Source organism: Scyliorhinus canicula, chromosome 26, assembly GCF_902713615.1.
Source record: "Scyliorhinus canicula chromosome 26, sScyCan1.1, whole genome shotgun sequence".
Lineage (NCBI taxonomy): Eukaryota > Metazoa > Chordata > Chondrichthyes > Carcharhiniformes > Scyliorhinidae > Scyliorhinus > Scyliorhinus canicula.
Window position 1 is genome coordinate 12,978,481 of NC_052171.1, and position 72,089 is coordinate 13,050,569.

At 45.4% G+C, this 72,089-nt stretch overlaps 1 long non-coding RNA gene across 1 annotated transcript; it reads right to left on the minus strand.

Moving 5' to 3' along the window:
- Window positions 1–21,981: 21,981 nt before the first annotated feature.
- Window positions 21,982–43,901, minus strand: LOC119957334. Its single transcript, XR_005458783.1, has 3 exons — window positions 43,760–43,901; window positions 43,483–43,643; window positions 21,982–22,325 (listed from the first exon to the last, which is right to left on the minus strand). It is a non-coding gene; the product is annotated as an uncharacterized LOC119957334 (long non-coding RNA).
- Between the last annotated feature and the right edge of the window lie 28,188 nt (window positions 43,902–72,089).

Consider the following 72,089-nt stretch of genomic DNA (forward strand, 5'->3'; position numbering starts at 1 on the left):
GCGCATGCGCCGCCGCATCTCCCAGGGGAGGTCCCTGGCCCAGGTTTTAAAATTAAATCAAATTGTCAAAAACAGATCAAAAGGGGAATCGAAGCTTCAGAACCGAGAGGGAGGATAAAGTCTGACGGGAGAGGATGCGAGTAATTACAATCATCAGATACAAATTAAATATTCAAAAAGAGCTGCCTGTGCGCCTGTGTGGAGGGGCTTTCCCCCAGAGGGTGCGCCCGGGCCATCACTTCACTGAAGGGGTCACCCCTGGCAACTCAAGATGGCCGGAGGCCGTTTCACCAGGTCGGCGCAGGCTGTGAGGGCCGGAGGTCCTGTTCCTGTGCTGTACTTTTCTTTGTTCTTAATAATGTAGGGCACTGTTTAAATTCATTTAATTTACTGTAGCGCACTATTTAAATTCATTTGATTTACTGTTGGGCACTGTTTAAGTACATTTGAATTACTGTAGGGCACTGTTTAAATGTATTGATTTGCGGTCGTGCACTATTTACATTCATTTGATTTACTGTGGGGCACTGTTTAAATTCATTTGATTTACTGTCGGGCACTGTCTAAATTCATTTGATTTACTGCAGGGTACTATTTAAATGTATAGATTTGCCATAGGGCACTGTTTAAGTACATTTCAATTACTGCAGGGCACTGTTTAAATGCATTTGATTTACTGTAGGGTACTGTTTAAATGTATTTCTTTGCTGTAGGGCACTGTTTAAATTCATTTTATTTACTGCAGGGTACTGTTTAAATGTGTTGATTTGATGAAGGGCACTTTTAAAATTCATTGGACACAGTTTAAGTACATTTCAGTTACTGTAGGGCACTGTTTAAATACATTTGATTTACTGTAGGGCACTGTTCAAATGTATTGATTTGCTGCAGGACAATGTTTCAATGCATTTGATTTACTGGAGGGCACTGTTCAAATGTATTGATTCACTGTAGGACACTGTTTCAATGCATTTGATTCACTGGAAGGCACTATGTAAATGCATTTATTTTACTGGTAAAAGCTAGTTATTCGAAACAAACCTGTTGGACTTTAACCTGGTGTTGTCAGAACTCTTACTGTGCTCACCCCAGTCCAACGCCGGCATCTTCACGTCATCAATAACTGGCGATGAAGCAGAGAAATAATGCATTTTGCACTCCTAATCTTTATGTAGTGATGCGATGATGAGATATTTTATAAAATTGCCTTCAAATTCACACTGTGTGAAGAACTAAGCAGCAGCTCTTTAATTATAATAATGGTTGGATTCTATAGTGCACTGCGATTTAACAGAGCGTAATTAAATATGGCCAGGGCAATACTGGAAATACATTCTATTTCGTGTTTCATTCTGAAAGAGACAGAATGAAGATGCTTTCACACAAAATAAGGAGAGAAATGTGATTCCAATAAACAGAACAGGAAGCAATCTCTCATTCATTAAAATACAATATTGATATCGGGCAGCAAAGCATAATCGAAACAATTCTATTTTGGAAAAGTTATGGTGTCTTCCATCAGATTTAATGCCGATTCATATATCTGCTGACGTCATCTCTGTGATGTGGAGTTGACTATTATCTAAGAGGAGTGAAAAGAAAGAAGATATTTCGAAATAGATCACATCTATCTTTTTTCTCTTTCGGCACATTTACAATGCAAATGGCCTTCTAAAATTCTTTCGAAAACCTTCTTCATCTTCTCTCTGCCATAGTTCCCCATCAGTAAACTAGTGGCAATATTCCAGGAGACCCAAAATTATATGGCACAGGCTATTCTTCAGCACCAGATTACATGCACAGGGGAATGGAATGAAACATCACTATTTGACAGTGCAATACAGATCTGTAAACTTGTGAGGCAAACGTTCACTACCCAATGACGGCAGAAACCCCCGGCCTGTGTCACAGATAACCTTGATATTACGAGAAGACGTGGAGGGAACCGATAACGCGGTGTCATTGAGGGTCTGATTGTTGTATAATGTGGGGTTAAACATACTTCAGATAAACATTGGGCTGAGAGTAGGTGCTTTGTTTAAATTCCTTGCATTCGTGACATGAACTGATGGCAAATCCCACTTTGTTCCTTGATCGATTGGAATAGCTTCAATCCGAGAGAGTCAATTCCGCGCAATTGGATGGATGACTGAGGCAATATAAAGATGTGATAATCTGCTCGGAACGCAGGCGCAGCAAGAGACTGCAAAAGGACCGTGGAAAAGTATTTGGATGTCCTCAAAACATCCAACAAAATTCAAACATACACGATTACCAATGGAAATTCCTGGAATTAGACAACCCAAGAATATATAAGGGTCACTCCCAATGGCACGAAGCACATCAAGAGTCTTCGAGGAAACGCGCAAAGCCGAACTTGAATTGTGAAGAGTGAATGATCCCCCTGTTAAACAGCTTGTTTACCCAGCCCATCATGCGCTGGCTGGTCCAGATGCAGCAAAATCTTCAGGTCGTCTATTGGGCTCATCATTCATCCCAGACCCTATCGCAGCAAAGTTTGAGAAAAGAACCGACGGCACAGAGCGATTGTCAAAGAAGCAGAAGAACAAAGGCTTATCTTTCCCAGAAAATGGAGATCACCGCCGCACTTTCCCAATGTGGGGAGATCATCAGACGCAGGAACCAGCAGCAAGCGTTCACCCTGAGAATCATGGTTTCAGTCTCAACATCGTCATAGTCGGCAGAAACAGGAGCTGAAAGGCACAGGTATTTGTTATGGAGGTTAATTACGAATAAAGGACACTTAAAATGATATACTTTCATCCTTGTCTACCAAGTAATACCGGGGCAGGAAAGTGGATCGATTGCGTAGTGATGTCATTGAATTTGAGCGTGGAGAATTATTGGTACATGTTGTGCGGCAGTATTTTCAATTTTGTTTAAATTTATACAGCTCCCAGTGAATGAAACATGCCAACAACCTGAAAACATTTCATAGCCTCCAGACGTTTGTGGAGAACCACAAGGAACCGTTGATTTTTAATTGATTTATATTATTGGCAGAAATGATAAGACGTTATTTCGATGTTTCTGTTACTTGCATCATTGTACAATACCTAAGATCCTTGGATCTATCATTTCATAGTCGATATGTGTGGGCATTTCAGATACTATTTCAGATCTTACACAGATGGTGGCAAGTCATTTTCTACCTAACCTGCATATTTGAGCATTCAACTAATATTCAATCTGATTGAAGGAGTCAATGAGTACAGAATCTGCTGAACACAGAATGATTGGTTAATGAATCAGTTGTTTGTGGTGGAGTCATCATGACGTTTTAATGACACATAAAACTTCAACTAATTGGAGACGAGGGATGAATAACGTCACAATCCCTGTCACAACGTTCTGGAATTGATGTCGTTGGCGGAACATCCCGGTGTTGGGTGGGGCAGCCGCCATGTTGCCGGACATCACCGGCATCCCCTCCTCCACCCACCAGTTATTTCAGAGAAAAGAGGAAGAAGGGGCTGTTGGGAAAGGGGAAAATGGACTGAAATTATGCGCTCGGCTCTCCCCACCCAGCCCGTAGTAGGTGAATTCAAATCTAATCATCAGCCGGTCATTTAATCACCCAGGGACGGTGGCGGGACTGCACGTGCGCCGCTGCGTCTCTCAGGGGGCAGCACGCAGGTTTTAAAAATAATTCAAATTGTCAAAAGCAGATCAAAACGGGAATCGAAGCTTCAGAACCTAGTGGGAAGCGGAAGTCTGACGTGAAAGGATTCGAGTAATCATAATAATAAGATACAAATTAAGTATTCAAACAGAGCAGGGCAGCACGGTAGCATAGAACATAGAACATAGAACGATACAGCGCAGTACAGGCCCTTCGGCCCTCGATGTTGCACCGACATGGAAAAAATCTAAAGGCCATCTAAGCTACACTATGCCCTTATCATCCATATGCTTATCCAATAAATTTTTAAATGCCCTCAATGTTGGCGAGTTCACTACTGTTGCAGGTAGGGCATTCCACGGCCTCACCACTCTTTGCGTAAAAAAACCCACCTCTGACCTCTGTCCTATATCTATTACCCCTCAATTTAAGGCTATGTCCCCTCATGCTAGCCACATCCATCCGCGGGAGAAGGCTCTCGCTGTCCACCCTATCTAACCCTCTGATCATTTTGTATGCCTCTATTAAGTCACCTCTTAACCTTCTTCTCTCTAACGAAAACAACCTCAAGTCCATCAGCCTTTCCTCATAAGATTTTCCCTCCATACCAGGCAACATCCTGGTAAATCTCCTCTGCACCCGTTCCAAAGCTTCCACGTCCTTCCTATAATGAGGCGACCAGAACTGTACGTAATACTCCAAATGCGGCCGTACTAGAGTTTTGTACAACTGCAACATGACCTCATGGCCCCGGAACTCAATCCCTCTACCAATAAAGGCCAACACACCATAGGCCTTCTTCACAACCCTATCAACCTGGGTGGCAACTTTCAGGGATCTATGTACATGGACACCGAGATCCCTCTGCTCATCCACACTACCAAGAATTTTACCATTAGCCAAATATTCCGCATTTCTGTTATTCTTTCCAAAGTGAATCACCTCACACTTCTCCACATTAAACTCCATTTGCCACCTCTCAGCCCAGCTCTGCAGCGTATCCCTCTGTAACCTGCAACATCCTTCCGCACTGTCTACAACTCCACCGACTTTAGTGTCGTCTGCAAATTTAATCACCCATCCTTCTGCGCCCTCCTCTAGGTCATTTATAAAAATGACAAACAGCAACGGCCCCAGAACAGATCCTTGTGGTACGCCACTCGTAACTGAACTCCATTCTGAACATTTCCCATCAACTAACACTCTCTGTCTTCTTTCAACTAGCCAATTTCTGATCCACATCTCTAAATCACCCTCAATCCCCAGCCTCCGTATTTTCTGCAATAGCCGACCGTGGGGAACCTTATCAAACGCTTTACTGAAATCCATATACACCACATCAACTGCTCTACCCTCGTCTACCTGTTCAGTCACCTTCTCGAAGAACTCGATAAGGTTTGTGAGGCATGACCTACCCTTCACAAAACCATGCTGACTGTCCCTAATCATATTATTCCTATCTAGATGATTATAAATCGGATCTTTTATAATCCTCTCCAAGACTTTACCCACCACAGACGTTCGGCTCACCGGCCTATAGTTACCGGGGTTATCTCTACTCCCCTTCTTGAACAAAGGGACCACATTTGCTATCCTCCAGTCCTCTCGCACTATTCCTGTAGCCAATGATGACCTAAAAATCAAAGCCAAAGGCTCAGCAATCTCTTCCCTGGCTTCCCAGAGAATCCTAGGATAAATCCCATCAGGCCCCGGGGATTTATCTATTTTCACCTTGTTCAGAATTGCCAACACTTATTCCCTACGCACCTCAATGCCATCTATTCTAATAGCCTGGGTCTCAGCATTCTCCTCCACAATATTATCTTTTTTTTGAGTGAATACTGACGAAAAGTATTCATTTAGTATCTCGCTTATCTCCTCAGCCTCCACACACAACTTCCCACCACTGTCCTTGACTGGCCCTACTCTTACCCTAGTCATTATTTTATTCCTGACATACCGATAGAAAGCTTTTGGGTTTTCCTTGATCCTACCTGCCAAAGACTTCTCATGTCCCCTCCTTGCCCGTCTCAGCTCTCTCTTTAGATCCTTCCTCGCTTCCTTGTAACTATCAAGCGCCCCAACTGAAACTTCACGCCTCATCTTCACATAGGCCTCCTTCTTCCTCTTAACAAGAGATTCCACTTCTTTGGTAAACCACGGTTCCCTCGCTCGACCCCTTCCTCCCTGCCTGACTGGTACGTACTTATCAAGAACATGCAATAGCTATTCCTTGAACAAGCTCCACATATCCAGTGTGCCCAACCCTTGCAGCCTACTTCTCCAACTAACACATCCTAAGTCATGTCTAATGGCATCATAATTGCCCTTCCCCCAGCTATAACTCTTGCCCTGCGGGGTATACTTATCCCTTTCCATCACTAACGTAAAGGTCACCGAATTGTGGTCACTGTTTCCAAAGTGCTCACCTACCTCCAGATCTAACACCTGGCCTGGTTCATTGCCCAAAACCAGTGGTTAGCACAAATAGTGGTTAGCACAAATGCTTCACAGCTCCAGGGTCCCAGGTTCGAATCCCGGCTTGGGTCACTGTCTGTGTGGAGTCTGCACGTTCTCCCCGTGTGTGCGTGGGTTTCCTCCGGGTGCTCTGGTTTCCTCCCACAGTCCAAAGATGTGCAGGTTAGGTGAATTGGCCAGGCTAAATTGCCCTCAGGGTCCAAATTGCTCTTAGTGTTAGGTGGGGTTACTGGGTTATGTGGATTGGGTGCAAGTATGGGCTTGGGTAGGTTGCTCTTTCCAAGAGCCGGTGCAGACTCGATGGGCCGAATGGCCTCCTTCTGCACTGTAAATTCTATGAAAAGAGCTGCATGTACGGTGGGGCTTTCCCTCACTCAAACCGTCTCCTCTGGCAACTCAAGATAGCCGCCGTCCGTCACACCCAGCAACTGAAGATAGCAGCCACCCGCAGGATGTGGTTGTGGCGTAGGCACAGTGGCGGCTCCTGCAGCCCATTGTCCAGATTGGATGAGATTGGATGGAGCAGAAGATTGACAACAATTCCCTGAAACAGAGAATGACCAAAGGCAGCATCTTTACTGACAAAACAAGCTCACATTGACTGAGCTTCAGCTCAATCTCAATGAAAGCCATTGGCCAGCTCCACACTGAATTCACAGTTTCCAATGTGAAATGTCCTCCTCACAAAGTAGACATTTATCCTCAGATTGGACATTCTCCATGACCCACAGTATAACAGCGATTGCAAACTCAAATCACAGCCGATGTGCAAGAGCCACCCTGCCCAACGCCAGAGTTATGTTTGACCAACTCCAAGCTCAGGTTCGGTGCATTGGCCATCTTAAATTGACCCATGGTAAAGTGTCCAGGGATGTGCAGGTTAGGTTAAGGGGTGATGGGGGATAGGGCGGTGATGGGGAAGGAGTGGACCTCGGTACAGTGCTCTTTCAGCTGGTTAGAGTAGACTCAATGGTCCAAAGCACTTCTTTCTGTAATTGGAGTCACAGAATCTTGCAGCACAGAAAAGGCCCCTCTGCCCATTGCGCTTTTGCTGGTAAAAAAACGAACGTCTAACCATTCTAGTCCCATTTTCCAGGACTTGTATGCGCTGTAGGAATTCAATGAGATTACATAAAATTATCTCTTGATGTCCATGATAGAATCTACTTCCACTTCAATGTCAGGCAGTACATTCCAGTCAATAGTCACTGACAATTGCTCATGTCGCCTCTGTCGCCAAACCACCTACAACCGCTTCATCAATGACCTTCCCTCCATCATCAGAACGCTGACAATTGCACAATGTTCAGCACCATAAACAACTCCTCAGATACTGAAATGGAAAATGTGATAATACAGGTCAGGCAGCATCTGTGGAGAGAAAATAAATTAACCGAGTTATATGCCTCAAGAGTGCAGCTCTCTGTTCTATGTCCGCCCTCAGTCTCTGCTCCAAGAAAAACACTCCACGTCTAGTCAATCTCTCTTTCAAACTAAAACTCTCCAGCCCAGGCAACATCCTCTCAAACATTTCCATTTCTATGACATCCGAGCTATATGGTGGATTCCATAACCCTACTAGTTTCATATTCAAACCTTTCTGTAAACCACAAAAAAAACAAGGTCCCCATCACTGATCACTGCGGGCCCCATCGTCACACGCTGCCATTCAGAAAAACACCCCTCACATCATTGCCTGCTTCCTGACACTTAGCAAATTCTGGATCCAATTTGCCAAATTCCCTCTGACCCCATGTGCTCCTACCTTCGCCACGCCATGTGGAACCTTATCAAAAACTTTTCTGAAGTCCACGTAGAAACGTCAAATGTATTGAGCTCATTTACACATGTGATCACCGCTTTGAAAAATTCATTCAGGATGGTCAGTTATCACCTTCCCTGATGAAAACCATGCTGACTGTTCTTGATTAACCTCTGCCAATCGCAGTGCAGATTAATTGGGTCCCTCAGGATTGGTTCCAATAGTTTCCCCACCACTGAGGTTAGACTGACTGGTTTGTAGTTTCCTAGTTCAGCCCTCCACCTTTTGTGAATAAAGGTACCACATTGGCTACTCTCCAGTCCTCTGACACCGCTCCAGCGGCCTCGGAGGCATTGAAAATTATTGCCAGCGCCCCTTGTATTTCCTCCCTTGCCTCACTCAGCATTATGGGATACATTTGTCTAGCCGAGAGATTTGTCTACTTTTAAGCCTGCCAGACCAGTCAGGAACTCCTGTCTCTCCCAGTTAATCGTTTAATTTTTTTGCAGTCCTTCTCCCTGGTCCCACACTGCCCCTCTCAGAGTGACCTCAGTACCCGAAATATATCCTCCGACTCCACACACAAATTATCGCTATGGTCCTTCATTGGCCCTAGTCATTCCCTAGTTAACCTTTTACCATGAATGTACTTGTAAAGCAATTTAGGATTTTCCTTCATTTTGCCTACCAGTATCGTTTCATGTCCTATTTTTGCTCTCCTAATTTCCTTTCTAAATTCCCTTTCGACATTGCCTAATGGTGCCGATCACAGCCCTGGATCACTGTCCGTGTGGAGTTTGCACATTCTCCCCGTGTCCTCGTGGGTCTCATTCCCGCAATCCAAAATGAGATATAGTTGGATTGGCTCCGCGAAACTGGAAAATAAGACTTGAATAATCTGAATTTAAAAAAATGTATCTTTCATTGTAAAACAAGAAGGAGACCCGATTCGGGGGAACCACCGATTTGAGCGAGGGAGGTTGGATGGAAGTTTCCGGAAATGGTAAGATTGGATTGGATTGGATTCGACTTGTTTATTGTCACGTGTAATGAGGTACAGTGAAAAGTAATTTTCTGCAAGCAGCTCAACAGATCATTCAGTACATGGAAGAAAAGGGAATTAAACAAAATTCAAGAAAATGCATGAGAATACAAAATAGGGCAACAAAAGATATACAATAAGCATTCGCATCAGTTGATGCATACAGGGTGTAGTGTTAATGAGGTCAGTCAATAAGAGGGTCATTTAGGAGTCTGGTGACAGTGGGGAATAAGCTGTTTTTGAGTCTGTTCGTGCGTGTTCTCAGACTTCTGAATCTCCTGCCCGATGGAAGAAGTTGGAAAAGTGAGTAAGCCGGGTGGGAGAGATCCTCGATTATGCTGCCCGCTTTACCCCGGCAGCGGGAGGTGTAGATGGAGTCTCATGGATGGGAGGCAGGTTCGTGTGATGGACTGGGCGGTATTCACGACTCTCTGAAGTTCCTTGCGGTCCTGGGCCTAGCAGTTGCCATACCAGGCTGTGATGCAGCCCGATAGGGCTGGTTTAGCACACTGGGCTAAATCGCTGGCCTTTAAAGCAGACCAAGGCAGGCCAGCAGCACGGTTCAATACCCGTACCAGCCTCCCCGATCAGGCGCCGGAATGTGGCGACTAGGGGCTTTTCACAGTAACTTCACTGAAGCCCACTTGTGACAATAAGCGATTTTAATTTCATTTCTATAGTGCATCTGTAATAGTTGATAAGGGTTAATGTGGACATGCCGAATTTCCTTAGTTTCCTGAGGAAGTATAGGCGCTGTTGTGCTTTCTTGGTGATAGCGTCGACGTGAGTTGACCAGGGCAAATTTTTGGTGATGTGCACCAACTGCTAACCATCTCCACCTCGGCCCCGTTGATGCTGACCGGGGTGTGTACATTACTTTGCTTCCTGAAGTCGATGACCAGCTCTTTAGTTTTGCTGGCATTGAGGGACAGATTGTTGTCGTCACACCACTCCACTCGGTTCTCTATCTCCCTCCTGTATTCGGACTCGTCGTTATTCGAGATCCGGCCCACTATGGTCGTATCGTCAGCAAACTTGCAGATGGAGTTGGAACCAAGTTTTGCCACACAGTTGTGTGTGTATAGGGGTAGAGTAGGGGGCTAAGTACGCAGCCTTTCGGGGCACCGGTATTGAGGACTATTGTGGAGGAGGTGTTGGTGTTCATTCTTACTGACTGTGGTCTGTTGGTCAGAATGTCAAGGATCCATTTGCAGAGTGGAGAGCCACGTCCTAGGTTTTGGAGCTTTGATATGAGCTTGGCTGGGATTATGGTGTTGAAGGCGGAGAGAATGGGATTAAGACGCCAAAAGGTTTGTTTCTTAGGGGTTGGTTTGCAGGATTGAAGGAGCTGGAAGCGAAGTATGGGCTGGAGCAGGGAGAAATGTTTAGAAACATGCAGGTTCGAGATTTTGCCAGAAAGGAGATACAGAGCTTCCCGGAGGAACCGGCCTCCACATTGCTGGAGGAGATTCTGACGACAGGGGGAGTGGAGAAGGGGGTAGTTTCAGCGGTGCACGGAGTATTTTGGAAGAGGATCAGGCACCACTGGAACGGATCAAACCAAAGTGGGAGGAAGAGTTGGGAGATGTTCGGGAGGAGGGCGTGGTGTGAGATGCTCCGGAGAGTAAATGCCTCCACATTATATGCGAGGTTGGGGCTGACACAGCTGAAGGTGGTACACAGAGCACACCTCACGAGGGCGAGGATGAGCCTATTCTTTGAATGAGAAGACTATGTGTTTGAGCGTTGCGCGGGGTGGGGGGGGGGGGGGGGGGGGGGGGGGGGGGGAGAGGCTCATCACGTTCATATGTTTTGGCACTGTCCAAAACTCAAGGATGACTGGAAGCAGGGTTTTAGGGTAAGTTCCAAGGTGGTGCATTTGAAAGTGGACCCAGGTCCCTGGGAGGCCATATTCTGGGTGTCGGACGTTTGGAAACGGCTGCAGAGGCAGACATCGTAGTCTTCGCATCGTCGATCGCCCGAAGGCGGATCTTGATGGTTTGGAGAGCAAACTCTCCACCCTGTGCCCTTGCGTAGCGGGGGGGGGGGGGGGGGAGGAGGGGGGGGGGGGGAGGGGGGGGACGGGGGGGAGGGGGGAAGGGGGGGGGGGAGGGGGGGGCTGTGGAACTCTTGACTCTTGAGAAGGTTAAGTTTGAACTGAGGGGAAGGACGGAAGGGTTCCACAAGTCATGGACATTATTCATTGTGCACTTTCAGGAACTGGATAACATCGAACATTAGTTTTTTTGGGGGGATAGGTGGAAGGGTTGGGGGAAGGGGGTCTGAGTGCATTAAGGGTGAATATGGGTAATCCCTGATTCCTTTTTGTCGTTTGTTTGTGCAAACATGCTGGCAAAAGTTTAGGGGTTAGTGGGAGGATGGGATCGTTGTTATTGTTATTGGCGATTGACATATTTGTTGCTGATCATTGTTTATTGTTGGTGGGTGTAAATTTGGGAGTAAATGTCAAAAAGGGGGAGAATAAAAATATTTTTAAAAAACAAGAAAGAGACTGTCAGAGATCCCAGACATTGTCCTGCACGGTGCATCTGCGCAGTGCAGAGTCCAGACGGCTGCAGTCCAGTGTCACAGTGGTTTGCATGCTTGCCTCAGAGCGCCATCCAGCCGGTATCATTCCAGCCTCGGTGTCTGTCCGTGTGGAGAGTGTACTTTCTCTGGCACGGTTTTCTCTGGTTGCTATGGTTTCCTCCCACAGTCCAAAGGTGTGCATGTTTGGTGGATTGGCCATGATTGTTTACCCCTTAGTGTACAAACATTTGTTTTGGGTGGGGTAACGGGGATAGGGTGGAGGCGCGGGCTTAAATAGGGTGCTCATTTCATGGGCGAGTGCAGACTCGATGAGCCAAATGGTCCCCGTTCAGCACTGTATGGATTCTATGAAAGATTTCAACCTGCAGGCGATTCTGACGTGGGATTTCGGAACAATCCAGGAGGAATGGCACAGACAGATTGGCTTCTGACATGCAGCTTGGGTCAGTGTGTGTGAACAGTGGTTGTGAAGTGAAACGCAGGCATGTTCTGCTGCAGGATAGGTGAACGTGTCCTCTGGAGCACCAGGTTGCAATGGGACAGTGGAATATTGCTCTTGACTATATCTGGATGTGTTCAACAGAGTGGGTTGGGAGACGTAGATCTCATGCAGCTCACGGGTTTGTTCCGAATCTTTTTATTAGCATTGCATTTCTCATATTTATAAACTATTGTATCAATGCATCACATTTTTCTTACCTGCGTTAATTTACTTAATTGTACAGAGAGGTTTCTTTTGCCTTTCATTTAATTTAATTTAATTGACACAATATGAATTTCTCCGCACTCTGGATCGATCTATGGTCCTTCCCGCTTCACCCTCCACCCCCTCCACCCGCCCCTGGATACCTCTATCAGGTTGCCTCTGAATCTCCGCCGTTCTAGTAAGAACAGATCGGGTTTATCTAACCTCTCCTCATATCTAATGCCCTCCATTCCAGGGAACATCCTCGTAAACTGTTTCTGTACCCTCCCCAAAGCATCCATATCCCTCTGGTAGTGTGGCGACCAGAGTTGCACACAAATGAATCCTAACTCAGGTCGTACAGCTGCAACATGACTTGGCAATTTTTATATTCAATGCCCCGACTAATGAAGGTCAGAATGATGGATGCCTTCTTGTCCACCTTCTCCACATGTTGCCATCTTCAGTGATCGGCGGAAATGTATTCCCAGATCTGCCTGCCTGTCAATAGTCGCACGAGCTCTACCATTTATTCAGTAATTCGCACATGCATTTGACCTTCCAATGTGAATTACTTCAAACCTGTGCAGATTAAACTACATTTTGCATTTCTCTTGCCAAGACTCCAACCAGTTTATATCTTGCTGTATCCACTGACAGTCCTCTTCACTATCCGTAACTCTTCCAATTCCTGTGTTGTCTGCGAATTTACTAATCAAACCAGCTCCATTTTCCTCCAAATCATTTATGTATACTAAGAACAACAAAGATCCCAGAACTAATTCCTGTGGAACGCCTCGAGTCACAGCCTTCAATGCAGAAAAGCAATCTTCTACTGCTACCCACTGTCTTCTGTGACCAAGGCAGCTCTGTATCGAACTTGTAAGTTCTCCTCTGATCACATGTGACTTCAGCTCTTGGACCAGTCTGCCAGGCGGTACCTTGTAACAGGCTTTACCGAAGTTCATGTATACAACATAGGGGGCAGCAGCGTAGCATGGTGGTTAGCATAAATGCTTCACAGCTCCAGGGTCCCAGGTTCGATTCCCGGCTGGGTCACTGTCTGTGCGGAGTCTGCACGTCCTCCCCCTGTGTGCGTGGGTTTCCTCCGGGTGCTCCGGTTTCCTCCCACAGTCCAAAGATGTGCAGGTTAGGTGGATTGGCCATGCTAAATTGCCCGTAGTGTGCTAATAAAAGTAAGGTTAAGGCGGGGGGGGGGGGTTTGTTGGGCTACGGGTATAGGGTGGATACGTGGGTTTGAGTGGGGTGTTCATGGCTCGGCACAACATTGAGGGCCGAAGGGCCTGTTCTGTGCTGTACTGTTCTATGTTCTATAACATCTACTGCCTTTCCCTCGAAAACCCGATCAAATTAGGGAAGCAAGATTTCCCTGTTAGGAGTGGATTATGAGACATTCCAAATTCATATCAAATTGATGTAAGGTATACAATAATAGACACGACATATAACGGGGTTGCAGCCGGCACTTGGTTCGGTGCCAGAGTTCTACATGGAGTGCGTTCAAGGAAAAATAAATCTGTTTGGAAAGAAGCTGTACTGGTCTGTGTTGGAGTGGTCAGTATGGTTGGTCTCCAGATTTTGACAGGGGTTAAATTTAAGATAATGATACCTCATTGGATAGAGGCCTTAACATGGCCACCTGAAATGTCCAGGGAATGGTAAACAAATGTTTTCGGTGTGACACTCAACTTCATTATGCTTTCAACTCTGCAGCACGTGATAATAGTGTTTGAAGCTAAACGTGACATGGAAAAGTCGGAAGAGGGAAAAGATAATGACCAGAAAGAAGGCATTGTCCCATTAACGAGCAGCTTTACTCCGGGAATGAAAGTGTTGGTTGCACAATCCTTCAATTATGCTGTGTTTAACAGTGGCTGCACATCAACTGTGTGTGGGTTGACTGGTTAACATGTCAACTGGACCCTTTGAATGCTGCAAAACGTAACAAGATTAAGCAATTTGAAAGTTTCACGAGATTCAGGTTTGTGGATAATACCATGAAGTCACTGAAAAGAGTGACTTGCAATATTGACGGAGTGAATACTTTAATTAGCACTGTAATATCAAGTGAGATACTTTTGCTTCCGAGCAGACCGTCGATGAAGAAAGCACGCATGAAACTGGATTATGGAACTGGATTTATGGCATTAAGGGTAAAGTAGTAGCATGGATAGAGGATTGGTTAATTAATAGAAAGCAAAGAGTTGGGATAAATGGGTGTTTCTCTGGTTGGCAATCAGTAGCTTGTGGTGTCCCTCAGGGATCCGTGTTGGGCCCACAATTGTTCACAATTTACATTGATGATTTGGAGTTGGGGACCAAGGGCAATGTGTCCAAGTTTGCAGATGACACTAAGATGAGTGGTAAAGCGAAAAGTGCAGAGGATACTGGAAGTCTGCAGAGGGATTTGGATAGGTTAAGTGAATGGGCTCGGGTCTGGCAGATGGAATACAATGTTGACAAATGTGAGGTTATCCATTTTGGTAGGAATAACAGCAAACGGGATTATTATTTAAACGATAAAATATTAAAGCATGCCGCTGTTCAGAGAGACTTGGGTGTGCTAGTGCATGAGTCACAGAAGGTTGGTTTACAAGTGCAACAGGTGATTAAGAAGGCAAATGGAATTTTGTCCTTCATTGCTAGAGGGATGGAGTTTAAGACTTGGGAGGTTATGTTGCAATTGTATAAGGTGTTAGTGCGGCCACACCTGGAGTATTGTGTTCAGTTTTGGTCTCCTTACTTGAGAAAGGACGTACTGGCGCTAGAGGGTGTGCAGAGGAGATTCACAAGGTTAATCCCAGAGCTGAAGGGGTTGGATTATGAGGAGAGGTTGAGTAGACTGGGACTGTACTCGTTGGAATTTAGAAGGATGAGGGGGGATATTATAGAAACATTAAAAATTATGAAGGGAATAGATAGGATAGATGCGGGCAGGTTGTTTCCACTGGCGGGTGACAGCAGAACTAGGGGGCATAGCCTCAAAATAAGGGGAAGTAGATTTAGGACTGAGTTTAGGAGGAACTTCTTCACCCAAAGGGTTGTGAATCTATGGAATTCCTTGCCCAGTGAAGCAGTTGAGGCTCCTTCATTACATGTTTTTAAGGTAAAGATAGATAGTTTTTTGAAGAATAAAGGGATTAAGGGTTATGGTGTTCGGGCCGGAAAGTGGAGCTGAGTCCACAAAAGATCAGCCCGAGGGGCCAGATGGCCTACTCCTGCTCCTAGTTCTTATGTTCTTATGTTCTTATGTTCTTATAAGGCAACAGTTTTGCAAAGACTGTGGACTACAAAGATTGTAAAATTTACACAGTGTTCAATCCCAGTGAGCCAGCGGATACAGCCATAATGAGCCACATTGAAGAGTGAGTTTGGGAGCTGCGAATTTAAAGCTCGGTGGGAATCGAGGATGGGTGGTCTTTTAACCCTTGATTTGTTACACTCAAACTTCCTGACAGTGGCTTTGCCCTGCAGCAGGTCAGAAGCCGTTCATATCGGGAGCGGAGATGAACAGGAGATATCCGGAGTGCAGTCAGGAAAGTAAGTGTTTCTCCAGAAATCAGGTGACTCGTGTCCTTAACTCTTTCATTCCGAGGCTCACCGAAGTAGATTATGAGCGTCATTTTGTAAGGTACGTGTTTTGTTTTCTGTTTTTTTCTTCTTCTCAGACTGAGTAGAGGGTAGCAAGCCAGACTCAGTCTCCTGGACCAGCAGGTAAGTGATTGGTTGTTGACAGGTTGTTGTAGGGGCAGCAGGGTAGCATGGTGGTTAGCATCAATGCTTCACAGCTCCAGGGTCCCAGGTTCGATTCCCGGCTGGGTCACTGTCTGTGTGGAGTCTGCACGTCCTCACCCTGTGTGCGTGGGTTTCCTCAGGGTGCTCCGGTTTCCTCCCACAGTCCAAAGATGTGCGGGTTAGGTGGATTGGCCATGCTAAATTGCTCGTAGTGTCCTAATTAAAGTAAGGTTAAGGGGGGGGGGTTGTTGGTTTACGGGTGTAGGGTTGATACGTGGGTTTGAGTAGGATGATCATGGCTCAGCACAACATTGAGGGCCGAAGGGCCTGTTCTGTGCTGTACTGTTCTATGTTCTATGTTCTAGGTAAGTAGTTTTTCCCTTTCATGTTTCTGTTGGCATTGTTGTTGTAATTTAACTTCCGGGGTTAGACATGGCAGGAGATCCCGGACCCGTGCCATGGTTCTCGTGTGCGATTGGTCAGTTCAGGGAAAAGTCCACTGTCCGTGGCTCCTTCACGTGCATGTCGTGAGTCCAGCTGCAGATCCTGTGAGACCGCTTGACGGCTCTGGAGAAGTGGTACATTCACATTGGAGATCGACAATGCTGAGGAAGTCGTGGATAGCACGTTTAGCGAGTTGATAAAGAATACTGCGGGAGATAGGAAATGGGTGACCAACAGCCAGAGGAAGAGTAGGAAGGGAGTGCAGAGGTCCCCTGCCGCCATCTCCCTCCAAAACATTTCTGCCGTTTTGGATACCTTTGAAGTAGATGGCTTACGGGGGAAGGCACCGTGGCTGCCTCTGGTGCGCAAGACGGCACACAAAAGAGAGGTAGAGCTTACGTGATAGCGGATTCGATTGTGAGGAGAGTAGACAGACGTTTCTGCGGACTCAAACGAGACTCCAGGAAGGATTGGATTTGGTTTTGGGTAATGAACCAGGCCAGGTGATAGATCTGTAGGTAGGTGAGCACTTTGGAAACAGTGACCACAATTCGGTGACCTTGACGTTAGTGATGGAAAGGGATAAGTACACCCCGCAGGGCAAGAGTTATAGCTGGGGGAAGGGCAATTTTGATGCCATTAGACATGACTTAGGATGTGTAGGTTGGAGAAGTAGGCTGCAAGGGTTGGGCACACTGGATATGTGGAGCTTGTTCAAGGAATAGCTATTGCGTGTTCTTGATAAGTGCGTACCAGTCAGGGAGGGAGGAAGGTGTAGAGCGAGTGAACCGTGGTTTACCAAAGAAGTGGAATCTCTTGTTAAGAGGAAGAAGGAGGCCAATTTGAAGATGAGGCGTGAAGTTTCAGTTGGGGCGCTTGATAGTGACAAGGAAGCGAGAAAAGGCCTAAAGAGAGAGGTAAGACGAGCAAGGAAGGGACATGAGAAGTCTTTGGCAGGTAGGATCAAGGAAAACCCAAAAGCTTTCTATACGTATGTCAGGAATAAAAGAATGACTAGGGTAAGAGTAGGGCCAGTCAAGGACAGTGGTGGGAAGTTGTGTGTGGAGGCTGAGGAGATAAGCGAGATACTAAATGAATACTTTTCGTCAGTATTCACTCAGGAAAAAGATAATGTTGTGGAGGAGAATGCTGAGACCCAGGCTATTAGAATAGATGGCATTGAGGTGCGTTGGGAAGAAGTGTTGGCAATTCTGGACAAGGTGAAAATAGATGAGTCCCCGGGGCCTGATGGGATTTATCCTAGGATTCTCTGGGAAGCCAGGGAAGAGATTGCTGAGCCTTTGGCTTTGATTTTTAGGTCATCATTGGCTACAGGAATAGTGCCAGAGGACTGGACGGTAGCAAATGTGGTCCCTTTGTTCAAGAAGGGGAGTAGAGATAACCCCGGTAACTATAGGCCGGTGAGCCTCACGTCTGTGGTGGGTAAAGTCTTGGAGAGGATTATAAGTGATACGATTTATAATCATCTAGAAATGAATAATATGATTAGGGATAGTCAGCATGGTTTTGTGAAGGGTAGGTCATGCCTCACAAACCTTATCGAGTTCTTTGAGAAGGTGACTGAACAGGTAGACGAGGGTAGAGCCGTTGATGTGGCGTATATGGATTTCAGTAAAGCGTTTGATAAGGTTCCCCACGGTCGGCTATTGCAGAAAATACGGAGGCTGGGTATTGAGGGTGATTTAGAGATGTGGATCAGAAATTGGCTAGTTGAAAGAAGACAGAGGGTGGTGGTTGATGGCAAATTTTCAGAATGGATTTCAGTTACGAGTGGCGTACCACAAGGATCTGTTCTGGGGCCATTGCTGTTTGTCATTTTTATAAATGACCTAGAGGAGGGCACAGAAGGTTGGGTGAGTAAATTTGCAGACGACACTAAAGTCGGTGGAGTTGTAGACAGTGTGGAAGGATGTTGCAGGTTACAGAGGGACATAGATAAGCTGCAGAGCTGGGCTGAGAGGTGGCAAATGCAGTTTAATGTAGAGAAGTGTGAGGTGATTCACTTTGGAAAGAAAAACAGGAATGCGGAATATTTGGCTAATGGTAAAATTCGTGGCAGTGTGGATGAGCAGAGGGATCTCGGTGTCCATGTACATAGATCCCTGAAAGTTGCCACCCAGGTTGATAGGATTGTGAAGAAGGCCTATGGTGTGTTGGCCTTTATTGGTAGAGGGATTGAGTTCCGGAGCCATGAGATCATGTTGCAGCTGTACAAAACTCTGGTACGGCCGCATTTGGAGTATTGCGTACAGTTCTGGTCGCCTCATTATAGGAAGGACGTGGAAGCTTTGGAACGGGTGCAGAGGAGATTTACCAGGATGTTGCCTGGTATGGAGGGAAAATCTTATGAGGAAAGGCTGATGGACTTGAGGTTGTTCTCGTTAGAGAGAAGAAGGTTAAGAGGTGACTTAATAGAGGCATACAAAATGATCAGCGGGTTAGATAGGATGGACAGTGAGAGCCTTCTCTCGCGATGGAGTTGGATAGCACGAGGGGACATAGCCTTAAATTGAGGGGAAATAGATATTGGACAGATGTCAGAGGTAGGTTTTTTTACGCAAAGAGTGGTGAGGCCGTGGAATGCCCTACCTGCAACAGTAGTAAACTTGCCAACATTGAGGGCATTTAAACGTTTATTGGATAAGCATATGGATGATAATGGCATAGTATAGGTTAGATGGCCTTTAGTTTTTGTCTTCCCATGTCGGTGCAACATCGTGGGCCGAAGGGCCTGTACTGCGCAGTATCGTTCTATGTTCTATGTATGTTTCCTCCCTGTTGAAAGGGTCCTGGGTGTCTCAGAGCGGCTGCAGGACAAGCTAAAGAGGGCGAATAGCCAGCTGACGTGGTACAGATAGGCACCAACGATATAGGTATAAAAACGCGATGAGCACCTACATGCTGCTTTCAGGGACCTCGAGATAAACTAAAGATTAGGCCTTCAAAATTACTAATATCAGGATTGCTATCAGTGAAAGTGCTTGTCAGAGATGGTGGACATGATACCACTGTGGCTTGAGAGATGATGCAAAAGGGGATATTGGAATCGGTTCTGGGAGAGGGGGGTACATTACAAATCGGTAGGTCTACATGGGCAGGACTGGAACCAATGTCCCAGAGGAGTTGTTTACTAGCGCTGTTGGGGTGAGTTTATAGTAAAGTGGCATAGGGATGAAGGGCTGTTCCAGGGTGAGTCAACATCCGGCATAAGGAGGCTTTCAAATGTCAGTTGATTAGTAGTCAGAACCGATATGTACCTGTGAGTGAAAGTTAAGAGTAGCAAGTATCGGAGACCCTGGATAACGAGGGGTATTATGAACTTTGTCAAAATGAAAAAGGTAGCATGTGTAAGATCTAAAGGGGTAAGGGCAGTTGAAGCCCTTGAAGAATATAAATAATACTAAGGAAGTAGGAAGGTACTTAAGGTTAGGAAGGCTAAATGGGGTCATGAACGAGGCCATTCGGCCCACCAGGTCTGCACCTGCCCGAGGAAAGTGCACCCCACCTAAGCCCACACCAGTACCCTATCCCCACCATCACCATAACTACATATAATCTTTTATGGATACTAAGGGCAATTTAGCATAGCCAATCTATCTAACCTGTACATCTGTGGGCGTTGGGAAGAAACCGGAGCACCCGGAGGAAACCCACGCAGACACGGGGAGAACGTGCAGACTTCGCAGAGACAGTGACCCAAGCCGGGAATCGAACCTGGGACGCTGGAGCTGTGAAGCAACGGTGCTAACCACTATGCTACCGTGCTGCACTCGGTTTAAGGAAACTTTATACACATGTGAACAGCAAATGGGTAGCCAGAGTAAGGGTTGGTCAATTAAAGGACATTAGAAGGAATCTATGTATGGAATGAGAGGAAATGGGTTCAGATAGTAAATTAATCCTTTGCCTCAGTACTCACCAAAGCAATGGACTTGGTGGATAAGGAATTTAGGGCAGAGGATGTAGATATTCTGAGTCATGTTGTTATTAATAAAGAGGACCTGTTGGTCATCGTAAAAACCATTAAAGTAGATCAGTCCCAAAGGCCTGATGGGATCTACACAGAATGCTGAAGGAGGCCGGGGAGGAAATTTCCTTGGACTTGGCAGTAATCTCCGTATCCTCATTGGCTACAGGTGAAGTTCCAGAGAGCTGGAGAGTGGCCAATTCTGTTCCATTGCTTTAAGAAAGGGAGCAGAGATAATCTCGGAATTATAGGCCGGTGAGCCTTTCGTCGGTGGCAGTGAAATAATTAGAAAAGATTCTGAGACGGGATTAATGCACATTTAGAAACAAATGGCCTTATTAGTGGTGGACAGTATGGTTTTGTGAAGCGGAGGTCGTGCCTCACTAATTTGAGTGGATTTCTCGTGGAAGTGATAAAGCCGACAGATGAGGGAAAGGCAGAAGACACATGGACTTCAGTAAAGCCTTTGACAACGTACCTCATGGTTGGCTGGTACAAAAGGTGAAGGCACATGGGATCAGAGGAGAGCTGGCAAGTTGGATACAGAACAGACTTCGGCACAGAAGACAGAGGTTAGCAATAGAAAGGTGTCTTTCTGAATGGAAGGCTGTGATTAACGGAGTTCCACAGGGATCAGTTCATAATCATTGTTGTTCGTGTAATCGTATCAACGATTTGGAATAAAATGTAACTGGTCTGATAAGTAAGTTTGCAGACGACACAGAAATCGGTGGAGTTGCGGATAGTAATGAGGATTGTCAGAGCGTACAGAAGGATACAAACTTGGGCAGATGGCTTTTAATCCGATGAAGTGTGAGGGAACGCATTTTTGAAAGTCTAATGCATGTAGCAATTACACAGTAAATAGTAGAACTCTTGCGAGTACTGACAGGCAGAGAGATCTGGCCTTGTATGTCCACCGATCACTGAAAGTGGCAACGCATGTGGATAAGGTGGTCAAGAAGGCAGAGGGCATGCTGGCCTTCCTCGGTGAGGGCATTGACGATACAAATGGGCGCGTCATGTTGCAGCTACACAGGACCTGCTTTAGGACTCATTTGGAATACTTGTACAATTCTGCTTGCCACGCTACCAAAGGATGTGGATGCTTTGGGCATGAAACAGAAGCAATTGACCAGGATGTTGCCTGGTATGGAGGTCATTAGGAATGAGAAGAGGTTAGATCAACTCGGCCTGTTCTCACTCGAACATCGGAGGCTGAGAGGCGACCTGATAGAGGTCTACAAGATTATGAGTGGCATGGACAGAGTAGAGAGTAAGAAATATTAAACACTGGCCAAGTATGTCTCAGGAAACATTGCTTTAAACTGGTCACAGCAAATATCACTCAAGGTGAGACCAAACGGGAGCTGAAATTGATCCCGGTAACTACAATGATATACTGAAATAACTGAACCGAATAATCACAATTAGTTTTAGATGGATGCCCCAAAGATCACTGAATTCGCCACAGTGCAAAAAGAATTAAAAATGGCCAAAGAAAATGCATCAAACTTACAACAGCAAGTATTACGAGAAAGTCAGAAATCAAAAGTCACTTATTTAAAGCAGCAACCAATTATCAATTCACTTATGCAGATCAAAAAAATAGGTCCAGTTACCAAGACCAATGTCACTTTCAATTAACACGTTTATGGTGTTGAATCAGTTCCAGATTTGTCGGAGTTTACATCGCACCGTAGATCAGTTGTTAGTATTGTCCCAGGTTCGATTCTTGGCTTGTGTCACTGTCTGCCGAGTCTGCACTTTCTCACCATGTCTGCGTGGGTTTCCTCCGGGTGCTCCGGTTTCCTGCCACAAGTCCCAAAATACGAGCTTCTTCGGTGAATTGGTCATTCTGAATTTCCCCTCAGTGTATCCGAACAGGCAGCGGAATGTGGCGACGAGAGGTTTTTCACAGTAACTTCATTGCAGTGTTAATGTAAGCCTACTTGTCGTAATAAAGATTCCTATCATCTGAAATAAACAGTCTCAAATGAACGGCTTTAATAGAATGACTGAATTTTCACATTCAAAGGCATAAATCCCAGAATATAATAGAACAACCCTGAGAGAGGGCCGCTAACACTTGGAATGTCATGACCGAATATTCAGAGTCGTGTGAAGGACACCTCCGTGAAACAAGATGAAATCTGGAGATGGGACTGTGGGCTTTTGAAAGGTAAAATCGCATTTCTGGGAGAAAAGATTGCATTTCATAAGTTAACTGATATGATCAGTGTTATTCAGTCCTTGGAACAGTAATTCACTCAATGAAATAAATATATGTTGTCACAGCACGGATTTAAGTCAATGTCATACCTGTTCAGATGTTGAAATTAATAATAACAATTTCAATAATGTTGCAACCTCAATGTTCCTGTGGACTTGCCGCATGATATTTATTAAGGGCTTTATCAAATAAAGGTGAATACCCTAGATTTTCGGCAGCAGGAGGAGACGGATCAATTCACACAAAGATGCGTGATATATATGGAATTATTGATAAAATGCATTTTGTGATCCTTTCCATTATTGCTGTTCCTGGTAAGTGATTGTAATCATTGCAGTTCTGCAATTCTGGTTGTGAGCTACCCTCTGTGCTTTACTCGCTCACTTTAGTGGTGCCAGCCTATGCAGTGCGCACCGTTATTCAGGCATGCGATTAATAATTGTTACATCTCTCGAATTGGTTTAAAATGCGGTTTTATTCTGCTCGCCAGTTGATAATAAACTCAGTGTCCCTCTGAAGTATCAGGCTAATGATTTTCTTGGGATATTGTGCAATTTTGAATTATCCCTCGGGAAAGCAAACGTCTAACTAGTGAGTATCGATAACAGCCCGACAGTAAAGAGGAGGCCATTGGACGAATATCTTTCTAGTGAGTATCCACGGCACCCTTTCAGCGAAGAGGAGGCCATTGGACAAATATCTTACCAGTAAGGATCTATAGCAACCCTGCAGTAAAGTGGAGCTCATTCGGCAAATCGTGGCTGCATCAATACTCTGAACGAGCATCCTACCTGGGCTCACACACTCGCCCTATCTTCCTAACCCTTCCTAATCTGAATATTGTGGACACGAAGGGTGCATTTGTTTTAGCATGGCCAATCCACCCAACCTGCACATCTTTGGACACTGGGTGAAAACGGGAGCACCTGGAGGAAACTCACGCAGACACGGAGAGATCGTGCAAACTCCACACAGACAGTGAACCAAGATAGGAATCGAACCCGGGTCCCTGGCACTGAAGTGCTTTCTGCACATCCATCATTTCAAAGTAATACTGTGTGTATAACTGTCGTGAACCCCACCCAGTCCACCACACAGACCCGCGTCCCGTCCATTGACAATGCCTACACCTCGAGAAAGCGGGCAGAAAAATCAAAGACCCTTCCCACCCGGGTTATTGTCTCTTACAACGTCTTCCATCGGGGAGGAGATAAAGAAGTCTGAGAACACGCACTAACAGATTCAAAATAGCTTCTTCCCCGCTGTTACCAGACTCCTAAATTACACTCTTATAGACTGAACTGATATCTCACTCATCTTCTCTACTGTGTAGCACGACACTCTGTATGCTTCACTCGATGACTCTATCTATATATTTTCATTGTGTCTATTGTATGTCTTATGGTTTGCATACATGGTACAATTTGGCTGGACACAATAGCAGAATTAACTGCACCTTGGTAGACGTGACAATAAATCTAAATCTGACTGTAGTCCTGGACCTTCTCCCAGTGACCATGCATTACACGGAGTAACTGTGTAGAATTGTACTGAATGTGGGTCTCTCACCAACATAGAGCTCTAAACTCCAGTGACCTGGTATTGCTGGGAGAATCTCTCACTATAGAATATAACTCAATGTGGTTCACTCACTAAAATATGAGTAATCAGAATGAAACTATTGATGCAAATCACCACGTATTACTGCAAGGATCTTTCAGTATAGAAGCATAGTGAGTTTAGGGTCACAAACTGGAATAAAATAATTTCGACGTCACTCCATTCTTGAATCAAACAAGTTGAAATGGGTACAACTTCTTATGATTACCATTTGTATTGTAATATGGAGAACGGTCTGTTATCCATAAACTCAGTGTTATATAACCGAGTTGCTGTGATTTTAATATTTCCCTTTTCACTGAATGTGGATGTCGTTATCCCCTGGCCTTCAGAAGGTGGCGATGAGCCGCTTTCTTGAATAGCTGCATTCCATAGGTTCACTTACAGGATTTTAATTCCGTGGAACTAAAGGAACGGTGATAGAGTTCAAAGTCAAGATGATATGAGACATGGGGTGGAAACTGCAGGTGGCGGTGTTACCCGTCCATGTGCTGCCCTTGTCCATCTAGGTGCTGGAGCCCGTGAGTTTGTGATGTGTTCTTACTGATTCTTGTTTAGTTGCAGCAGTGAATCATGTCCATGTTACAATCTTTGCGCTACATTTTGCGCTCAGTGCAGGAAGTTAGCAATAATTTGATGGGTGGGGAGTGGAACAAGTGGTCCACATGATTCTGGATAGTACCGTCCTTCCATAGATAGTGGTGAGTGCCTGGAACCCGTTGCCAGGGAGGGCCGTGAAAGCAGATACATTAACGGTGTTCAAAAGGTATCTTGACAAATACGTGGATACAATGAGTGCAGAGGGATACGGCACAAGGAAGACCTGAGGGTTTTGCTCAAGGGTGTTGTCATGACCGGAACAGGCTTGGAGAGCCGAAGAGCCTGTTACTGTGCTGTATTGTTCTTTGTTCTTTGTTCACAGCATTGTTATGAGAAGAGCATTTCCAGGAGAGTGTTGCCACATTTGACTTGTTCCTTGTAGATGGTGAACATGCTTTGGGAGGGCAGGAGGTGAGTAACTCGCTGGCAAATTCCCAGCACCTTAATTGTTTGTAGTTGCCGCATTATTTCGACGACGGTGGTGCCGTTGAATATCAAGGGAGGCTTGTTAGCCCCTCTCTTCTTGGAAATGATCACTTCTTCACAGTTTTCTGGTGTAAATGTTAATTCTGATACTGTTCAAAATCATAGCATATGTGTTTTCCTTTCTTAGTCATGTGTTTTAAATGCCATTCCTCTCGTGATTAAACCCATTCTGACCCTAAGTTCCCAGAATTATTTGCCATACTTGCTGTGCCTTTCAAAAACAGCACCTGATGTTTAGTTCTCCTGAAATGTCATTGCCAATGTAATGCCCACCCTGCCACTTCATACATTATTAAACTCATAATTTATTTTGTTGTATTCCTTCTGTGGCTTCACTGTACCTTCAATTTGGATTGTCTGGAAATGTTGACATTGTGCTTTATTCCCCTATTCCCTGTTGTTCATACAAAGTATAAACAAGTGACGCCAGCCTTGATCCCTGCGGAAAATCACTTTCTCATGTTGTAAATCTAAGAAGAAACCTTAAATGCATACTCCCTGTTTCTGCTTTTGGAACCAGCTGCCTGTCCATTCTGCTGCATTTCGCCTAACTCCACTTGTATTAGCTTAGTCCTGCATGTCTATGTGGTACATTATCAAAGGCCGTTAGCAAAACAGTGGGTTTTGCGTTTGTCAGACTGATCTCCAGTACAATATTATTTCAATAAACTTTGTTAAGTAAGGCCAGGATTTTCGAATAAGTGCGAAATAATCTTTAAGTGCTCAAACATGAATTTTGATTATGTTTTTGAACTTGTATTATATTAATTCCCTTTCCACTGACGCTGTGTGAACGGGTCTGCAATTTATTGAACTTTTCAATGTCATATTTTATAGACACGAATAATATTCTTTAGTTTTCAGTCATGTGATAAGATTCTTATGAACGTTAATTCTTAAAGCATCCTGGGTGACTGAGCGGTTAATTCCAGCCTCACAGACCCCGGAGTCCCAACATAAGTGAATTAACCAATAATTTATGATTTCCGACGATCTTTAACCGCTGACTGCTCCAGTGAGCCGCAGGCACCAGATTTATAAGGAAAAAATAACAAACGGCTCAGTAATAATAAGAGGTAAGCATCAATATATAAAGAACTAACAGCACAGTGGTCTACCTAATCCCGTCCCTTCCGTCACGTTGACACACCAGACAGACATTAGAGGAGGATTAAAAAAGTGTAGGGGAAGATTAAAACAAAGCAGTTTTCAAAGAAAAGTGTTCCGATGAATACTCGCTGCTACGGTTGGGGCCCCTGGGGAATAGATGTATTCAAGAGATTTTGGTCGGCGCAGTACTGTCCTTCGACCACCGCATGGAAGTTTACACGTTCGTGCAAATCAAACCTCCGATGACCGGATGGAGCTGGACAGAAGAGATTCAGTTCAATGTAGTGGAGCTCACCTCTCCCTGAGAAATAATTGCCGCTCAATTCCTGATGAATCACTGATTTTCCCCTTTGTCTGAATTTTGTGAGGAAACTCCACGACATCACCGATAGTCTTCAAGTTCGGTTCTTCCCAGTCTTTCAGCCAGACGATTTCAAGGTTTCAGAAAATGTTGAACGACTACATGATTATCTACTCTGCAAGTGCTATTCACAGGCATGATTGTTGGCTGTGTCTGCTCACTAGCGGAACTTTCACAGATCACCCTGGCATGTCTTCCTTGAAGCGCCTGGCAAAGACAGAGCAGCAGAGGGAGAAAGTGCCTTTCAACAACGTCCTGACTGAATCTATTATTTGAACGCAGGACAAAATGAAGTTCTTCAGAATGTCTGCTTTTCTTCCGGAAAATACTGAATAGCTCCACCATACGCAACCGACAACAGGAGATAGTTCAGAATTCCAGCCAGACTAATTGACTGCTTGCGAAGACTATCAAACGTACACGACGGCTCTGATGCAGAACCTCCAAGGGAAGCACTGGGCAAGTCCATTGGACCAGGGGTGTTTCCGTTTTCAGCAGCGCGCACGAAGATTGTCGACTAAAGGCAGCCAGGACAGGAATTGAAGAGGCAAGGGAACATATGTTTTACAACAGTATCCGAACATACGTACAGATACTATGTCGCATGTGTTTCCCTATATTGTTATATGTTTAGCTACAATCTATAATAATTGGGGTTTTACTATCTCGTTAATTAAGGTGTTGAAGTATTATCCATGATTAGACATGATTACTACCCCCCTCAGAAATCTCTCTCCTTGCTCGACAACAGTTTCAGGGGTCAATGTTTCATTATGCCCCACCTGTACCAGTTCAGTCCCTTCCACGTGCCGAGCTCGGCGCCTGATGCCAATTTCCATTTATGTCCATGTCAGCCTGTCCCACTCTGGTCCAAAGTCCAGTATCCGCGACCTGTTCTTTAACTCGAATTTCGTTCCAGTCTTCTGTCCAGGCCAGACATACAATAGAATAGGAATAGGATTAGGATATCCACCATACCTGGTCGCTGGTGTTATGATGCAGCAATCAAAACACTGTGCGAACAGTCCACACAAGTATCTCCTGCTACATCTGCTGGAGAACCCGAATTGAATTGATTATTGTCTTTCACTCTGATTTGCTTCCAACAGCTCTCCCAGCCCACGTTTCCGTTTTGAACACTTTATCTTCCTTACCCAAACTGTGATAATATTACCTTTGTCATGGACCTGGATCTCAGCAGCCTGTTTAATCAAGCATGATGCTCAATATCTCTGCACATCTAAATAAGTTCACCATTAAATGAACCATGATGTGGAGATGCCGGCGTTGGACAGGGGTGAGCACAGTAAGAAGTCGTACAACACCAGGTTAAAGTCCAACAGGTTAGTTTCAAATCACTAGCTTTCGGAGCACAGCTCCTTCCTCGGGTGAATAAGCGGCACTGTGGCACAGTGGTTAACAATGCTGCCTCACAGCCCCAGGGATCCTGGTTCAATTCCGACCTTGGGAATATCTGTGTGGAGTTTGGAAGTGTCCCCTTGTTTGCGTGGGTTTCTTTCGGGTGCTTCGATTTCCTCCCATAGTCTCGAGATGCGCAGGTTAGGTGGATTGGCCATGATCAATTTTCCCTAGTATCCTGAGGGTTAGGTGGGTTATGTGGATCGGTTGGGGGCACTTCAGCGGGGCGGTGCTGAGTCGATGACTAAAATGGCCTCCTTCGTCACTAGCGATCATATGACTGTATCACTTCACCATTCCTCACAACGCGTGTTCTTGATAGGCGTTTTCACTTGTCAATTACACCCAGCATCCTCTCCTCTTCATTATCCTCTGAGGCTGCAGTAGATATATAACGTGTCCGCCAGCACCTCCATTCCTTTCACTTTTCAAATTTCGGGTTTTTAATTCAGAATGATCAGTTTTGCCATTGCCTCTATTTTTGACCTCGAAAGATTTTATTTCCAGAATCGGACATTTTCCCTTGCCTCTATCTGAGTGAAATATGTCTTCTCAGTTCAGTCCGAAAATTCCTCTCTTGTCTTTATTGAACTCTTACCCATCTTATAGATTCCCAAGCCGAGGGAGTGGGAAGGAGGAGTGCGTTAAACACCAATGCATTTTGGCCATTTCAGTGAAATAGCAAGTCTATAATTTAATTCTTTGTGGGATTGGCCAATTTTACTCAATCTCTATTTATCGGAAAGGAGTCTTATCCATGGAATCGACACTTATTGTTGTTGCAAACTTTCGATGTGATTAATTTCTTTCCTCGTGTAAAGAGTTTGAAACTCACCCAGCTGATGTGTGGGAAGCGTCACGATCGAAAGATAATTACACCGTGATTGGTACAACAAAGATCTCGGTTATTGCTCTCAATCCACACGATTGTTCAGAATAGCGCAGAGCGTCCAGCTTCCCCCTGAATCGAATAACGTTCCCCAGGCCAACCGCCGTCCTCACAGGGAATGCGCTGACTGGTGATATAGGTTTATCGGGCGAGAGGAGGAGAAGCTACTGGGGCCTGGTGGGTTGCCTGAAATGGTCAACTGGGGTAAAAAAGTTTATGATGTTTCGAACTGTGTTGTCTGGGAACACGACCGGTACCCCTCATCCTCCTGAAGAGATAGGTTTCTCAGTCGTAGTCGAAATAGCGTGGGCATTCACACGGAAGACCGTATTGCATTGGGAACGCTATCAATGATGTGTGACAAGACACACTCCAAACAGAAGACTTGGAAGCAATTGTTCAATACGGCTCACTCTTGCACAAGGTATACACAAAGGAAACGTAGGAACAAACCAGGTTCCAAAGTCGCCTATTTCGACTGGTCAAAGTAACATAACTTCGAGCTCTGCGGGCGGGAAGTAACGGCGCACTTGCTCAGTGCGTTGTAACAATTTGGTGCACTGAATTTAATGTCCACAAAACATTCGTACTGGGCATTTCAACTCCACCTCCCAGCATTCTCCCCATAGCCCTTAATTCCTCGCGACATCAAGAATTTATCTATCTCTGCCTTGAAGCCATTTAGCGTCCCGGCCTCCACTGCACTCTGCGGCAATGAATTCCACAGGCCCACCACTCTCTGGCTGAAGAAATGTCTCCGCATTTCTGTTTTGAATTTACCCCCTCTAATTCTAAGGCTGTGCCCACGGGTATTCGACTCCTCGCCTAACGGAAACAGTTTCTTTGCGTCCATCCTTTCTAAGCCATGTATTATCTTGTAAGTTTCTATTAGATCTCCCCTTAACCTTCTGAACTCCAATGAATACAATCCCAGGAACGCCAGCCGTTCCTCATATGCTAGACCCGCCATTCCAGGGATCATCCGTGTGAATCTCCGCTGGACACGCTCCAGTGCCAGTATGTCCTTCCTGAGATGTGGGGCCCAAAACTGGACACAGTACTCCAAATGGGGCCTAACCAGAGCCTTATAAAGGCTCAGTAGCACATCACTGCTTTTATATTCCAACCCTCTTGAGATAAATGACAACATAGCATTCGCTTTCTTAATCACGGATTCAACCTGCATGTTTACCTTTAGGGAATCCTCGACTAGCACTCCCAGATCCCTTTGTACTTTGGCATTATGAATTTTCTCACCGTTTAGAAAGTAGTCTATGCTTGGATTCTTTTTTCCAAAGTGCAAGACCTCACATTTTCTCACGTTGAAATGCATCAGCCATTTCCTGCACCACTCTCCCAAACTGTCTAGATCCTTCTGCAGCCTCCCCACAAAATCGCTTATTGTCACGAGTAGGCTTCAATGAAGTTACTGTGAAAAGCCCCTAGTCGCCACATTCCGGCGCCTGTTCGGGGAGGCTGTTACGGGAATCGAACCGTGCTGCTGGCTTGCCTTGGTCTGCTTTCAAAGCCAGCGATTAGCCCTGTGAGCTAAACAGCCCCTAACATCACCTGGCTCAGCGCAGTTTCAGAGAATAGGACCGAAATGCAGTTAAATATCCAATTACATCAATTATCATCTTCCCTGATAACACAATATCGGTATTTATACATTGATTTATCACTGAGAGATGGCTGTGCAATCTATCATTAGGAAATTAGTGGCAGCGTTCTCTCTAGATGTTAACGGCACAGGATATCTGGCAGAGGGGCTCCTGCAGGACCTGAGGGAAAATAATCACAGACACTGTCTTCTCCGACTCCACTGGTTCTATTTCCAACCTCAAAGCCCAGTAAACGAATGGTGAACCTGCAAAAGATGACATTGTCCAGATGCAGGAATCCACCTATCTGAACGAGATTTTTGTACTGATTATTGGAGAAAGCTAATTGTTTCAATATCCTTTCCCTATTCCTACCGCCTTTCACTGGCTGATGATGCAGTGGGGGAGCTGGCCCATTCGGATAGTGTGCGGGAGGGTATGCATCCCACAGCTTCAGATGAGGAACTCCGAAGGAGCAATGCCGCAGGGTGTGCGGAATTGGATTTAGCTCACCCACATGATGTTCAGCCGGATGGAACAGCGTCCTTTCAGGGAGCCCCGCCTGGGTAATTTAGTTACCCGGTCGGTCTATTTGTTCGTTCTTTGTCCAACAAAAAGAGATTGAGTAAATTTGGCTAATCCCACAAAGGATTAAATTGTTGACATGTTATTTAACTGAAATGACTAAAACGCATTGAAATTTTTAACAAAGTAGATACCGCTCCTCCTTCCCACTCCCTCGGCTTGGAAATCTAGAAGATGGGTAAGAGGATAAGGGATTTTCGGACTGAACTGAGAAGACATGTTTCACTCAGATAGATGCAGAACTCTGCACCCCAAAACGCAGTGGGTCCCATCTTTGAGTAGCTCATGGCAAAGTACCTTTTAATAGTGCGGCGCTGAGGGAATTGTGGGCAGTAGGCAAAGACTGGAATGTGTATAAAATTTGAAGATCATCCGGAATGGCAGAAGGGGGTGAAAGGGAAAAAGACAAAATAGAGGAAATGGCAAAACTCATCTGCAGGAAGTAAAAACCCAGAATTGATCTGACGTCTTTAACAATTATCATCACTGCTGGTGACCAGTTTGAATTGCTGCATTAGTATTGTGGACTGTACAAGTTTCAGGTCTCGACTGGAGATTGTAATTGTTCCTTGCGATGCAAGTTTTGACTTTATTCAAAGTTTTGACCTGTTGTTTCACTCGGAGGATGGATAAGCTTGCTCAACTTGGTGGCTGTTTTAGCACACGGGCTAAATCGCTGTCTTTGAAAGCAGACCATAATAGGCCAGCAGCACGGTACAATTCCCGTACGCGCCTCCCCGAACAAGTGCTGGCATGTGGCGACTAGGGGGTTTTCACAGTAACTTCATTTGAAGCCTATTTGTGACAATAAGCGATTTTCATTTCATTTCAACTCACTCCCTTGGATCTTCTGCTTCTGTTAGATGTTTTGTTTTTACCATTGGAAGGGTCTGTTTCATGAATGAAATGAATGAAGATTATATATGCGGTTGTAAAAAAACATATAAAAAGTTCTCCCATATATGTCGTGATCTTGCCTTTTGCTGTAGCTTACATATTAACATCTGACAATTCAGAAAAATGACAATAAATGTATACATTTTGGGGCTGTATGCATTTTAGGATCATAGTTAAAACGGAGGTAATTCTTCTGCAACTCAAAAAACACTGATTTAAAAAACAATGAAATTAATTGTGAGAAAAATGACAATAAATGTATAAATTTCCGCTTTCAGGATTTTATCTCAATGAGAATTCCGTCAACTTTTCATGGTAAAATCCTGTGAAACGCTGTTGGCTTCATCAACAGAGATCCCCTCTCCACACCACCACCCCGCTACTCGCACACACAGACACACCATCTGCTGTCATAAATCACGGCCATTGCGAAAATGCCCTACATAATGTTCTACATACCTCTCCATTCACCTGAGGAAGGAGCAGTGCTCCGAAAGTTAGTGTTTGAAACAAACCTGTTGGACTTTAACCTGGTGTTGTAAGACTTCTTATAATGTTCTAAGATGCAGCATGCAGTGGTGGCATTTCAGGCCTGAACGCAGGGAGCATATTGAGGGCCTGGTTTGGAAGGACGGGTTTGAGCGGTAGAAGGGTGGAGGTGTGGTGTCCCAGGATATAGTGTAATATTGTCCATAGTTGTCTTCATCAGAAACAGAAAAGCATGCTGGACGGTTGGAGATATGAAGGCACGGCTAGGGAATGGACAGAGAGTTTAGCAGCCTTCAAATAGTAAAATTATATGATTGTAAATTGGTAACAGAGAGTTATGTTGAATGGCTGTTGTTGCGACAGAAGTAAAACATGTGTTACTGTGTGAGTTCTGCTATGCGGGTCACTGTATGTATTAGGGGATTTTAGCTAATACGGAGGTAACTCTTCAGCAACTCAAAACACACTGATTTAAAAAACAATCAAATGGGAACTATATTTCTGCTTGGAGATGTGAGACGAGATAAATTTTAGTTTCAAAATATATATTATGCATCCGGGTATTGCCAACTGGAAAGAGAAATGCAGATGACGTCCAAAAGCAACAAACTCTTGCTGAATCAACATTCTTAAAGTGAGTCGACACAAACAAGACTGCTCAACTAACCACGACATCGCACAAAAATGAGAAGTCCCCATGAATAATAACAGATTAATATCTGAAGCCATAATTACATAACATCGAGACAGTTTCTGAATTCATCTCTGAACAAAGGTACAAGAGTGCATCAGTAGCCCTCTCGCTAATAAAGGAATACAGGGATGACCAGGTAACCGAGTGGTCCCAAAGTTGCTGACCGAACACTTCGGAAAAGGCAACGTGGTTAGTGTTTGTCATGCTGTGTTATGAAATATTTCTGAGCGAATTGGCAACAACATTGAAATGACCCTGGAACTGTAATCACATCCTGCAACTAAAGGTAAGAGGGGGACCTCACTTTCCAAGTACTTTTCAGTTCTCATCTCAAACGGGTTACCGACAGGGGAGGGATTGGGAACCGGCAGGCAGTGGAGGGATCCCCTGTGGTCGTTCCCCTCGATAACAAGTATACCGTTTTGGATACTGTTGCGGCGGACGACTTACCAGGGGTAAGCAATAGGGCACAGGTCTCTGGCACAGAGTCTGTCCCTGTTGCTCAGAAGGGAAGGGAGAAGAGGAACAGAGCACTTGTCATTGGGGACTCCATAGTTAGAGGAACAGACAGGAGGTTCTGTGGGAACGAAAGAGACTCACGGTTGATGTGCTGCCTCCCAGGTGCCAGGGTTCGTGATGTCTCTGATCGTGTTTTTGGGATCCTTAAGGGGAGGGGGAGCAGCCCCAAGTCGTGGTCCACATAGGTACCAACGACATAGGTAGGAAGAGAGATGGGGATTTGAGACAGAAATTCAGGGAGCTAGGGTGGAAGCTGAGAGCTAGAACAGAGTTGTTATCTCTGGGTTGTTACCCGTGCCACGTGCTAGCGAAGTGAGAAATAAGGAGAGAGAGGAGTTGAACACGTGGCTACAGGGATGGTTCAGGAGGGAGTGTTTAGGTTTCCTGGATAATTGGGGCTCATTCTGGGGTAGGTGGGACCTCTACAAACAGGATGGTCTTCACCTGAACCAGAGGGGTACCAATATCCTGGTGGGGAGATTTGCTAGTGCTCTTCGGGGGGGTTTAAACTAATTGAGCAGGGGGATGGGAACCTAAATTGTAGTCCCAGTGTACAGGATGTTGAGAGTAGTGAGGTCAGGGATAGGGTTAAAAGTTCGAAAGAGGGCACCGACAAGCAGGACGCTGGTTTGAAGTGTGTCTACTTCAACGCCAAGAGCATCCGGAATAAGGTGGGTGAGCTTGCAGCATGGGTTGGTACCTGGGATCTCGATGTTGTGGCGATTTCGGAGAAATGGGTAGAGCAGGGACAGGAATGGTTGTTGCAGGTTCCAGGATTTAGATGTGTCTGTAAGAACAGAGAAGATGGTAAAAGAGGGGGGGGGGTGGCATTGTTAATCAAGGAAAGTATTACGGCGGTTGAAAGGACGCTTGAGGACTCGTCTACTGAGGTAGTATGGGCCGAGGTTAGGAACAGGAGAGGAGAGGTCACCCTCTTGGGAGTTGTCTATAGACCTCCGAATAGTTCCAGAGATGTAGAGGAAAGGATTGCAAAGATGATTCTCGACAGGAGCGAGAGTAACAGGGTAGTTGTTATGGGGGACTTTAACTTTCCAAATATTGACTGGAAATACTATAGTTCGAGTACTATAGATGGGTCAGTTTTTGTGCAGTGTGTGCAGGAGGGTTTTCTGACACAGTATGTAGACAGGCCAACAAGGGGCGAGGCCACATTGGATTTGGTACTGGGTAATGAACTCGGCCAGGTGTTAGATTTAGATGTAGGTGAGCACTTTGGTGATAGTGATCACAACTCGGTTATGTTTACTTTAGCAATGGGCAGGGATAGGTATATACCGCAAGGCAAGAATTATAGCTGGGGGAAAGGCAATTATGATGCTATTCTGCAAGATTTAGGATGTATAGGATGGGGAAGGAAACTGCAGGGGATGGGTACAATCGAAATGTGGAGCTTTTTCAAGGAACAGCTACTGCGTGTCCTTGATAAGTATGTACCTGTCAGGCAGGGAGGAAGTTGTCGAGCAAGGGAACCGTGGTTTACTAAGGAAGTTGAAGCACTTGTCAAGAGGAAGGAGAAGGCTTATGTTAGGATGAGACATGAAGGCTCAGTTAGGGCACTTGAGAGTTACACGTTAGCCAGGAAGGACCTAAAGGGAGGGTTAAGAAGAGCGAGGAGAGGACACGAAAAGTCAATTGCGGATAGGATGAAGGAAAACCCTAATGCTTTCTATAGATATATCAGGAACAAAAGAATGACTAGAGTAAGATTCGGGCCAATCAAGGATAGTAGTGGAAAGTTGTGTGAGGAATCAGACGAGATAGGGGAAGCGTTAAATGGATATTTTTCGTCAGTGTTTACACTGGAGAAAGACAATGTTGTTGAGGAGAACACTCAGTTTCAGTCGACCAGGCTAGATGGAATTGAGGTTCAAAAGGAGGAGGTGTTAGCAATTTTGGAAAATGTCAAAATAGATAAGTCCCCTGGGCCAGATGGGATTTATCCTAGGATTCTCAGGGTAGCCAGGGAGGAGATTGCAGAGCCTTTGTCCTTGATCTTTATGTCGTCTTTGTCGACAGGAATAGTGCCGGAAGACTGGAGGATAGCAAATGTTGTCCCCTTGTTCAAGAAGGGGAGTAGAGACAACCCTGGTAATTATAGACCTGTGAGCCTTACATCGGTTGTGGGTAAAATGTTGGAAAAGGTTATAAGATATAGGGTTCATAATCATCTTGAAAATAACAAGTTGATAGTCAACACGGTTTTGTGAAGAGTAGGTCATGCCTCACAAACCTTATTGAGTTTTTTGAGAAGGTGACCAAACAGGTGGATCAGGGTAAAGCTGTTGATGTGGTGTATATGGATTTCAGTAAGGCGTTTGATAAGGTTCCCCACGGTAGGCTATTGCAGAAAATGAGGAAGTATGGAATTGAAGGTGATTTAGCGGTTTGGATCAGTAATTGGCTAGCTGAAAGAAGACAGAGGCGGGTGGTTGATGGCAAATGTTCATCCTGGAGTTCAGTTACTCGTGGTGTACCGCAAGGATCTGTTTTGGTGCCACTGCTGTTTGTCATTTTTATAAATGACCTGGAAGAGGGTGTAGAAGGATGGGTTAGTAAATTTGCAGATGACACGAAGGTCGGTGGAGTTGTGGATAGTGCTGAAGGATGTTATAGGATACAGAGGGACATAGATAAGCTGCAGAGCTGGGCTGAGGGGTGGCAGATGGAGTTTATTGCGGAAAAGTGTGAGGTGGTTCACTTTGGAAGGAGTAACATGAATGCAGAGTACTGGGCTAATGGCAAGATTCTTGATAGTGTAGATGAACAGAGAGATCTCGGCATCCAGGTATATAAATCCCTGAAAGTTGCCACCCAGGTTAATAGGGCTGTTAAGAAGGCATATGGTGTGCTAGCCTTTATAAGCAGGGGGATTGAGTTTCGGAACCACAAGGTCATGCTGCAGCTGTACATAACTCTGGTGCGGCCGCACCTGGAGTACTGTGTGCAGTTCTGGTCACCACATTATAGGAAGGATGTGGAAGCTTTGGAAAGGGTTCAGAGGAGATTTACTAGGATGTTGCCTGGTATGGAGGGAAGGTCTTACGAGGAAAGGCTCAGGGAATTGATGTTGTTTTCGTTAGAGAGGAGAAGGCTGAGAGGTGACTTAATAGAGGCATATAAGATAGTCAGAGGGTTAGATAGGGTGGACAGTGAGAGTCTTTTTCCTCGGATGGTGATGACCAACACGAGGGGACATAGCTTTAAATTTAGAGGTGATAGATATAGGACAGATGCCAGAGGCGGTTTCTTTACTCAGAGAGTAGTAAGGGTGTGGAGCGCCCTGCCTGCAACAGTAGTAGACTCGCCAACTTTAAGGGCATTTAAGTGGTCACTGGATAGACATATGGATGAAAATGGAATAGTGTAGGTCAGAGAGGCTTCAGATGGTTTCACAGGTCGGCGCAACATCGAGGGCCGAAGGGCCCGTACTGCGCTGTATTGTTCTATGTTCTATGTTCCCCTGTCGGTGCAACATCGTGGGCCGAAGGGCCTGTACTGCGCTGTATCGTTCTATGTTCTATGTTCTATGTTCAAACGGTATGTGTGATATGGTCCATCCGGCTTGCTCTGCGTGGTGAGGAAGCATTCAGGGATTTCAGTTGCATGGTGGCTCCTCCACAACTAAGCAGGACAAGGTATTGCTTGCTGGGATTTTTAATTGAAGCCATGCTGTCAGAAGTTGCCAGTGAATGGTTACAGTTTTCAGTTTCCTTGTCCCGATGCATTGCCCGGCAAAATGTAGAATTTACAGTAGCAGCACCGCAACACGAAGGAAGAGCAGCGACTGAAATGCAAACACAGACATGGCCAGAACGCCAGGTGCTTCCTGTCAGTTTCTCAGAACAGGAAAACACAAAGCGAGAGTTCTGAGGCTCTGCAGAATTAAAGCTGCTTTGCATTACACTAAATATAACTCAATGCCAATTGGTCAGAATCTCAGCAACGTTTCTCTTCGTGTATACAAATAATATATCAATGGGCTTGATTTGTGTGCCAGCGGCTCGGTAAATACTGCAGCACGTTCACTCAGCTGATTGCCAAGTTGAACGACGAAGGTGCAAGAATATTGGTGCATTAATAATGAAGGATGACTGAACGGCATTGCCCTGACATACTCTATCAATCTAAGCCGGGCAAAGTCAGCAAACTCGCTCAGAAATGTAACGTTGGCCTCGATCGTCTGTTTGAAAGTAATTACATTCAATTGATGAATGACTATAATTTAACAGCAGTTTTTAAACTACGTATTTCTGCAATTAGTCGCTGCAAATTAGTAGTTAATTGAGGTTGAACAGACATTTACACTGACAGTTATATCAATAGCTTGCAGTTAAACTGCATGTCACCTCTTTAAGTATGTTCAAGTCTGAGATCGATATAATTTTAATCAATAAGGGATCAAGGGATATTGGGATGAGACGGAAAAGTGGTCCAGAAGATTATCATTGCAGATCGGTATTGTACTTACTGAATTGTGGAACAAACTTGGATAAATGACATACTTCTGCTCCAATTTATGCTAAAATTGTTTTATGTGTTAGTGAGGCCTCAACTGGACTATTGTGTTCAGTTTTGGTCTCCTTACTTGAGAAAGGACGTCCTGATACTGGAGGGTGCGCAGAAGAGATTCACTAGGTTAATCCCAGAGCTGAAGGGCTTGGATTACGAGGGGAGGTAGAGTGTACTGGGAATATATTCACTAAATTTAGAAGGATGAGGGGGAGATCGTATAGAAACATACACAACTACGAAGGGAATAGAGAGGATAGATGCGGGCAGATTGTTTCCACTGGCAGGTGAAAGCAGAACTAGGGTGCAAAGTCTTAAAATAAGGGGAAGCAGATTTAGGTCTGAGTTGAAGAGGAACTTCTTCTCCCAAAGGTTTGTGAATCTATGGAATTCCTTGCCCAGTGAAGCAGTAGAGGCTCTTTCATTAAATGTTTTTAAGATAAAGATAGACAGTTTTTTGAAGAATAAAGGGATTAAGGGTTATGGTGTTCGGGCCGGAAAGTGGAGCACAGTCAACAAAAAATCAGCCATGATCTCATTGAATGCGGAGCAGGCTCGAGGGGCCAAATAGCGTACTCCTGCTCCTAGTTCTTATGTTCCAACGTCTTTTAGATTCATTATGGGCAATGTAGCTCCAAATCTTTAGTTATCCCCGTACATTATCACCGACAATAATCCTGTGCATATTTCACCAACACAGCTGATTTGCTATTGCAGAATAGCCAGGATTTCTTTTTTAATTTGACACAACATCTATTTGAAACATACAACAGGGAGCCAGATTAAAGACCAGTTTAAAATAGGCCCGTTTGTACTTCACGAATAGAGAGAAAAGTTGTAAATAGACATTTCACTTCATAGGCTCTATCATTTTCCAATTGTATTGAGGATACGGCAGTGCATGTCGATGTGCGTATGGTTATGCTTTCATTTAGTTTTTTTAAAATGGACAGTTCATGCGGTAAACGATTTGGCATTCTGCGATGGACATTGAAAAGTGAAAACCACACTCTGTCAGCACAAACATTGTGCAATCAGGACGAGGAAACAGATGTCACAATAGGTTTGGAATATAAATTCTGACTAATTTTAAACATTGTCGATGAGCTGGCTCTAAGCCCGTTGACCGGCTTGGTTCAATATGATATTTAAAATGAGGATGATAAAAAGATCCATTTGAAGCTTAATGTTACGTTATTTTCAGTTTTTCCTGTGGTTGTGTTGTTTCCCCAATAAAAACTCCGCATTTAGGCGGAATAGCAAAGACCATTTCGTGTCCCAATGCCTGCTTCATGTCAGGTGAGAATTCCATCTCACCCACTGCGCTCTCTGACTGACAGAGCTGTTGGTTCAGTGAGAAATTCCCTTTAATCTGAATCTGGATTCTATTTTGCTGAGAAGTCACGTTGTCATGAATGGTTGCAGGTCTCGGTCCAAAGATGCTGTGACAACATTCAAGTCACTCAAAGATTTTATTTTTCCTGTTTATAATTCGATCCGTCAGGTTCACCATTATTGTGATTTTATGCTGCAAAGGGCGGGCAAAGGGCTACAAAGCAGCTTATTAGGGCAACCAAAAACGAATAATGAAATGAAACTTGGAAGGGACATTAAAATCAAAAAGGATACGTTTAACAGCTGTGTAAAAGGAAAGTCGGCGATCAGGAACACTATTGGCCCGGTACAGACTGAAAGGGGGGTATTGTTAATGACTGTAACAACATTGCACACACGGTGAATAATTATTTGCCTCAGCATTTACATTAGGGCAGGACGCAGGAACGTGTGAGGACTCCCATTGTCGACAAAGAAAGGAGATATCTGGGAACTTTCTGGATCTAGATGGTATGAAGCTAAATCCAGTGGAATCCAAGAGTGGCCTGTGTGTTCAGCTGCCCAGAACAAAGAAAAGTACAGCACAGGAACATGCCCTTCGGCCCTCCAATCTTGAGCCAATCATGATGCCCTAACTAAACAACAATACTCGGTCCGTATTGTTCTATTGCCTCCATATGGATGTACCTAGCCTCTTAATTTTGCTAATGTGCCAGCTTCCATCACATCCTCTGGTCGCGTGTTCGAGGCACCCACCACTCTCTGTCAAAGCCTTACCCCGCACATCTTCCTTACACTTGCCTCCTCTCACCTAGAATCCCTACCCCCTTTTAATTGACACTTCCATCCTTGGAAAAATCCTCTGACTTTCCACCCCGTCTATGTCCCTCATAATTTTGTAGACCACTATCAGGTCTCTCCTCAGCTTCTGTCTTTCCAGCGAAAACATTTCTTGTTTATTCAATCTTTCCCCGTTGTGAACACCGTCGAGAGCAGGCAACATCCTGGTGAACTTACTTTACACTCTCTCCAAACATCCACGTCTTTCTAATAATCTGGTTACTGGAACTGCACGCAATATTCTAAATGCGGCCTAACCACGGTTTTATATAACTGAAACGTGATCTCCTATCTCAGATATTCAATAACTTGGCTGATGAAGGCAACCATGCCATTTACCTTCTTAATCACCTTGGTCACCAGTGATTCCACCTTCAGGGAACTGTGGACCAGCACGCCCAGATCCCTCTGTTTGGTAATGTTCCTAAGGGTTCTGCCACTTCCAGTATAATTCATTCCTCGATTTGATCCTCCAAAACGCATCACCTCACATTTGTCCGGGTAAACTCCAACTTCAGTTTGTTTGCCCAAATCTCCAATCTAGCTATTTCCTGTTCTATACTGTGACAATTCTTGCCTATCAGCATCTACGACAATCTTCTTGTCGTCCGCAAACGTACTGAAAAGAACACACACATTCTCTTCCGGATCACTTATGTACACGAAAAACAACAGAGGTCGCAGCAACGATCCCTGCGGAACAGCCCAAGCTACAGATCTCCATTCTTAAAAACCGCCTTCCACCGCTGCTATGTGCCTTATACAACCAAGCCATTTCTGTATCCACCTGACAAGCCCACCCCGAATCCCTTCTGATTTTCGTTCTTGTGCCAGTCTGCCATGTGGGACCTTGTCTATCGCCATATTAACGTCTAAATAAATTACATCCACAGCCCTTCCCTCAACAATATTCTTTGTAACGCCTTCAGAAAACTCAATACGTCGGTGAGGCATGGCCTTCACTGCACAAAAGCGTGCTGCCTATCACTAACTAGTCAATTTTCTTCCAAATGTGCACAGAGCTTGTCACTCACTACATTTTGCAAAAGCTGTAGATGTTTCAAATTCCATGAAGAAGTGCAGAATATATTCAAGAAGGCTACTGGGATGCTGCCCTTTCTACCGAGACGACTGCAATATAAATATGCAGGATTTGTGCTGCAGCTTTACAAAACCCTTGTTATGTCCCATTTAGAGTACTGTGGGCAGATCTGGCCATTACACTCCAGGCAGTATATTTTGGCCTTGTAATGCAGGCTAGGTTTGGGAGAATGACACTTGGACTTCAGGGGATAAGTGGAGAGATTGGACAAAATGCCTCTAGAATGTGGAAGGTGATCTGATCGACATCTTGAATATAAGAACACCGGAAGCCAGGTTGAAATGAAAATCGCTTATTGTCACGAGTAGGCTTCAATGAAGTTACTGTGAAAAGCCCCTAGTGTCCACATTCCGGCGCCTGTTCGGGGAGGCTGTTACGGGAATCGAACCGTGCTGCTGGTCTGCCTTGGTCTGCTTTCAAAGCCAGCGATTTAGCCCAGTGTGCTCAACAGGTTAGGTAAAATAAAATCGTTTTACCCACTCGGAGACGTTAGGAAGCGTTGCGTCACACAAAATGTGGCAGAGATTTGGATCACACGTACAACAACGGCAATTGATACTCCATCATCTGTTAATTTAAATCTTAGATAGAAAGCTTTTCTCAAAGTAAAGATACTACGGGTAATGGGCCACTGATTACTACTCAACAAGCCCTCAAATCAAATCAGATTGAGTCACGCCCCGGATCAGCTATTTCATCACATTGGCCTCGATGGGCTGAATGGCCTTTTCCAGTTCCTGTGTTGCGTTGCAACCTCAGAGATTGATATTTAGAAAGAAATATTTAGTTATAAATGTCGAACCAAAAACAGAAGAACAGATGTACATACATACACACGTGCATACACACAAACCGCACCAACACACGGAAAGATTCAGAAGAGATTTAGATAGATGACAGAGACACATATTGATAGCGAGAGACAGAGATAGATAGATAGAGTAATAGAAAGAAAGAGAGAGAGAGAGAAAGAGAGAGAGAGAGAGAGAGAGAGAGCAATAAAAACAGCCAGGATAATTGGGCAGCACGGTAGCATTGTGGATAGCACAATCGCTTCACAGCTCCAGGGTCCCAAGTTCGATTCCGACTTGGGTCACTGTCTGTGCGGAGTCTGCACATCCTCCCCGTTTGTGCGTGGGTTTCCTCCGGGTGCTCCGGTTTCCTCCCACAGTCCAAAATGTGCAGGTTAGGTGGATTGGCCATGATAAATTGCCCTTAGTGTCCAAAATTGCCTTTAGTGTTGGGTGGGTTACTGGGTTCTGGGGATAGGGTGGAGGTGTAAACCTTGGGTAGGGTGCTCTTTCCAGGAGCCGGTGCAGACTCGATGGGCCGAATAGCCTCCTTATGTACTGTAAATTCTATGATCTATGATGTATAATTAATTAAGTGCAGATGGAGACGATTTAGAATTCATATTCGACATGCATTGTCTTATTCCAATGGATTTTCTCTCTGTAATACTATTTTCGTCAGATAATTTAGGCTGTACAATTGAAGTATTTTGACAGAATATGGATTCTATTTCCCAGATTAAAACCATCGGGGCGGGATGCTGTTATGTCGAGAAATTGCATCCTTCGAGAATATGGTTCTCCACATAGAGATGGTGGTAGAGTAGTATTGTCGCAGAGCGAGCAATCTAGAGACCCAGGATATGAAATAGGGAGTCGGGTTCGAATTCCACTGTGCAAAGTGATGGAATTTAATCTCAATAAAATGCCTAAATTAAAATGCCTACTTTTGACTATGAACTGTTGTCTATTGTCCGATAAACCCCATGTGGTTAACTCAAGTCATTTAGAGAAGGAAGTCTGCCATCCTTACCTGGTCTGGTAGTAGGTCTGATCTACATATGACTCCAGGCCCATAGCAATGTGATTGACTCTCAACTGGCCCCTCAATACCTTTTGGGGACGGGCAATAAATGCTGGCACCACGAGCGACGCCTCCGTCCCATGAATGTATAAAACAAATTATGGGAGATGCTGTAAGAGTAAGTAGGAAACGTTTTAATCCCCCCATAAGTTTTTTATTATATTCAGATTGCGCACATTTGAAATTGTTGATTAAATTGTTGCTGAACAGAAAGTTATTCACTCACCGAGTTGTTAAGATATGGACCTCGCGATCAGATTGCAGCTGAATACAGACTCCACGGGATCCTGGAAACTCTGCTGGGACATGTGCGTTAGGAACACTCACTTACAGACTTGTTACAGCTGCTATAGGCCACTGCGTCTGTGGTGGAAGATTCTATGCTTCTCTGATGCAGGATTAGTCACCCACTTCCCTTCATGGGCCGCACAGGACAAGGAGGTGGATGAAACCGAGGCTCATCTGACGTATTGTTGCTCTGGTTGTTTCTCATTGGTGGACTTTGTCAAATGGCGGTTTACCTTTTCCACATGACAGCTTGAATTGGTTATACAGAAGAGGACAAACTGTTCTGAAAGTAATAATTGTCTGAACAGCGCGGGTTTCAGATCGTGCAGGAAGGACAATCTGGTGTCTGTGAACAATCTCTGGTTAATATTCCTGTCTGATCGCAATAAGGGAGTGTCGGAACGATGCTGCTCTCCTTTCTGATACTAATTACACTGCAGCTTCTGAACTGTAAGTTACTATAGACTGAAACTATTCTGATTCCGATTGAGAAAACAGCTGTGATAAAGATTTGCAACAAATGAATAGATGTATTAATTACTCGTCATGAGAATGTGTATGTGCTACATTGAGGAAGATAGGTGTTTGAATATTAACATTGGATTCCGCGGTTAACGGGTTATTAATGTGTAATAAACTGCATTTAGAGGAGCGGAGCTCAGTGTCTGAAAAGCTGTGAAACACTCAGCGTTTTTCCATTATTCTTGATTCTGGGTTTGAATTATTGTTTCGCACGAAGGAAGAAACAATAGGGAACAGGCACAAGCTGGATCCGATTTCCTTGCGGAGATACATTCAGGCTGGACAAATAGGCCTATTTTTGTGCCTCAAATAGTTCGGAGTTCACAAGTCTCCAGCAGAACCTATCTTTAATCTCGGTCCATCGGAGATTCTTGGTGCAGGCTGCAGAAACTGGAGTTTAAAATCAAAAAGGAGAGTTCACGCTGAACCTGGAAGAAACAGGTGACTTTTCCCTCAGAGTTTCAGAGTCTGGGCTCCTTTTTCGAAAAGGTGACCTGGGATTTTCCACTGTGTCCTTCAGTCATGTCTTATGACTGGCCGATAATGCTGAGAAATTAACTGACAGGATTTGGACTTATTTAATATTTTTGGTTCTTTGCTTCATTTAAAAATCCGTGCCTTTCAAGTAAATTTAGAATATAGTACATATGATTTACTTATTTTTAAAATTTTCAGTAGAGATTTACATCAAATTGAGACTTAAATCTGTACTTGAACATTAACACCGTGGCAGATGGTTTTAGTTTGTCACCTGACACTCCTATTATGTAAAATACATTATAAAAACAAATTGAACAATTTAAATTGAACTTTTCTGTTTAAGTGTGCAGCCGCTAATTGAATCAGTTAAATCCAGGGGACCGGTGGCGCAGTGGTTAGCACGGTGCCGAGGATGTGCAAGCTTTGACAAGGCTAAATTGCTCAGAATTTGGTGTTTTGAATGATGAATGGAACCCGGCGCATAAACCAATGCAGTGAGTTTAAAACTGCACCAACACAGTCATGAGGCTCCTTATATATCTGTGTCAGAGATTTTTCGCAGTAGACATTCCGCGTGAATCCCGTGTATGGGGAAAATAAATATTTTTATCAGCCTTAGAGTGTTGTGCAAATTGGATACAAAGCAGACTGGATTCTCCAGTATCCGAACCGCGTATTTCCCGGAGGCGCGCCGTTCTCTGGCGGCGGTATTCTCCACTCCCGCCTCTTGTGAATAGAATTTCCCATTGAAGACATCCCATGTGGCCGAGAACCCTCCCGGCGGGAGTACGCTGCTGGCGGGAAAAGTGAATCGCCAGTGTATCTTAGCACAAGAATTACAAGAGCAATTAATGCCGTTATTAATTACTTTTGTTATGGTGAGGAACATTATCACAAGCTGAGATTTACTCATTCTGTGGGAAATTTGCTTTGTGAATGCTGTTGCATAATGGCCTCACAAATGCATTCATATAAAACCAGTCGTGTCAAATTAGTATTTCTCTGAAATGTTTTTACTTTCTGTTTGTCATATCGTCACTCATTTTGCGTGAACCCGTTCCACATTTTTACTTTTCCTGTGTCCCAGGCAGTGTTCGGTGACATTTCCAGAATTGCTTCTTCATTCCCTTCCTCATCTCGGCTACTTCTGCAGAGTCCTATGTCGATGAGTCGGTTCAGTTCCTCGCTATTCAAAATGAGTCTGTTCAGTTCTAGTTTTTCATCTCTAACTATCAATAACAAGCGCCGACAATCGTCCGTGCACTGATATTGATGGTTTTGTCAAGTTAAGATCAGGCATCCCATGGAATAATATCATGCCTTCAAATAGGAATTACTTTTTCAACTATACTCACAGCAGTGTCATATGTAGAGTTTCTTGCATCTGATTAATAAATACTTTAAATGTGTCACCAATATTAACATCAAACAAAGAGTGATCAGGGATTGCAACTCACATACTGATGTAGATTTAAAATGTTCCTCTGGAGCTTTTGTGCAAACACAGCAGGCTGGAATAAAGATTCGAGTTCAACTGACTCGGCTACAAATAGAGCGCCGTCATTGTTCGAATAGATTGTATCAAAGTCCTGGATGTGCGTTAAGCTGCTGACTCCAGGCAGTAGTTATTGCCCACGGAGCGCACCAACAGGTTAGGCAAATATGTTTCTGAATGGAACCGCTGTGTGACTGCTCTGAAATAGACATAGACATGGAACATACAGTGCAGAAGGAGGCCATTCGGCCTGTCGAGTCTGCACCGACCCACTTAAGCCCTCACTTCCATCCTATTCCCGTAGCGCAGTACCCCCTCCTAACCTATTTTGTTCACTAAAGCAATTTATCATAGCCAATCCACGTAATCCGCCCGTCTTTGGCCTGTTGGAGGAAACCGGAGCACCCAGAGGAAACCCACGTAGACACAAGGAGAACGTGCAGACTCCGCACAGTCAGTGAACCAGCAGGGGATCGAACCTGGGACTCTGGCGCTGTGAAGCCACAGTGCGAGTCACGTGTGCGACCGTGTTGTTCACAAAGAAAGCCTCCAGTCTCTGAACCCGAACGCTGCGGTACAGTGAACTGTTTCAAGCACCTTATTCTGAGTTATTGGATTATTGGACACGGGATATCAATATTAAAAATGTGGAATTTAAATTAAGCTGGATAAAATGTTGCTTTAACCATTATCTGTATGATTACTATCAATTGCAATCTCGAACAATGAGGCGAGAGAAAAATCCTTGCTCTCCCGTGGATTGGTTCCACGATTATGTTTGAAAAAATAGTGGCTAATATTTGGAAATGTGACCATTTGAAATGAAATCAAGTGTTCCAAATCATAAATGGTCATCTGCCTGTTGATCTAACAGTGAAGATTTTCCAGCCTCTCCACAGAGATTCCCTATTTGACGCGGGTTCCTGCAGAATGTAATGAGATATGCGAACTTGTTCCGAAATCCCCTTTCACCTGCTGCATCGTCTCGTCGTAAAAAACGTTTGAATCATTATATACCTTCAACTTCCACTGACAGATCCCAGAAAACTTCACCCGGTCCCATAAATATTAGATACATATTGGGTTACGTTCTAAACTCACATCCATCACGAGTTCATTTGGTGTAGTGTAACTTTATGGAATTGAAGTTGCACTTTTCACACATATTCTGGGTCTGCTGATAATTATTTCTTGTAACCTATAATTATTATATGTTTCAGTAATTCTGCTCATAACATTTCCATGTATTTCCGGCAACTCTCCAATTTACGTGTCATAGTTTAAGATAAAATATTATTATTATCAGCACATAGAACAGTCCACCATGGGAAGATACATTTGCATTAAGATGTGCAAGTGTAGGGCAGCACGGTGGCCTAGTGGTTATCACAACCGCCTCACGGCGCTGAGGTCCCAGGTTCGATCCCGGCTCTGGGTCACTGTCCGTGTGGAGTTTGCACATTCTCCCCGTGTCTGCGTGGGTTTCGCCCCCACAACCCAACAATGTGCAGAGTAGGTGGATTTGCCACGCTAAATTGCCCCTTAATTGGAAAAAATAATTGGGTAATCTAAATTTATAAAAAAAACACGTGCAAGTGAATATTCCGTTCTTGAAAGCACGCCTGTGATTTACTATCAATGATTTTGAGTCGGCTTATTGACCGGCGGGAGAACATGTTGCACAAGTCCAAGTATAGTGACGTTAAGAAAGGATAGTTCTCGATATAGGAATGGCTATATAGTTCCCAGGCCGCATTGCACCTGGCTTGCATTTCTTGGTGCTCCCGCATGTCTGCGGTCCGTGTCCTTCTGTGTGGTCGAGGTCCGGGGTTTGAAAGCAGCTGAGGAGGTAGCTCTGACGGTTTGCTGTAGTTTACTGTTTAAAATCGACTTAATGCATGCGGGTAATGCTGGCAAGAGCTGCGTTTATTGTCCAGCCCTACCTGTCCATCAGAAGTGGTGGTGATGTGTCTTTACGCACCTCTGCAATCCCTGATGTGTGAGTACACCCAACGTGCTGTTTGGATGGGGGGGGGGGGGGGGGGGGGGGGGGGGGGGGGGGTTGCAGGTTTTTACCGCGCTATAGTGAAGGAAGGTCTCTATATTTCCCAGTGCGGATGGTGAATGACTTGGAGGGGGTCTATCAGGTGTAGCTGTTCCCAGGAATCTGCTGCTGCCATCCTCCTCGGTGGTAGTAGTCGTTAGTTTGGCGAGGGCTGTAACAGGAATGTGCCAAGTTTAATGAAACCGCTGACATGTGCATTGGCTGTGGTGTGCCGTCTTTACTATGTCAGGAGTTGAGCGCGAACTGGCTGAATTCGTGATGCTGGGGCCTCCGGTGCAGGCAGAGATGAATCTCCCACGGGGCACGTCTGACTGCTAATTGTTGGCATATCGTTTGCACAGATGTGCTGTGCTCCTGTATCATTGTGAATGGAGATATTTGTGGATACTCAGTCCCCAGTGCGTTGCTTAATGGTCCAGCACCATTCAGTGCATTTTTGTAGATGACACTGGCGAGTAATGTTATGGTTGAACTGTCCATCGATAGCAATGTGTTTTTATCTGGAGATCCTTCTGATGATTATTTTTTGTAGCTTGTCATTGTTTGCGGTAATGCACTCTAAGATCAAAGTAATGGAAAATAACTGAGGAAACATTACGAAGATTCACTCGGAAAAGAATGGTTTATAACTGGAGCAGGTCACCAAAAAGGGAACAGAATAAATATGGTTCGGATATTCCAGTGAGACCATTGTGGTTGTGACATTCCTGAGTAGCTATTGGAATATGTTCCAATCGTCTGGCAATGGGTATCGAAATATGAATTTATAGGCAGTGTAACTATTTCTTGAGGATGACTGAGGAATTCCATGATTGTCCACACTTGACGAACACTCGAAATTCTAGAAAGCGGTGTAGAGATACAGGAGTTCCATTATCGCTGTTAGTTTTGGTATCAAATGACAAATTTCGGCAAACGAACAGCACGGAGGAATCTCTATCCAGTTTTACTAATTTTTTAATAGTTTTATTAGTCAATATGCGAGCGATTGGAAGATTCAGGAGCTTTGATAGGCACGTTCGCTGACGAGTCTGGGAATATATTAAGGAACAATGAATTGTATTGAGCCAACACATAGAATGTGACCAGGACATTTGGAGTGCCCAATATTAAGGGGGCGCCATTTTGAATAGATAGCGGATTCGTGAGATTGTCAACATAGTCCGACGGTATTTCAGGGTGACGATGGAAAGAGTCATGATGATCTGTGGGAGACAATGTCCACAGGAATATTGGGAACAGCTCAACATTTCTTCAGTTAAAAGAATTCTAGGGAAATGTTGATTCGTTACTGATATAAACCTTCTGCAGTGGGCACAACGGTGCTTTGTCAGAAGAGATACCATCACAATTCCCGGTGTTCCTTCTTCCGGAAACTCAGGGAACTCAATCCTGAGGAAAAAGTGGGATCCAGGATTTAGGTGAAATATTTTATCACTCGGTGAATGGTGGCGAATAAACACAACAAAGAATCGTGTTGCCTTTATGTGTTCGTTTTAAAATTTAGAGTACCTAATTATTATTTTCCCAATAAAGTGGAAATTTAGTGTGGCCAATCCACCTAACCTGCACATGTTTGTGTTGTGGGGTGAAACCCAGACAGGCATGGGGAGAATGTGCAAACTCCTCACAGAAAGTGACCCAGGGCCGGGATTCGAACCCAGGTCCTCAGCGCCGCAGTCCCAGTGCCACATGTCGCCCCTGTGTTGCCTTTGTGATGCTTGATTCGGACAGATTCATTCATGTCGTGTTTCAGTGAACACTAATACTCAACTATCTATTCCAGGCAGACCCGGGAGCAGCCAGGCTGATTCAGCAGGTAATCGCTTTCATTCTCACAGCGGATATTTTCCTGCCCAAAGCATCCAACTGAATGTGAAATCTGTGAGACAATCTCAGTGCCTTCCTGCTCAACGGTTGACACGTTATCAATTATTTTCTGTTGCGAGGTTAATGCTGGCTGATTCAGAGCGACAATTAATTGGGTCCCTGGGCCTAGAGAAAATCAGACCCTGCTGTTGGCCTGAAACAGATATTCACTTCCCGAGTTTCCAACCAGCACTGACGAATCGTGGAATTTTACGGCCCTTTCGTGGCCGGCATCTTCCGGTTCCACCGACGGCAGTAGATTGGGTACATTTTCCATCCCGCCCTCTCCCTGAGCGTGCAGCAAATTGCATGTCTGTCCAGAGGAGCCGGGAGCAGAAGGGCGCAGCTGGCTCAGCGGTGATGGCGTATATCTTGTAATCCGCACTAGGATTGGGATCTGACTGTGCTCGGCCAATTCGTGTGAGAGACCGCTGACCATTTCAATCCTGACCTGTGTAGTGGGAATAATTTCTGAGTCTATCCACACTCCAATCTGACGCAGCCGGTATGATTGTTTTTAAGTATCCCACTATTCGTCCCTTGTTTATACCGTTTATTAAGATTCTCTCTTCGATTTACGATGTCTAATATTTGCTCAGGGTTTGTTGAGCTGCTGCAAACGGCCCGATGCTGCCAGTGATTCCGGTATTACCCGCTTCACCAGCGGCCAATAACTCTGCTTTTTTTCTGTAATTTCTAGAGGCGGTGAAGCTGAGGCTGAGCAATGGGGGCAGTCGGTGCGCTGGGAGAGTGGAGATTCACTACAGGGGACAGTGGGGGACAGTGTATGACAAGAATTGGGATGAGAAGGACGCCGCTGTTGTGTGTCGGGAGCTAGGCTGCGGCACCGCACTCGGTGCACCGGGCAGGGCTCACTTTGGGGAAGGCTCCGGACATATCGTGACGGGATTTGTTCAATGCACAGGGAGCGAGTCCGCTCTGCGGGATTGTACTTCACAACATTGGGATGCCTATTCCTTGTCACACTCCAATGATGCCGGAGTAATTTGTGCAGGTAAAAATCTTCCGTTGTCTCTTCTCTAGCGCATGGAATTTATTGATTGCAAATAGAGGCAGTGAAATGCCAGCTGTGAATTTCAATCGAAAGCACATCCTCATTAATAAATGGGTTGCTTTACCATCCAAGGCCTGCATCCTGTGCTGGGTTAAAGGTGGGTCTAACGGGAGGGAATGGTGTAGACGCCCATTCGCTGAAGTGCAGGGTGAAATTCGCGGCTCCTCCAGCGGCCACATTTTGACCACTAAGTTTTGAAGTAGAACATGGACGTGAGAGACAGATGAAAGGGATTTCGCTTGTGTGGGTAGATCAGAGATTCCTTACTTTTGATCTGTCTTTCTATCAATCAATACATCACGGTAGTAGGGGCCTCACGGTAGCATGGTGGTTAGCATCAATGCTTCACAGCTCCAGGGTCCCAGGTTCGATTCCCGGCTGGGTCACTGTCTGTGTGGAGTCTGCACGTCCTCCCCGTGTGCGCGTGGGTTTCCTCCGGGTGCTCCGGTTTCCTCCCACAGTCCAAAGATGTGCGGGTTAGGTGGATTGGCCATGCTAAATTGCCCGTAGTGTAAGGATAATGGGGGGATTGTTGGGTTACGGGTATACAGGTTACGTGGGTTTAAGTGGGGTGATCATTGTTCGGCACAACATCGAGGGCCGAAGGGCCTGTTCTGTGCTGTACTGTTCTATGTTCTATTCTATCTAACATATCACATTGGCGATAATGTGCGTGTTTGCACCGTGACACTGACGGCCTATTTTAGACATCTGGAAAATTAAATTAACCTGAAAGGAAAAGTGACAGTCGTGATAGAAGCAAAAACATTTGACGGAAGGAGGTAAGTTGCTTGATTAGTGTTGGAGCGGAAATGAGCCAATGTCCGAACTAATCACAGAATGCACAGTGCAGAAGGAGGCCATTCGGACTAACGAGTCTGCATCGACCTACATATTCCCTCATTTCCACCCTATCCCCAAAAACCAATAACCCCTCCTATCCTTTTTTGGTCACAAAGGGCAATTTATCATGGAGAATCCACCTAACCTGCACGTCTTTGGACTGTGGGAGGAAACTTGAACGCCCAGAAGATCCCCACGCAGACACGGACAGACTCCGCACAGACAGTGCCCCAGTCAGCGAATCGAACCTGGGATGCTGGCGCAGTGAAAGCACAGTGCTAATCGCTTGTGCTACCGTCCTGCCCGGCATGTGAATCGTGCTAGATTCTCATTAAGCAGATGTGCACAGATCTGTCAATCATTTGTATCATTGTCATCTATTGTTGCTCAGCCCACAGATTTCCCAGATTGTTACCCCAAGGTTCCCACTGCGCTGGAAGACTGGAGATCCAGATCGGTATAACCTGGGGAACAGTCTGTGACCTTGACTGGGACTGGAATGATGCCGTGGTAGTCTGTGCTCAACTTCAGTGTGGAGTCGCCGTGTCCGTGAGGAGAGGGGCTTATTTCGGAGTGGGAACTGGTCTGATACACAGCGATAGATTTGAATGTATGGGCAAAGAGACAAGCCTGGTGGACTGTCCTCTTGTTCCAATAAATCGGACCAAATGCACTCACAGCAGCGATGTCAGTGTGATCTGTTTCGGTGAGTGTGGAATTATGAATACTAGATCATTTTTGTCCAATATTTCAGTAATTGAGCAAACGACGGTCCCAGTTCGCGACGGTCAGTTCTAATCACTTATTCAGAGATTACAATGCTCGGCTAATCAGTGATTATTTTATATTCCTGGCGTGATGGTGCAAGTATGCACAGAGATTTGTAATGGTGAATGTCTACGTTTTACTTAATCTTCTGAAAATAGTAAATTATCATTGCTAAAACATTGATGTAACATTCTATATCGAGCAATTCACTAGACATGCTCTGTCTCCCAAGTCACGGCCCACTCCATGGACTATAACAATAGTTTATTGAGTAAATAACTGTTTACATTGTTATCAGAGAGAAATTTAGGATAATAGGCAGAACGGAAGTCAGTGAAGAGGGAGATACTTCATTGTTTTCCTGCCAAATACAAATTAATGAAGTTAGCTCTGTAACATCATTGCAAATGCCCATTTAGCGTGCGGACACCAGCAGCTCTCGTGGATGGTTATCAAGCACTGCCTCAGGCGAGTATAGAAATGAACAATACATGGAGAATTTTCCAATAACGTCCTATCCCTGAGAATCAAAAATATTCCAATGAACGGCAACTTTCTGCATTTCCCGATCAGCGCCGTGTCTAAACATTGAAGGTCCTTCAACATTTTAAACATAATTGCATCAACTCTGGACTGAGTCCATACAACAATGTTTTCAAACTGGCCGAATCATGCAATGCTTAATTAAACAGCATATACTTAGATGGAACCAAAACAATGTCGCCTTTAAATCCTCTATAATCGGCAATATTCCATTAGATTGCTTTTCAGGATGAACACTGACCTTTGACTTGAGGCAGCTTCTTAAAAGTCACCCGCATCATTTTAACTCGTTTAAAATGATTATTTGGGGAACATGAGCAGTGGTTATAGGTGCGATGGTATACTTTACTTTATTTTATTTTGACGTGTGATTATTCTAATGGATATCGCCAAGTTATATGGGTCTGTGTTTGCATTTAAAACAGGACAACATGGTCCCCGATTGGTTGGTGGCCAGGACAGGTGCTCGGGACGAGTGGAGGTGATGCACGGAGTCCGCTGGGGGACGCTGTGTGATGTTTACTTTGGTTTAGAAGCCGCCAGTGTGATCTGTGAGCATCTTCAGTGCGGGGTGGTGAAGAACATCACGAGAGGCGCACCATTTGGAAAGGGAAACGGCCCAATGTGGAAGGAGAACTACATGTGCGGCGGGAAGGAGTCCAGGTTGTGGGAGTGCCCACTTTCATCCGTGGACGATTTTGGCTGCACCAATGGAAATGAAGCCACTGTCATCTGCTCGGGTGAGTGACCTCAATACAGATAATCAAAGCAAAGCAAAATCTGGAACAGAAAATGAAGCGGCTATTCGGTTCCACGCAAGCCTTTTGGAAATGTAACTCACCTTATCACAGCCCTGGAGTACCCTCACAGTCCTGTGTTATTTCGCTTCCACATAATTGACCAAATCTCTTTTTAATGAAATGATTAATCTTGACCTACATTGTACTCAGACAGTCCATTTCCGATCCTAACCACTCACTGCCTCTGAAAATACCCTGAGGTAACAAGTGTTATTTTGTCAAATATCTTAAAACTGCCACGCCTTCTATCCTTGCCCTCTGCCGACGGGAACATTGCCTGCATATCTGTGTTATACAGAACCCTCAGGGTTCTGAACACCCGGTCAAACCGGGAAATTAAAACTCACCTCAGCGCTACATTGAGGGTAATTCGAGGAGATGTCCCCGTGTCCACTCCACTATTTTCCTTCACTGAATATCACACAGGACAGATTATTGGCCAGTCTCACATCGCTGTTTGTGGGAGTTCGCTCTCCTCCTTAATGTCTCTTTTTTCATTTTGCATATTCCTGCAGCTATTTGAGACAATTCACCATGGCAATGGCAGAATCATAGTTCTCGCTCGGCGGCACTGCAGGCAAATTCTTCCCACATTTACATCCCGACGCGGCAAGGATAATGTATAAGGAGATACATTCTCTGCTCCTGTAATCTCAGATAAAACCGCAATATTCCCTCCTCACGTGCTAGCTGCCTGTGCCGATTCTCTGCAGTTGTGATTGATTTCCCCTGATGTTACCCCATAGCTCCAAGAAGACTTCCAAATCTGTCCTGACCCCGACCGATCGAAAAGCAAGTGGAACCAGAAGGATATGGGTCGCGGCTGTGTTCAGCAGCAACCTATCCCAGCATTCCATGATCCCTTTTTCGCAGGGAATTAATGCCAAAACTCCAGAATCATTTCTTCAGCTAGGTATACATGCGTTTTATAATGTGAAAAAAAAGCACAGCAGCATTTGGTGCAGGAACCAATAAGATTGTTTCTACACTTACCGATCCACTTGCTAGCGAATTCTGTCTATCTATGAACCATATTTTTATTTGCATTGAGTGCTTAATTTGGTGCATTTGAGTGCTATAGTGAGAGATTGGTGACTGAAGGAGTATAAGGGTTCATTTTTATCTCAAGTCTAGTCTTTCTTTTATTTAGTTAAGTAACTTAAAAGTTGCTGTTTGATTTAGAAGAAGGTGAATTTTCAACCAGCTTCAAACAAAGGTTTACTTGTCGGTACTTGCAGCTGGAGCTTGTTAATTAGGTAATTGGATTAGACCAGTTTTCAGAGGCCAGATTCACAATATAAAAGGGATCCAGCTACAATGCAGACTTTGTTTGCACTCAGTGCTTAATTTGATGCATTTGAGTGCTATAGTGAGAGTTTGGTGACTGAGGGAGTGAGGTGAGGAGGGAGTAAGCTGCTCCTTTTCATTTCATTTCCACAAAGAGCGAGAAGGGAGCCAGGAATTTACAGAGAGTGCAGCTGACTGGGAGAAGAGTCGGAAGGCGGAGGTCCAGTTGGTCCACAGGGCAGCTATATTCTTTAAGGTAAGAAGGGGTGGAGGATAGGGCAGTTGCATGCTCCTCCTGTACCGTGTGGGTGGTGAGGGATACCACCGCTGTCCCCGCTGCCTATACCTGCGGGAAGTGCACCCAACTCCAGCTCCTCAGAGACCGTGTCAGGGAACTGGTGCTGGATGATCTTCGGATCATCCGGGAGGCAGAGGGGGTTATATAAAAGAGTTACAGGGAGGTAGCAACATCCAAGGTAAAGGACAAGAGTTACAGTCAGAGGAAAGAAAACGAACAGGCAGACAGTGCAGGGCTCCCTCGTGGCCCTTCCCCTTCAAAACAAGTATACCATTTTGGATGCTGTTGGGGCGTATGATCTACCGGGGGATGGCCCTAGCCGTCAGGTCTCTGGCACTGCGTCTGGCTCTGGGGCTCAGAAGGGACGGCGGGTGAATAGAAAAGCAATAGTAATAGTTGATTCAATGGTTAGGGGAAGAGATAGTAGATTCTGTGGTCGCGAGCGAGAATCCCGGAAGGTATGTTGCCTCCCGGGTGCCAGGGCCAGGGACGTCTCGGACCGTGTCTTCAGGATACAGAAGGGGGGTGATGTGAGCAGCCAGAATTCGTGGTGCACATTGGTACCAACGACGCAGGTAGGAAAAGGGGTGTGGAGGTAATAAACGAGTTCAGGGAGTTAGGCTGGAAGTTAAAAGCCAGGACAGACAGAGATGTCATCTTTGGATTGTTGCCGGTTCCACGTGATGGCGAGGCCAGGAATAGGGCGAGAGTGCAGTTGGACACGTGGCTGCAGGTATGATGAATGCGGGAGGACTTTAGGTATTGGATAATTGGAGCGCATTCCGGGGAAGGTGGGACCTGTACAAGCAGGACGGGTTGCATCTGAACCAGAGGGGCACCAATATCCTGGGAGGGAGGTTTTCTAGTACTCTTCGGGAGGGTTTAAACTAATTTGGCAGGGGAATGGGAACCGGATGTTTTGTACAGCAACTAAGATAACCGATATTCAGGACGCCAAAGCGTGTAGTGAGGCAGTAGGGAAGGGAACACTGACAAAGGAGAGTACTTCCAGGCACGGAGATGGGTTCAAGTGTGTATACTTCAACGCAAGAAGCTTCAGGAATAAGGTGAGTGAACTTAAGGCATGGATCGGTACTTGGGACTACGATGTGGTGGCCATCACGGAAATGTGGATAGAAGAGGGGCGGAAATGGTTGTTGTAGGTCCCTGGTTATTGATGTTTCAATAACATTAGGGAGGATGGTAAAATAGGTGAGGGGTGCGGTGGCATTGTTTAATTAGAGATAGTATAACAGCTGCAGAAAGACAGTGGATCTGCCCACTGAGGTATTATGGGTTGAAGTCAGAAATAGAAATATAAATAGGAGTTTTCTATAGGCCCCCCAACAGCAGCAGAGATGTGGAGGAACAGATTGGGGAACACATTTTGGAAAGGTGCTGAAGTCACAGGGTAGTAGTCATGGGTGACTTCAACTTCCCAAACATGGAGTGGAAACTCTTTAGATCATATAGTTTGGCTGGAGTGGTGTTTGTGCGGTGTGTCCAGGAAGCTTTTCTAACACAGCATGTAAATTTTCCGACCATAGGGGAGGCCAACATTGGATTTGGTACTTGGTAATGAGCCAGGGCAAGTGATAGATTAGTTTGTGGGGGAGCATTTTGGAGATAGTGAGCCTAATTCTGTGACTTTCCCTTTAGTAATGGAGAGGGATAGGTGTGTGCAACAGGGCAAGGATTACACTGATGGGAAGGATAAACACGATGCTGTCAGACAAGAATTGAGGTGCATAAGGTGGGAACATAGGCTGCCTTGGAAGGACACAAGTGAAATGTGGAACTTGTTCAAGGAACAGTACTACGAGTCCTTGATATGTATGCCGTCATTCAGGGAAGAGATTGTCGAGGCAGGGAACCATGCTTGACAAGAGAGGTTGAATGTCTTGTTAAGAGGAAGAAGGATACTTATGTAAGGCTGAGGAAAGAAGGTTAAGACAGAGCCCTGGGGGATACAAGATAGCCAGGAGGGAACCGAAGAAAGGGATTAGTAGAGGTAAGATAGGGCATGAAAAATATTTGGGCGGGTAGGATCAATGGAAACCTAGAGGCCTTTTACACATATGTGAGAAATATGAGAATGACTCGAGCGAGGATAGGTCCGATCAAGGACAGTAGCGGGAGATTGTGTATTGAGTCTGAAGATATAGGAGAGGTCTTGAACGAGTGCTTTTCTTCAGTGTTTACAAATGCGGGGGGCCATATTGTTGGACAGGACAGTGTGAAACAGACTGGTAAGCTCGAGGTGATACTTATTAGGAAGGAAGGTGTGTTAGGTATTTTGAAAAACTTGAGGATAGACAAGTCCCCCGTCCCTGACGAAATATATCCAAGAATTCTATGGTAAGCAAGAGATTAAATTGCAGAGCCGTTGACAATGATCTTTTCGTCCTCACTGTCAACAGGTGTGGTACCAGGGGATTGGAGAGTGGCGAATGCCGTGAACCTCTTCAAAAAAGGGAATGGGGTTAACCCTGGGAATTACAGGCCAGTTAGTCTTACGTCGTGGTAGGCAAAGTAATGGAAAGGGAATTGAGGGATAGGATTTCTGAGCATCTGGAAAGACACTGCATGATTACAGATAGTCAGAACGGATTTGTGAGGGGTAGGTCTTCATAGAATTTATCATAGAATGCACAGTGCAGAAGGAGGCCATTCGGCCCATCGAGTCTGCATCGGCTCTTGGAAAGGGCACCATACCCAAGGTCAACACCTCCACCCTAGCCCCATAACCCAGTAACCCCACCCAACACAAAGGGCAATTTTGGACACAAAGGGCAATTTATCATGGCCAATCCACCTAACCTGCACATCTTTGGACTGTGGGAGGAAACCGGAGCACCCGCAGGAAACCCACGCACACAGGGGGAGGATGTGCAGACTCCGCCCAGACAGTGACCCAAGCCGGAATCGAACCTGGGACCCTGGAGCTGTGAAGCCATTGTGCTATCCATAATGCTACCGTGCTGCCTTACAAGTCTTATTGAATTCTTTGAGGAGGTGACCAAGCATGTGGATGAAGGTAAAGCAGTGGATGTAGTGTAGATGGATTTGAGTAAGGCATTTGATAAGATTCCCCATGGTAGGCTGATGCAGAAAGTAAGGACGCATGGGATAGTGGGAAAGTTGGCCAGTTGGATAACGAACTGGCTAACCAATAGAAGTCAGAGAGTTGTGATTGATGGCAGATATTCAACTTGGAGCCCGTTACCAGTGGCGTACCGCAGGTATCAGTTCTAGTCCTCTGCTGTTTGTGATTTTTATTAATGACTTGGATGAGGAGCTGAAGGGTGGGTCAGTAAATTTGCAGACGATACGAAGATTGGTGTAGTTGTGGATAGTGAGGAGGGCTGTTGTCAGCTGCAAAGAGACATAAATAGGATGAAGAGCTGGGCTGAGAAGTTGCAGATGGAGTTTAACCCTGAAAAGTGTGAGGTTGTCTATTTTGGAAGGACACATATGAATGAGGAATACAGAGTTAACAGTAGGGTTCTTGGCAATGTGGAGGAGCAGAAAGATCTTGGGGTCTATGTTCATTATTCTTTGAAAGTTGCCACTCAAGTGGATTGAGCTGTGAAGAAGGCTTATGGTGTGCTGGTGTTCATTAGCAGAGGGATTGAATTTTAGAGCCATGAGGTAATGATGCAGCTGTATAAAACCTTGGTACGGCCACATTTGGAGTACTGTGTGCAGTTCTGGCCGCCTCATTTTAAGAAAGATGTGGAAGCTGTGGATAAGATGCAAAGGAGATTTACCAGGATGTTTCCTGGAATGGAGAGTAGGTCTTCCGAGGAAAGGTTGAGGGTTCTCGGCCTTTTCTCATTAGAACGGGGAAGGATGAGGGGCGACTTGATAGAGGTTTATGAGATGATCAGGGGAATAGACAGAGTAGACAGTCAGAGACTTTTTCCCCGGGTGGAACACACCATTAGAAGGGGACATAAATTTAAGGTGAATGGTGGAAGATATAGGAGGATGTCAGAGGTAGGTTCTTTACCCAGAGAGTAGTGGGGGCATGGAATGCACTGCCCGTGGAAGTAGTTGAGTCGGAAACATTGGGGACCTTCAAGAGGCTATTGGATAGGTGCATGGATTAATGGAATGTAGATTAATTTGTTTTTAAGGGCAGCACGGTAGCATTGTAAATAGCACAATTGCTTCACAGCTCCAGGGTCCCAGGTTCAATTGCGTCACTGTCTGCTGAGTCTGCACATCCTCCCCGTGTGTGCGTGGGTTTCCTCCCGGTGCTCCGGTTTCCTCCCACAGTCCAAAGATGTGCGGGATAGGTGGATTAGCCATGATAAATTGCCCTTCGTGTCCAAAATTGCTCTGAGTGTTCGGTGGGGTTACTGGGTTATGGGGATAGGGTGGAGGTGTGGCCCGTGCGTAGGGTGCTCTTTCCAAGAGCGGTGCTGACTCGATGGGCCAGGTGGCCTCCTTCTGCAATGCAAATTCTATGATAATCTATGATTAATCTACGACAAATGTTCGACACAAAACCGTGGTCCGAAGGGCCTGTTCTGTGTTGCATTTTCCCATGTTCCAGATTCTATTATTTGCATGACGAAAGAACAAAGAACAAAGACAAGAACAGCACAGGAACAGGCCCTCCGGCCCTCCAATTCTGCGCAGGCCATGCAACCCGTCTAAACTAACATCTCCTGCACTTCCGGGGTCCGTATATCTCTACCCGTCCTATTCATTGCATTGTCAAGACGCCCCTTAAACGCCACTATCGTTCCTGCCTCCAATACCTTCTCTGGCAGCGAATTCCAGGCACCCACAACCCTCTGTGTAAAAAAACTTGCCTCGTGCATCTCCTCTAAACCTTGTCCCTCGCACCCTAAACTTATTCCCCCAGGTAATTGACCCCTCGACTCTGGTAAAAAGTATTTGACTATCCACTCTGTCCATTCCTCCTATAATTTTGTACACCTCTATCAGGTCGCCATTCAACCTCCTTCATTCAAGTGAGAACAAACCAAGTTTATTCAACCTCTCCTCATAGCTAATGCTCTCCATACCAGTCAACATCGTGGTAAATCTGTTCTGCACACTCTCTAATGTCTCCACATCCTTCTGGTAGTGTGGCGACCAGAATTGAACACTAGAGTGTGGCGTAACTAAGGTTCAATACAGCTGCAATATGACGTGCCAATTTTAATACTCTATGCCCCGGCCAATGAAGGCAAGCATGCCCTATGCCTTGGAACATAGAACATAGAAAAGTACAGCACAGAACAGGCCTTTCGGTCCACGATGCTGTGCCGAACCTTTGTCCGAGTTTAATCAAAGATTATCATATAATTTACAGTGCAGAAGGAGGCCATTCGGCCCATCAAGTCTTTACCGGCTCTTGGAAATGCACCCTGACCAAGGTCAACACCTTCACCCGATCCCCGTAACCGAGTAACCCCACCCAACACAAAGGGCAATTTTCGACACTAAGTGCAATTTATCATGGCCAATCCACCTCACCTGCACAACTTTGGACTGTGGGAGGAAACCGAAGCACCCGGAGGAAACCCACTCACACACGGGGAGGAAGTGCAGAGTCCGCACAGACAGTGACCCAAGCCGGGAGTCGAACCTGGTACCATGGAGCTATGAAGCAATTCTGCTATGCACAATGCTACCGTGCTGCCCTTCAGAACAAACTAATCTGCACTCCATCATTCTACCGTAATCCATGTATCTATCCAATAGCCGATTGAAGGTCCCTACGTTTCCGACTCAACTACTTCCACAGGCAACGCATTCCATGTGCCCACTACTCTCTGGGTAAAGAAAATACCTCTGACATCCCCCCTATATCTTCCACCGTTCATCTTAAATTTATGCCCCCTTGTAATGCCTGTTCCACCCGGGGAAAATGTCTCTGCCTGTCTACTCTATCTATTCCCCTGATCATCTTAAGCCTCCTTGAGTACCTTCACCACTTGTGTTGCCCCTTTCAGTGAACTGTGGGCCTGTACACCAAATCTCCCTGACTATGAATACGTTTGAAGGTTGTACAATTCACTGTGTTTTCCCGACGTGCATTAGACCTTCCAAAGTGCATGACCTCACATTTGTGCGGATTAAGTTCCAGCTGCCATCTCCCTACCCAAGTCTCTCTCTACCGTCATCCGCACATCCTCCAACCTTTGTGGCATCTGCAATCTTACAAACCAGACCAGTTACTTTTTCCTCCAAATCATTTAAGTATACCACGAACAGCAAAAGTCCCAGCACGGATCCCTGTGGACCACTAGTCATAGCCCTCCATTTGGAATAGTACCCTTCAATTTCCTTCTATGACTTAGCCAGTTCTGTATCCATCTTGCTAGTTCATCTCTGATCCCATGTGACTTTACCTTTTGTACCAGCTTGTCACGAGGGACCTTGTCAAAGGCCTTACTGACGTACAGATAGACAACATCCACTGCCCAACCTGCATCAATCATTTTTGTGACCTCTTCGAAAAACTCTATCAAGTTAGTGAGACACGACCTCCCCTTGACTAAACCGTGCTGCCTCTCGCTGATACGTGCACTTGCTTCCAAATGGGCGCATATCCTGTCTCGACGTATTCTCTGCAGTCAATGTCCCACCACTGACGTAAGGCTCGCCGGCCTGTAGTACATTGGATTATCCTTGCGCACTGCTTAAACAAATGAATAACGTTGGCTCTTCTCCAGTATTCCGGGACATCACCCGAAGGCAGTGAGGATCCAGAGATCTGAGCAAGGCCTCAGCAATTTCCTCTATTGCCTCCTTCAGTATTCTGGGGTGGATCTCATTTGGCCCTGGGGAATTATCAATCTTAATTTTAAGGAGTTAGGTTGGAAGCTAAATAGCAGGAAAAGCAGAGTAGTGATTTCAGGATTGCCACCGGTGTCACGTGGAAATGAGGCAAGGCACAGAGAACGAAAGCAGCTGAACACGTGGCTACAGTGATGGTGCAGGAGGGAAGGCTTCAGATCTGTGGATCATTGGGATATCTGCGGACTGTGGGACTTGTACATGAAGGACGGATTGCACGTAAACTGGAGGGGCACCAGTGTCCTGGGTTGGAGGTTTGCTCGAGCTCTTCCAGAGCGTTTAAATTAGTTTGAGATGGGAATGGGAACCATATATATGGATTGGAGAATAGAGCAACTATCGAACAGGCAGAAATGGTATGCAACAAGTCTGTGAGGAAATACCTTGATTGGGAAAAAGTTGCACACAGTGGAATGGGTTAAAGTGCATCTGTTTCAATGCAAGACGTGTCAATGATAAGGGGGATGAGCTTCGAGCAAGGATCAGTGCTTGGAATTACGATGTTGTGGCCATTACGGAGACATGGATTTCACAGGGGCAGGAATGGTTATCCCGGGGTTCATGTGTTTTCAGAAGAAAAGGGAGGGCAGAAAAATAGGAGAAGCCGTGGCACTGTTAATTTGGGAGTGCATCACAGGTGCAAAAAAAGGAGGTAGGTGAGTCACTATGGGTGCAAGTTAGAAACAAGAAAGGAGCAGTCACTTTATTGGGAGTTTCTATCGACCTCCCAATAGGAGGAGAAAGATAGAGGAAAAAATTGGGCGGCAGATCTTGGAAAGGAGCAGAAGTAACAGTGCTGTTCGTATGGGTGACTTCACCTTTCCTAATATTGACTGGAACCTCCTTACTGCAAATGATTTGGATGGTGCAGATTTTGTCAGATGTATACAGGAAGGTTTACTGACTCAATATATAGATCGGCCGACTTGGCGGGGGGAGGGGGCGTGCATATTGGACTTGGTGCTCGGCAACGAAGCAGGCCAGGTGTCAGATGTCTCGCTGGGAGTGAAGTTCGGTGACAGTGACCAGAACTCCTTGACCTTTACCATAATCATGGAGAATGATAGCACCAGACATGATGGGAAGGTACGTCATTGGGGACTCGGGGAGGGGAAATTATATTGATATTAGACAGTGGCTTGGAGCATGAAGTGAAACGGTTATTCTTGGGGAAATGCACAACATTAATGTGGGGTTTGTTTGATGGAGCACTTGATGCGAGGGCTGGATAGTTTTGTCTTACTGAGACGAGGAAGGAATGGTACGATGAAGGAGCCTTGGATGACAAGAGAATTGGAGCTTCTCGTCCAGAGGAAGAAGGAAGCTTATGTCAGGTTGAGGACGCACTGATCTGACCCTAGTCTAGAGGATTACAAGGTAGAGAGGAAGGACCTCAAAAGTGGACTCAGAAGAGGTAGACGGAGACATGAAATAGCCCTGGCGGGAAGGACTAAGGAAAACCCAAGGCATTTTACACTTAAGTGAGAAATAAGAGGATCAGAGTGAGAGTATGGCCGACCAGGGATAGCGGAGGGGGCATGTGCCTCGGGTCTGAAGAGCTGAGGGAGGTCTTAAATGATTATTTTGCTTCAGTATTCACTGGAGATAGTAACCGTGTTTCTCATGAGAACATTGTGAACCAGGTTAATAGACACGAACAAGTTGATATTAAGGAGGATGAGCTCTACATTTTGAAAAGCATCAGATACATAAGTCCCCTGGGTCTGATGGGATACACCCAAGGTTAATATGGGAAGCGAGGGAGGAGGTTTCTGCGCCGTCGACGATGGTCTTTGCGTGTTCACTCTGCACTGAAAATGAAATGAAAAGAAAATCGCTTATTGTCACGAGAAGGCTTCAAATGAAGTTACTGTGAAAAGCCCCTAGTCGCCACATTCCGGCGCCTGTCCTGGGAGGCTGTTACGGGAATCGAACCGTACTGCTGGCCTGCTTGGTCCGCATTGAAAGCCAGCGATTTAGCCCTGTGCTAAACAGTAGAATCATATAATTTACAGTGCAGAAGGAGACCATTCGGCCCATCATGTCTGCACCGGCGCTTGGAAAGAGCACCGTACCCAAGGTCCACACCTCCAACCTATCCCCATAACCGAGCAACCCCACCCAACACGAAGGGCAATTTAGCATGGCCAATCCACCTGACCCGATCATCTTTGGACGGTGGGAACAAACCGGAGCACCCAGAGGGAAACCACGCACACACAGGGAGAATGTGCAGACACCGCACAGTGACCCAAGCCGGGAATCGAACCCGGGACCCTAGACGTTTGAAGTAATTGTGCTATCCACAATGCTACTGTGCTGCCCCTATACTTGTACCGGATGTTTGGAGAGAGGCGAATGTTGGTTACCCTGTTCAAGAAAAGGAATAGGAAAATTCCTGGGAATTACAGACCCAGTCTTACGTATGTAGTGAGCAAAATATTGGAAAGGATTCTGAGAGATAGGATTTATGATTATTCAGAAAAATATAGCTCAATTAAAAATTGTCAGCATGGCTTTGTGAGGGGCAGATCATCCCTCAAAATCCTAATTGAAGTCATTGAGGATGTCACGAGACACATTGATAAAGGTTGGGGGCAGTGGATGTGACGTATATGATTTTAGTAAGGCTTTTATAAGGTTCCCAATTGCAGGCTCATTCAGAAAGTTATACGGCATGGGAAAGAGGGAAATTTGGCTGTCTGGGTACAGAATTGGCTGGCTGAAAGGACAGCGAGTGGCAGCGGATGGAAAGTATTCCGCCTGGAAACCAGTGGTCTATTCTGGGACATCTGCTCTTTGTGTTTTTTATGAATGACTTGATAGATAGAATGACAGAACAGTACAGCACAGAACAGGCCCTTCGGCCCTCGATGTTGTGCCGAGCAATGATCACCCTATTCAAACCCACGTATTCACCCTATACCCGTAACCCAACAACCCTCCCCTTACTTTTTAGGACACTACGGGCAATTTAGCATGGCCAATCCACCTAACCCGCACATCTTTGGACTGTGGGAGGAAACCGGAGGACCCGGAGGAAACCCACGCACACACGGGGAGGACGTGCAGACTCCACACAGACAGTGACCCAGCCGGGAATCGAACCTGGGACCCTGGAGCTGTGAAGCATTTATGCTAACCACCATGCTACCGTGCTGCCCACTTGGATGAGGAAGGATGGTTTAGTAAGTTTGCCGATGACACGAAGGTTGGGGGAGTTGTAGATAGTGTTGAGGGATGTTACATGTTACAGCAGGACATTGCCAGGGTGCAAACTGGGCTGAGAAGTGGCAGATGGAGTTCAACCTCGATAAATGTGAAGTGATTCATTTTGGAAGGTCGGATTTGGATGCTGAATACAGGGTTAAATGCAGGATTCTTGGAAGCGTTGAGGAACAGAGGGGTCTTGTGGTCCACGTACATAGATCCCTAAATGTTGCCACCCTAGTTGCTAGGGTTGTTAAGAAGGCGGATGGTATATTGGCTTTCATTAACAGGGTGATTGAGTTTTAGACCCACGAGATTTTGCTGCAGCTTTATAAAACCTCAGTTCGACCACACTTGGAATACAGTGTCCAGTTCTGGTCGCCTCATTATAGAAAGGTTATGGGTGCTTTGGAAAGGGTACATAGGAGTTTTATCAGGATGCTGAATGGAATGGAGGGCATGTCGTATGAAGAAAGATTGGGGTGCTAGGGCTTTTCTCACTGGAGAGAAAAAGGAAGAGGATGACTTGATAGGGGTGTACAAGGTGATGATAGGCATGGACAGAGTGGACAGCCAGAAACATCTTCCCTGGGCGGAAATGGCTGTCACGAGGGGCTGTTTTAAGGTGATTGGAGGAAGGTATATGGAATATGTCAGTGATAGGTTCTTTACAAATAGAGTGGTGGGTGCGTGGAATGCATTCCCAGCAGAGGTGGTGAGTCAGAGTCATGAGGTACATTGAAGCGACTCTTGGGCAGGCACATGAACAACAGTAGATTGAAGGGCCGTAGGTTAGGTTGACCTCAGAATAGGATTAACGATTGGCACAACATCGTGGGCAGAAGGGCCTGTACTGTGCTTTATCGTTCTATGTTCTAAGTTCTAATATTTTTCAAGACGCCCAACACCTCGTCTTTTTGAATCTCAATGTGACCCAGGCAATCTACACAGCCTTCTCCAGACTCAACAGCCACCAATTCGGGGCTGGTTTAGCACACTGGGCTATATCACTGGCTTTGAAAGCAGACCGAGGCAGGCCAGCAGCACGGTTCAATTCCCGCACCAGTGTTTCCGAAGAAGCGCCAGAATGTGGCTACTAGTGGCTTTTCACAATAACTTCATTTGAAGCCTACTTGTGACAATAAGCGATTTTCATTTTCATGTTACTTTCAATTCCTTCTCTTTAGTGAATACTGATGCAAAGTATTCATTTCGTACCTCGCCCACTTCCTCTGGCTCCAGCCATAGATTCCTTCCCCTATCCTTCAGTGGCCCAATCCTTTCCCTGGCTACCCTCTTTCTTTTTATGTACGTGTAAAATATCTTGGAATTTTCCTTAACCCTACTTTCCAATGACTTTTCATGACCCCTTTTAGCCGTCCTGCCCCCTTGCTTAAGTTCCTTCCTACTTTCCATATCTGCCTTCTATTCTAAACAGGCTTTGTCTGTTCCCAGCCTCCTAGGCCTAACAAATGCCTCCTTTTTCATTTTGACGAGGCCTATACTGTCGCTCGTTATCCATGGTTCCCGAAATTTGCCGTGCTTATCCTTCACCCTCACAGGAACATGCCGGTCCAGAATTCTTTTCAACTGACACCTGAAAGCCTCCCATATGCCAGATGTTGATTGACCCTCCAACATTTGTCCCCAATCTAGTTTCGTCAGTTTCCGCCTTATATTGTTATAATTAGCCTTCTTCGAATTTAACACATTTACCCCAGGACCTCTTTTCCATGTCCACGAGCAGTTTAAAACTTACTAAATTGTGGTCACTGTTACCGAAATCATCCCCTACTGAAACAGTTAAAACCTGGCCGGGCTCATTCCCCAATACCAGTTCCAGTATAGCCCATTCCCGTGTTGGACTATCTACATATTGTTTCAAGAAGCTCTCATGGATGCTCCTTACAAACATTGCCCAGTCCAAGCACCTAGGACTAAGTGAGTCGCTGTCAATATTTGTGGTTAAAGGCTCCCAGTACAACACCCTGTAGCTTTTACTCCTTTCTAAAATCTGTCTACCTATCCGTTCCTCCATCTCCCGCTGGCTGTTGGGGTGTCTGTAGTAAACCACCAACATTGTGACTGCACCCTTATTATTCCAAATTTCTACTCATCTAGCCTCGCTGCCCTCGGCGGTGTCCGCACGCAGTACAGCTGTGATATTCTCCCGAAGAGAGAATCCTCCACCCCTTTTACCTCCCCCTCTATCCCGACTAAAACATCTAAATCCTGGAACGTTTCGCTGCCAATCCTGTGCTCCCCTCAACCAGGTCTCCGTATTGGCAACAACAACATAGTTCCAAGTACTAATCCAAACTCTCAGTTCATCCGCCTTATCTGTTATACTTCTTCCATTAAAACATATGAACCTCCTGTCCCGCTGTTTTCAACAACATCTCCCTGTCGACTCTTCCTCAGAGCCATACTGGCCTTATTTACTTGTTCTCGCGAAATCGTTTCACCTTTTGCTCCGGTACCCCCCGCCCCCACCCCCCGCCATACCCTCCCGTGTGACACTAGAACATAGAACATAGAACAGTACAGCACAGAACAGGCCCTTCGGCCCTCGATGTTGTGCCTAGCAATGATCACCGTACTCAAGTCAACGTATCCACTCTAGACCAGTAACCCAACACCCTCCCCCCCATTAACCTTATTTTTTAGGACACTAAGGGCAATTTAGCATAGCCAATCCACCTAACCCGCACATCTTTGGACTGTGGGAGGAAACCGGAGCACTCGGAGGAAACCCACGCACACACGGGGAGGACGTACAGACTCCGCACAGACAGACAGTGACCCAGCCGGGAATCGAACCTGGGACCCTGGAGCTGTGAAGCATTTATACTAACCACCATGCGACTGTGCGGCCCTAACCTACCCTAACTAGCAAACCTCGCAGCCAGGATCTTTATGCCTCTTCACTTTAGATGCAACCCGCCCTTCTTATCTAGGTCACACCTGCCCCGGAAGATCTCCCAGTGGTTCAGATAACTGAAACACCCATTCCTACACCAGCTGTTCAGCCACGTGTTTATAGAGAATATAGAGAAATACAGCACAGAACAGGCCCTTCGGCCCACGATGTTGCGCCGAACTTTTGTCCTAGGTTAATCATAGAATTTTGGACAATTTGTCATGGCCAATCCACCCAACCTGCACATCTTTGGACGTGGGAGGAAACCGGAGTACCCGGAGGAAACCCACGCAGTCACGGGGAGGATGTGCAGACTCCACACAGACAGTGACCCAAGTCGAAATCGAACTTGGGACCCAGGAGCTGTGAAGCAATTGTGCTATCCACAATGCTACCGTGCTGCCCTTAAGAAGTTAACCTACACTCCCTTATTCTACCCTAATCCAAGTACCTATCCAATAGCCGCTTGAAGGTCCATAAATTTTCCGACTCAACTACTACCACAGGCAGTGCATTCCAAACCCCCACTACTCTGGGCAAAGAACCTACCTCTGACATCCCCTCTATATCTTCCACCATTTATCTTAAATTTATGTCCCCTTGTAATGGTGTGTTCCACCCGGGGAAAAAGTCTCTGACTGTCTACTCTATCTATTCCCCTGATCATCTTATAAACCTCTATCAAGTCGCCCCTCATCCTTCTCCGTTCTAATGAGAAAAGGCCTAGCACCCTACGTATGACCTACTCTCCATTCCAGGCAACATCCTGGTAAATCTCCTTTGCACCTTTTCCAAAGCTTCCACATCCTTCCTAAAATGAGGTGACCAGAACTGCACACAGTACTCCAAATGTGGCCTGACCAAGGTTTTGTACAGCTGCATCATCACCTCACGGCTCTTAAATTCAATCCCTCTGCTAAAGAACGCTAGCACACCATAGGCCTTCTTCACAGCTCTATCCACTTGAGTGGCAACTTTCAAAGAACTATGAATATAGACCCCAAGATCTCTCTGCTCCTCCACATTGCCAAGAACCCTACCATTAACCCTATATTCCGCATTCAGATTTGTCCTTCCAAAATGGACAACCTCACACTTGTCAGGGTTAAACTCCATCTGCCACTTCTCAGCCCAGCTCTGCATTCTATCTATGTCTCTTTGAAGCCGAAAACAGCCCTCCTCACTATCCACAACTCCACCAATCTTCGTATCATCTGCAAATTTACTGACCCACCCTTCAACTCCCTCATCCAAGTCGTTAATGAAAATCACAAACAGCAGAGGACACAGAACTGATCCCTGCGGTACGCCACTGATAACTGGGCTCCAGGCTGAATATTTGCCATCCACCACAACTCTCTGTCTTCTATCGGTTAGCCAGTTTGTTATCCAACTGGCCAAATTTCCCACTATCCCATGGCTCCTTACTTTCTGCATAAGCCTACCATGGGGAACCTTATCAAATGCCTTACTAAAATCCATGTACACTACATCCACTGCTTCACCTTCATCCACATGCTTGGTCACCTCCTCAAAGAATTCAATAAGACTTGTAAGGCAAGACCTACCCCTCACAAATCCGTGCTGACTATCCCTAATCAAGCAATGCCTTTCCAGATGCTCAGAAATCCTATCCCTCAGTACCCTTTCCATTACTTTGCCTACCACCGAAGTAAGACTAACTTGCCTGTAATTCCAAGGGTTATCCCTATTCCCTTTTTTGAACAGGGGCACGACATTCGCCACTCTCCAATCCTCTGGTACCACCCCTGTTGACAGCGAGGACGAAAAGATCATTGCCAACTGCTCTGCAATTTCATTTCTTGCTTCCCATAGAATCCTTGGATATATCCCGTCAGGCCCGGGGGACTTGTCTATCCTCAAGTTTTTCAAAACGCGCAACACATCTTCCTTCCTGACAAGTATCTCCTCAAGCTTATCAGTCTGCTTCACGCTGTCCTCTCCAACAATATGGCCCCTCTCGTTTGTAAATACTGAAGAAAAATACTTGTTCAAGACCTCTCCTATCTCTTCAGACTCAATACACAATCTCCTGCTACTGTCCTTAATCGGACCTACCCTCGCTCTAGTCATTCTCAAATTTCTCACATATGTGTAAAAGGCGTTGGGGTTTTCCTTGATCCTACCCGCCAAAGATTTTTCATGCCCTCTCTTAGCTCTCCTAATCCCTTTCTTCAGTTCCCTCCTGGCTATCTTGTCTCCCTCCAGCGCCCTGTCTGAACCTTGTTTCTTCAGCCTTACATAAGTCTCCTTCTTCCTCTTAACAAGACATTCAACCTCTCTTGTCAACCATGGTTCCCTCACTCGACCATCCCTTCCCTGCCTGACAGGGACATACATATCAAAGACACGCAGTACCTGTTCCTTGAACAAGTTCCACATTTCACTTGTGTCCTTCCCTGACAGCCTATGTTCCCAACTTCTGCACTTCAATTCTTGTCTGAAAGCATTGTATTTACCCTTCCCCCAATTATAAACCTTGCCCTGTTGCTCGCACCTATCCCTCTCCATTACTAAAGTGAAAGTCACAGAATTGTGGTCACTACCTCCAAAATGCTCCCCCACTAACAAATCTATCACCTGCCCTGGTTCATTACCAAGTACTAAATCCAATATGGCCTCCCCTCTGGTCGGACAATCTACATACTGTGTTAGAAAAGCTTTCTGGACACACTGCACAAACACTACCCCATCCAAACTATTTGATCTAAAGAGTTTCCCCTCAATGTTTGGGAAGTTGAAGTCGCCCATGACTACTACCCTGTGACTTCTGCACCTTTCCAAAATCTGTTTCCCAATCTGTTCCTCCACATCTCTGCTACTATTGGGGGGCCTATAGAAAACTCCCAACAATGTGACTGCTCCTTTCCTATTTCTAACTTCAACCCATATTACCTCAGTAGGCACATCCCCCTCGAACTGCCTTTCTGCAGCTGTTATACTATCTCTAATTAACAATGCCACCCCCCCACCTCTTTCACCATCCTCCCTAATCTTGTTGAAACATCTATAACCAGGGACCTCCAACAACCATTTCTGCCCCTCTTCTATCCAAGTTTCTGTGATGGCCACCACATCGTAGACCCAAGTACAGATCCATGCCTTAAGTTCACCCACCTTATTCCTGATGTTTCTTGCATTAAAGTCTACACACTTCAACCCATCTCCTTGCCTGCAAGTACTCTCCTTTGTTATTGTTACCTTCCCCACTGCATCACTATGTGCTTTGGCGTCCTGACTATCGTCTACCTTA